This window comes from Carcharodon carcharias, chromosome 33 (assembly GCF_017639515.1).
Source record: "Carcharodon carcharias isolate sCarCar2 chromosome 33, sCarCar2.pri, whole genome shotgun sequence".
Taxonomy (NCBI): Eukaryota; Metazoa; Chordata; class Chondrichthyes; order Lamniformes; family Lamnidae; genus Carcharodon; species Carcharodon carcharias.
In genome coordinates, this window is record NC_054499.1 from 298,889 (window position 1) to 370,977 (window position 72,089).

The 72,089-nt window shown below is 50.6% G+C and overlaps 1 protein-coding gene across 1 annotated transcript; it reads right to left on the minus strand.

Moving 5' to 3' along the window:
• Positions 1 to 4,701: 4,701 nt before the first annotated feature.
• On the minus strand, positions 4,702 to 43,893 carry spag7 (sperm associated antigen 7). Its single transcript, XM_041178837.1, has 7 exons — positions 43,777 to 43,893; positions 37,855 to 37,922; positions 17,474 to 17,562; positions 16,892 to 16,976; positions 14,168 to 14,257; positions 11,024 to 11,183; positions 4,702 to 5,432 (listed from the first exon to the last, which is right to left on the minus strand). The coding sequence occupies exons 1-7, from the start codon at positions 43,859 to 43,861 to the stop codon at positions 5,317 to 5,319; spliced, it is 693 nt and encodes a 230-aa protein (XP_041034771.1). The 5' UTR covers positions 43,862 to 43,893; the 3' UTR covers positions 4,702 to 5,316.
• Positions 43,894 to 72,089: the final 28,196 nt, after the last annotated feature.

The window sequence follows — 72,089 nt, forward strand, 5'->3', positions numbered from 1 at the left end:
GGCTTCTATTTGGCTGATGCAGACTCCATGGGCATGAGGGAAAAGTTTTACACAGCAAGTGGTGAAGGCAGCGACAATGAATGATTTCAAAAGGAAATTGACGGGCACTCAAATAAACTTGTGGGGTTGTGGGGATCGAGCAGGGGAATGGGGCAAACTGGGTTGTTCCAGAGAGGGCTGGCATAGACTTAAGGGGTTGAAGGGCCTCCTCTGTCTGCCGTTATGATTCCAGGTCTCCATGTTTTAACTGCATTCCCTCATCCCTGGTACCATTCTAGTAAATCACCGCAGCCTCTTCCCAAGCTCTTGACATCTGATAGGGGGGGGTTCCCCAAAATAAACACAGTACTGCAGCTGGGGCTCAACGCAGTTGTTTTGGTTTTAAAATTCCTTTTGCACTTAATCACTGTTAAAAATGCCCAGGATACTGAGCTGCCTGGTTAAACTGCAGCTTGTCCTGTCACCTTCAAAGATTAATATAGACATTCCCCCTAATTACTGCTCTTCATTCTCCCTACCAAAAACCATCACTTAACACTTAGCTGATGAAATGTTATGTCCCTTGTGTCTGTTACAAAACTCAAAAGTACCGAAGAGGATACTATCACCTGCAAACTTTGAAATTATTCCCAAGTCCAGCTCACTAACATCAAAAAAGAGTAGTGGTCCTAGTACCACTTTCAGGGGAACACATACCTCTTATCTGATAAACAACCAGTCACCACCATTCAGTCAGCTTTCGGCTCCTTAGATAATGTTACATCCTCTCAGCACTCCCCTTCTGCTAACAAGTCTATGATACGGTATTTTATCATCTCATATTTTCAAAGTCCATATGGACAACATCAGCTGCTTCACCATCCCCCTTATCACCTTCAGGATGCAAGTCTCTCCACTTGCCTGGACGAGTGCAGCTCCAACAACACTCAAGAAATGTGCCACTGTCCAGGACAAAGCAGCCCATTGATTGGCACCCCATCCACAAACATTCGCTCCCTCCAGTGTGTACAATCTACAGCATGTACTGCAGGAATTCACCAAGGATCCTTAGCACCTTCTAAACCCACGACCACTACCATCTAGAAGGACAAGGGCAGCAGACACATGGGGGACACCACCACCTGCAAGTTCCCCTCCAAGTCACTCACCACCCTGACTTGGAAATATATCGGCCGTTCCTTCACTGTCGCTGGGTCAAAATCCTGGAACTCCCTCCCTAACAGCACAGTAGGTGTACCTACACCACATGGACTGCAGCGGTTCAAGAAGGCAGCTCGCCCCCACCTTCTCAAGGGGCAATAAGCCTTGGATGCTGTATTAGCCAGTGACACCCACATCCCCAGGATTAATTTTTTAAAATATCCTACACGCATAAAAACCAAAATATAGTTTCTGAGCCTGGTAGGATGTTAGAAATTAAGGTTTATTTGAGAAAGGATAAAATGATTTCAGCAACGAACTGACACCAAGCATCTCACCAGAATATAATTTACATTCAAACATTGCAAATATAAGATAAAACTCAATGTAAAATGGGTGGAAGTTACACTCCCAAAGACAATGAAAAGGGACTGTGTCTGACCAGAGCAGTGTGCAACCCTCCCATCAGTAATAGGAACTCACTAACAATTCCACAGCAGAGGATGGGGGGAGGGGAGAGGAGGAGAGGGGAGGAGGGAGGAGGAAGAGAAGGAGCTCTGGCAGAGTGCAGTCCTTATGTAGAATGACTGAACAACTGCCACCCACCTCCCTCCCCCCGCCCCCAAAACCATCCCTCCCACTGCCACCAGCTCACCCCAACTGCTCGGAGCTCTCCCAGGGTCACCGCCCTGGTCTTGCCTCGCTTCCAGCCAGACTTTCCAGAGAAATCGGGATACAGAGCAGGTGGACTTGGAATAAAGTCACATGTAATTTAAAAGAAGGGTTTAGTCAAGTTAGTCCCCAGAGTCAGACTGGGAGGAGGAGGAGTAGGGAGCAGACAGCAGCGATGGGTAGTGGAGTAGGGAGTGGGTAGTGGAGTAGGGAGCAGACAGCAGCGATGGGTAGTGGAGTAGGGAGCAGACAGCAGCGATGGGTAGTGGAGTAGGGAGTGGGTAGTGGAGTAGGGAGCAGACAGCAGCGATGGGTAGTGGAGTAGGGAGTGGGTAGTGGAGTAGGGAGCAGACAGCAGCGATGGGTAGTGGAGTAGGGAGCAGACAGCAGCGATGGGTAGTGGAGTAGGGAGCAGACAGCAGCGATGGGTAGTGGAGTAGGGAGTGGGTAGTGGAGTAGGGAGCAGACAGCAGCGATGGGTAGTGGAGTAGGGAGCAGACAGCAGCGATGGGTAGTGGAGTAGGGAGCAGACAGCAGCGATGGGTAGTGGAGTAGGGAGCAGACAGCAGCGATGGGTAGTGGAGTAGGGAGCAGACAGCAGCGATGGGTAGTGGAGTAGGGAGTGGGTAGTGGAGTAGGGAGCAGACAGCAGCGATGGGTAGTGGAGTAGGGAGCAGACAGCAGCGATGGGTAGTGGAGTAGGGAGTGGGTAGTGGAGTAGGGAGCAGACAGCAGCGATGGGTAGTGGAGTAGGGAGTGGGTAGTGGAGTAGGGAGCAGACAGCAGCGATGGGTAGTGGAGTAGGGAGTGGGTAGTGGAGTAGGGAGCAGACAGCAGCGATGGGTAGTGGAGTAGGGAGCAGACAGCAGCGATGGGTAGTGGAGTAGGGAGTGGGTAGTGGAGTAGGGAGCAGACAGCAGCGATGGGTAGTGGAGTAGGGAGTGGGTAGTGGAGTAGGGAGCAGACAGCAGCGATGGGTAGTGGAGTAGGGAGTGGGTAGTGGAGTAGGGAGCAGACAGCAGCGATGGGTAGTGGAGTAGGGAGCAGACAGCAGCGATGGGTAGTGGAGTAGGGAGCAGACAGCAGCGATGGGTAGTGGAGTAGGGAGTGGGTAGTGGAGTAGGGAGCAGACAGCAGCGATGGGTAGTGGAGTAGGGAGCAGACAGCAGCGATGGGTAGTGGAGTAGGGAGTGGGTAGTGGAGTAGGGAGCAGACAGCAGCGATGGGTAGTGGAGTAGGGAGCAGACAGCAGCGATGGGTAGTGGAGTAGGGAGCAGACAGCAGCGATGGGTAGTGGAGTAGGGAGCAGACAGCAGCGATGGGTAGTGGAGTAGGGAGTGGGTAGTGGAGTATGGAGCAGACAGCAGCGATGGGTAGTGGAGTAGGGAGCAGACAGCAGCGATGGGTAGTGGAGTAGGGAGCAGACAGCAGCGATGGGTAGTGGAGTAGGGAGTGGGTAGTGGAGTAGGGAGCAGACAGCAGCGATGGGTAGTGGAGTAGGGAGCAGACAGCAGCGATGGGTAGTGGAGTAGGGAGCAGACAGCAGCGATGGGTAGTGGAGTAGGGAGCAGACAGCAGCGATGGGTAGTGGAGTAGGGAGTGGGTAGTGGAGTAGGGAGCAGACAGCAGCGATGGGTAGTGGAGTAGGGAGCAGACAGCAGCGATGGGTAGTGGAGTAGGGAGCAGACAGCAGCGATGGGTAGTGGAGTAGGGAGCAGACAGCAGCGATGGGTAGTGGAGTAGGGAGCAGACAGCAGCGATGGGTAGTGGAGTAGGGAGTGGGTAGTGGAGTAGGGAGCAGACAGCAGCGATGGGTAGTGGAGTAGGGGAGTGGGTAGTGGAGTAGGGAGCAGACAGCAGCGATGGGTAGTGGAGTAGGGAGCAGACAGCAGCGATGGGTAGTGGAGTAGGGAGTGGGTAGTGGAGTAGGGAGCAGACAGCAGCGATGGGTAGTGGAGTAGGGAGCAGACAGCAGCGATGGGTAGTGGAGTAGGGAGCAGACAGCAGCAATGGGTAGTGGAGTAGGGAGCAGACAGCAGCGATGGGTAGTGGAGTAGGGAGCAGACAGCAGCGATGGGTAGTGGAGTAGGGAGTGGGTAGTGGAGTAGGGAGCAGACAGCAGCGATGGGTAGTGGAGTAGGGAGTGGGTAGTGGAGTAGGGAGCAGACAGCAGCGATGGGTAGTGGAGTAGGGAGCAGACAGCAGCGATGGGTAGTGGAGTAGGGAGCAGACAGCAGCGATGGGTAGTGGAGTAGGGAGCAGACAGCAGCGATGGGTAGTGGAGTAGGGAGCAGACAGCAGCGATGGGTAGTGCAGCACTGGGCAGGAGTTGGGGGGGGCGCCAGGAGTGGGGGTTCCAGGGGCAGGGGCCGGGTTCGGTTCCAGGGGCAGGTGTCGGGGGTTCCAGGGGCAGGGGCAGGGGTCGGGGGTTCCAGGGGCAGAGGTCGGGTGGGGGGGGAGGTTCCAGGGGCAGGGGTCGGGGGTTCCAAGGGCAGGGGCAGGGGTCAGTTCCAGGGGCAGGGGTCGGGGGGTTCCAGGGGCAGGGGTCGGGGGGTTCCAGGGGCAGGGGTCGGGGGGTTCCAGGGGTCGGGGGTTCCAGGGGCAGGGGTCGGGGGGTTCCAGGGGCAGGGGTCGGGGGGTTCCAGGGGCAGGGGTCGGGGGGTTCCAGGGGTCGGGGGTTCCAGGGGCAGGAGTCGGGGGGTTCCAGGGGCAGGGGTCGGGGGGTTCCAGGGGCAGGGGTCGGGGGTTCCAGGGGCAGGGGTCGGGGGGTTCCAGGGGCAGGGGTCGGGGGGTTCCAGGGGCAGGGGTCGGGGGGTTCCAGGGGCAGGGGTCGGGGGGTTCCAGGGGCAGGGGTCGGGGGGTTCCAGGGGAAGGGGTCGGGGGGTTCCAGGGGCAGGGGTCGGGGGGTTCCAGGGGCAGGGGTCGGGGGTGGCCACAGTTTGGAACCTGGTATCTTGCGGGAATGAGCAAAGCAAAAAAGCTCAGAATTCAGGACACGCAATGGCTGCCAGAGGCAGAGATTCCTGTGGGTGATCTGTTTCAGTTTAGGAACTTGACATCAAATCTTGCTTCACTTAAAAAAAAACTTCAACCAATTTCACCTCATTAACAACCGATCATTTATATCTTTTCTTGTACTTCACACCGTGACAGTGCTGAACGATCATTGAGAATTGACCGCGGGGGGTTGGGGGGGGGGGTGGGTAGAGGAGTGGGGATGGGGTGGACTGAGGGTCAGCAAGGGAGCAGGAAGAAGATGGCGGAGATAAAACATTCCTTCATACACTTCACAGGAAACTGTTCCAGGCCCCGGGGCCAGGAAAACTGTCGGCATCCAGAGACACTCCTCCCCCACCCCCTCACCCCTCTCCCGCTGCCCCAAACTGCACACCCCCACCCCCAGCCAGGTACAACAAAGCACGGTTCTAACAGCCGCGAGCAGGGGGGGTGGGGGGGGAGTTTCTCCTCCTGAGGGGGGGTCTTGGCGCTCGGGGTTCAAGCCTCTTACAGTCCACTCGATCCGCTTGTTCCTTCATCCGACAGTTTCAGCTTCTTTTTGGCCCTGATTTCATTCATGGCTTCTTCGATTGACCGGGTGTCCCTTTTGTTGGTTGTGGGCACTGAGGAGGGAGGAGAGCAGGGGGTGAGTGGGGTGAAAACGCTGAATAGAAACCCCCTACCACCTCCCCCCACATACATGTGCGTACACAGTCAACCACGCACACATACAGAACCCCGTGCACACATGAGCCAAACCCCTGTGGCATTGCTTATAGCTACTGGGATGTGATAGCATGCAGCAAGTCATCATAACACTGCCAACAGCTTCCTGCTGCAGAGAAAGCAGGGCCTGTAGGTATTACTCGAGCTTTCAGTACACACGCACAGGCACTGCAATAACAACTTGCAGTTATACAGTGCGACTGACAGGAACCATATGAGACAAAATAGATTCTGTGGTCGGACAGGCCAAGGAAGTATGTTTTAAGGAATGCCTTAAAGCAGATGACAGAGGTTGAGGTATAGAGACGTTTAGGGAGGGAATTCCAGATCTGAGGGAACCAGGCAGCTGAAGGCCCGGCCGCCAATGGTGGAGCGATGGGAATCGGGGGATGTGCGAGAGGCCGGAATTGGAGGAGCTCAGAAATCTCGGAGGGGGGTAGGGGCTGGAGGAGGTTACAGAATAACTGATGAGAGTTACAGGCTGGAGTCTAATCGAGGGGTTTGGGTGGTTTATATGTAGACTAACAGATACCCGGGAGTGAGTCACAGACGGGAATCTAATCGAGGGGTTTGGGTGATTTATATGTAGAATAACAGATACCCGGGAGTGAGTTACAGACTGAAATCTAAGCGAGGGGTTTGGGGGTGGTTTATTTATAGAATAACAGATACCCGGGAGTGAGTTACAGACTGGAATCTAATCGAGGGGTTCGGGATGGTTTATATATACAATAACAGATACCCGGGAGTGAGTTACACACTGGAATCTAATCAAGGCGTTGAAGGGATTTATATATAGAATAACAGATACCCGGGAGTGAGTTAAAGACTGGAATCTAATCATGGGGATCGGGGTGGTTTATATATAGAATAACAGATACCCGGGAGTGAGTTACACACTGGAATCTAATCAAGGGGTTGAAGGGATTTATATATAGAATAACAGATACCCAGGAGTGAGTTACACACTGGAATCTAATCAAGGGGTTCATATATAGAATAACAGATACCCGGGAGTGAGTTACAGACTGGAATCTAATCGAGGGGTTCGGGGTGGTTTATATATAGAATAACAGATACCCGGGAGTGAGTTACACACTGGAATCTAATCAAGGGGTTGAAGGGATTTATATATGGAATAACAGATACCCGGGAGTGAGTTAAAGACTGGAATCTAATCATGGGGATCGGGGTGGTTTATATATAGAATAACAGATACCCGGGAGTGAGTTACACACTGGAATCTAATCAAGGGGTTGAAGGGATTTATATATAGAATAACAGATACCCAGGAGTGAGTTACACACTGGAATCTAATCAAGGGGTTCAAATATAGAATAACAGATACCCGGGAGTGAGTTACAGACTGGAATCTAATCGAGGGATTCATGGGTGTTTATATATAGAATAACAGATACCTGGGAATGAGTTACAGACTGGAATCTAATCGAGGGATTCATGGGTGTTTATATAAAGAATAATAGATACCCGGGATTGAGTTACAGACGGGAATCTAATCGAGGGGTTTGGGTGGTTTATATGTAGACTAACAGATACCCGGGAGTGAGTCACAGACGGGAATCTAATCGAGGGGTTTGGGTGGTTTATATGTAGAATAACAGATACCCGGGAGTGAGTTACAGACTGAAATCTAAGCGAGGGGTTTGGGGGTGGTTTATGTATAGAATAATAGATACCCGGGAGTGAGTTACACACTGGAATCTAATCAAGGGGTTGAAGGGATTTATATACAGAATAACAGATACCCGGGAGTGAGTTAAAGACTGGAATCTAATCATGGGGATCGGGGTGGTTTATATATAGAATAACAGATACCCGGGAGTGAGTTACACACTGGAATCTAATCGAGGGGTTTGGGGTGGTTCATATATAGAATAACAGATACCCGGGAGTGAGTTCCAGACTGGAATCTAATCAAGGGGTTGAAGGGGTTTATATATAGAATAACAGATACCCGGGAGTGAGTTACAGACTGGAACCTAATCGAGGGGTTCGAGGTGGTGTATATATAGGATAACAGATACCCGGGAGTGAGTTACAGACTGGAATCTAATCAAGGGGTTGAAGGGATTTATATATAGAATAACAGATACCTGGGAGTGAGTCACAGACTGGAATCTAATCGAGGGCTTGGGAGGGGTGGTTTATATATAGAATAACAGATACCCGGGAGTGAGTTACAGACTGGAATCTAATCGAGGGCTTGGGAGGGGTGGTTTATATATAGAATAACAGATACCCGGGAGTGAGTTACACACTGGAATCTAATCAAGGGGTTGAAGGGATTTATATACAGAATAACAGATACCCGGGAGTGAGTTAAAGACTGGAATCTAATCATGGGGATCGGGGTGGTTTATATATAGAATAACAGATACCCGGGAGTGAGTTACACACTGGAATCTAATCAAGGGGTTGAAGGGATTTATATACAGAATAACAGATACCCGGGAGTGAGTTAAAGACTGGAATCTAATCATGGGGATCGGGGTGGTTTATATATAGAATAACAGATACCCGGGAGTGAGTCACAGACTGGAATCTAATCGAGGGCTTGGGAGGGGTGGTTTATATATAGAATAACAGATACCCGGGAGTGAGTTACACACTGGAATCTAATCAAGGGGTTGAAGGGATTTATATACAGAATAACAGATACCCGGGAGTGAGTTAAAGACTGGAATCTAATCATGGGGATCGGGGTGGTTTATATATAGAATAACAGATACCCGGGAGTGAGTTACACACTGGAATCTAATCGAGGGGTTTGGGGTGGTTCATATATAGAATAACAGATACCCGGGAGTGAGTTCCAGACTGGAATCTAATCAAGGGGTTGAAGGGGTTTATATATAGAATAACAGATACCCGGGAGTGAGTTACAGACTGGAACCTAATCGAGGGGTTCGAGGTGGTGTATATATAGGATAACAGATACCCGGGAGTGAGTTACAGACTGGAATCTAATCAAGGGGTTGAAGGGATTTATATATAGAATAACAGATACCTGGGAGTGAGTCACAGACTGGAATCTAATCGAGGGCTTGGGAGGGGTGGTTTATATATAGAATAACAGATACCCGGGAGTGAGTTACAGACTGGAATCTAATCAAGGGGTTGAAGGGATTTATATATAGAATAACAGATACCTGGGAATGAGTTACAGACTGGAATCTAATCGAGGGATTCATGGGTGTTTATATAAAGAATAATAGATACCCGGGAGTGAGTTAAAGACTGGAATCTAATCATGGGGATCGGGGTGGTTTATATATAGAATAACAGATACCCGGGAGTGAGTCACAGACGGGAATCTAATCGAGGGGTTTGGGTGGTTTATATGTAGAATAACAGATACCCGGGAGTGAGTTACAGACTGAAATCTAAGCGAAGGGTTTGGGGGTGGTTTATGCATAGAATAACAGATACCCGGGAGTGAGTTACAGACTGGAATCTAATCGAGGGGTTCGGGGTGGTTTATATATAGAATAACAGATACCCGGGAGTGAGTTACACACTGGAATCTAATCAAGGGGTTGAAGGGATTTATATATAGAATAACAGATACCCGGGAGTGAGTTAAAGACTGGAATCTAATCATGGGGATCGGGGTGGTTTATATATAGAATAACAGATACCCGGGAGTGAGTTACACACTGGAATCTAATCGAGGGGTTTGGGGTGGTTCATATATAGAATAACAGATACCCGGGAGTGAGTTACAGACTGGAATCTAATCAAGGGGTTGAAGGGGTTTATATATAGAATAACAGATACCCGGGAGTGATTTACAGACTGGAATCTAATCGAGGGGTTCGAGGTGGTGTATATATAGGATAACAGATACCCGGGAGTGAGTTACAGACTGGAATCTAATCAAGGGGTTGAAGGGATTTATATATAGAATAACAGATACCTGGGAGTGAGTCACAGACTGGAATCTAATCGAGGGCTTGGGAGGGGTGGTTTATATATAGAATAACAGATACCCAGGAGTGAGTTACAGACTGGAATCTAATCGAGGGGTTCAGGGGGTTTACTTAAAGAATAACAGATACCCGGGAGTGAGTTACAGACTGGAATCTAATCAAGGGGTTGAAGGGATTTATATATAGAATAACAGATACCCGGGAGTGAGTTAAAAACTGGAATCTAATCATGGGGATCGGGGTGGTTTATATATAGAATAACAGATACCCGGGAGTGAGTTACACACTGGAATCTAATCGAGGGGTTTGGGGTGGTTCATATATAGAATAACAGATACCCGGGAGTGAGTTACAGACTGGAATCTAATCAAGGGGTTGAAGGGGTTTATATATAGAATAACAGATACCCGGGAGTGATTTACAGACTGGAATCTAATCGAGGGGTTCGAGGTGGTGTATATATAGGATAACAGATACCCGGGAGTGAGTTACAGACTGGAATCTAATCAAGGGGTTGAAGGGATTTATATATAGAATAACAGATACCTGGGAGTGAGTCACAGACTGGAATCTAATCGAGGGCTTGGGAGGGGTAGTTTATATATAGAATAACAGATACCCAGGAGTGAGTTACAGACTGGAATCTAATCGAGGGGTTCAGGGGGTTTACTTAAAGAATAACAGATACCCGGGAGTGAGTTACAGACTGGAATCTAATCGACTGCTTGGGAGGGGTAGTTTATATATAGAAAAACAGATACCTGTGAGTGAGTTACAGACTGGAATCTAATCGAGGGATTAGGGGTGTTTATATATAGAATAACAGATACCCGGGAGTGAGTTACAGACTGAAATCTAATCGAGGGGTTCGGGGGTGTTTATATATAGAGTAACAGATACCCGGGAGTGAGTTACTGATTGAAATCTAATTGAGGGGTTTGGGGTGGTTTTTATATAGAATAACAGATACCCGGGAGTGAGTTACAGACTGGAATGTAATCGAGTGGTTTGTGTGGTTTATATATAGAATAACAGATACCCAGGAGTGAGTTACAGACTGGAATCTAATCGAGGGTTTCGGGGTGGTTTATATATAGAATAACAGATACCTGAGAGTGAGTTACAGACTGGAATCTAATCGAGGGGTTCGGGGTGGTTTATTTATAGAATAACAGATACCCGGGAGTGAGCTACAGACTGGAATGTAATCGAGGGGTTCAGGGTGTTTTATATATAGAATAACAGATACCCAGGAGTGAGTTACAGTCTGGAATCTAATCGAGGGGTTCGGGGTGGTTTATATACAGAATAACAGATACCCGGGAGTGAGTTACAGTCTGGAATCTAATCGAGGTGTTAGGGATGGTTTATATATAGAATAACAGATACCCGGGGGTGGGTTACTGACTGAAATCGCTCTCTCAGTTTTGTGTCTTTATGATGAGATTCCTGTGTATAATCACGTTTCCAGGTTGTGTGCCAGTGATTAGATTCCCTGCGATGGTACAAGAATCTTTGCCAGTGTAGTCTGCACGTACCACAGCCATATGCCTTGTTTGCTTGCAGAGTCTGTGCCCCCTCCTTTGCTGCCACAGTCCCAATTAAATGGCTGTACTTCTCCTTATAGTTGGTGCTGGGGCAAGTCTCCTTCGGGGGGCCTCGAGTTTCAGCTTCCTCCTCTTCCTTCTGAGCCAACTCCTGCAGGGGGGAAAGAGAGGAGAGATTCATCATTCACCAGAGCACAGGCCCCCTCACTGGACAACCAGCCCCTCATCAATAATTCCTCCCCAGTGAGAGAAAGGGGGATCATATTTAACAAGGTTGTAGGGGGATTATCTGATTTACAGCAACTTACAGCTCATCCCCCACCTACATTGTTACCAATTGGCGATGGAGCTAATGTCAACCCCTATTGTTCCCCCCAACTGGGATACAGAGAGGGGGAAGAGGGATAATTCCAGCCCCTCTCTATCCACCCCCACCCGCCTAAATGTGGTATCAAGAGGGGGAGGGGTAATTACAGATAAGGCTGAAGCATTCGCAACAATCTTCAGCCAGAAGTGCCAAGTGGATGATCCATCTCAGCCTCCCCCAGAGGTCCCCAGCATCAGAGATGCCAGTCTTCAATAAATTCAATTCACTCCACGTAATATCAAGAAATGGCTGAAGGTACTGGATACTGCAAAGGCCATGGGCCCTAACAATATTCCACCAATAGTACTGAAGACTTGTGCTCCAGAACTTGCCGCGCCCCTAGTCAAGCTGTTCCAGTACAGCTACAGCACTGACATCTACCCAGCTATGTAGAAAATTGCCCAGGTATGTCCTGTTCCCCAAAAGCAGGACAAATCCAACCCGGACGATTACTGCCCCATCAGTCTACTCTCGATCATCAGTAAAGTAACGGAAGGGGTCATCAAGAGTGCTATCAAGTTGTCTCTTACTCTTCTAAACTCCAGCGGATACAAGCCTAACCTGTCCAGCCTTTCCTCATTAGACAACCCACCCATTCCAGGTATTAGTCTGGTAAACCTTCTCTTAACTGATTCCAAAATTCCCCTTGCGATTAATAATCACATTCTATTAGCTTTCCAATTACTTGCTGTACCTGCACACTAACCTTTTGTGATTCATGCACTAGGACACCCAGATCCCTCTGAATCTCAGAACTCCTCAATCTCTCACCATTTAAATAATAAGCTTCTTTTTCATTCTTCCTGCCAAAACGGACATTTGCCCACATTATACTCCATTTGCCAGATCTTTGCCCACTCGCTTAACCTGTCTATATCCCTTGTAGCCTCCAAACCTCTTCAAAACTTCCTTTCCTATCTTTGTATCATCAGTAAATTTAGCAACCACGCCTTTGGTCCCTTTATCTGAGTCATTTGCATAAATTATAAAAAGGAGGACCCAACACTGATCCATGTGGCACACCACTTGTTACATCCTGCCAACCAGAAAATGGCCCATTTGTGCCTACTCTGCTTCCTGTTAGCTAGTCAATCTTCTGTCCATGCCAATATGTTACCCCCTACACCATGAGTTTTATTTTCTGCAATAACGTTTGATGTGGCACCTTATCAAATGCTTTCTGGAAACCTAAGTACAGAACATCCACCGGTTCCCCTTCATCCACAGCACATGTTACTTCCTCAAAGAACTCCAGTAAATTGGTTAAACATGATTTCCCTTTCACAAAATCATGTTAACTTTGCCTGATTAGCTCGAATTTATCTAAGTGCCCTGCTATAATGGCTTTAACAAGAGATTCTAACATTTTCCTCATGACAGATGTTAGGATAACTGCCCGGAGTTTCCTGCTTTCTGTCCCCCTCCCTTTTTGAAGAAAGGAACCTTCCCCGACTTTAGGGAATTTCAGAAAATTAAAACCAATGCATGAACCATCTCACTAACCACTTCTTTTAAGAGCCTAGGATGAAGTCCATCAGGACCCAGGATTTGTCAGCCGCAGCTCCAACAATTTACTCAGTAACACTTCTCTGCTGTTTGTAATTTTCTTGAGTTCCTCCCTCCCTTCCATCGCCTGAGTTACAGCCATTTCAGGGATGTTACTTGTATCCTCTATAGTCAAGGCCGATGTAAAATACCTGCTCAATTCATGTCATCTCCTTATTTTCCATTATTAATTCCCCAGATTCACTTTCGATAGGACCAAGGCTCACTTTGTTAGTTCTTTTCTTTTTTAAATATCTCTCGAAACGCTTACTATCTATTTTTATATTTCCAGCTAGATTTCTCTTGCACTCTAATTTTTCCCACATTATTAATCTTTTAGTCATTCTTTGGTGTTCTTTATATTCTGCCCAATCTTCTGACCTGCCACCCATCTTTGCACAATTATATGCTTTTTCCTTAAGTTTGATACTATCTTTAACTTTTTTAGTTAACCATGGATGGTGGTGGGTCCTTAGAATTTTTCTTTCTCATCGGAACGTATCTACTCTGTGCATTCTGAAATATCCCTTTAACTGTCTGCCACTTCACCTGTTGCTTAAATCTTTGAGATTTGTTGCCCTTCCAGGGTAATCGGAGGTAGACTGGGCACTTTTCAGTGACAGCCTTAGGCCAGTTCATGAGTTTGCGTGATAGGCAGCGCAAAATAATCTGATCAGGGTGGCCATTATCCTGAGACTGCTTTTGACGTGCCTCTATTCCAGCATCAAGCTTGCAGTGAGCAAATGGCTCAGGCCCTATTTACAAGGTTGTTGATAAAGCCAATCTTATAGTGTGTGGAACAGTAAGAATCCCAACCAGTGAAGGTAGACTAGTGGCAGACCGTGGTAGAGAGCCCCCTGTGTGTACTAGTTGAGAAATCTGCATTTATTGCCCATCCCTAATTGCCCCTTGAGAAGGTGGGGTGAGCTGCCTTCTTCAGCCGCTGCAGTCCATGTGGTGTAGGTACACCCACAGTGCTGTTAGGGAGGGAGTTCCAGGATTTTGACCCAGCGACAGTGAAGGAACGGCCGATATATTTCCAAGTCAGGATGGTGAGTGACTTGGAGGGGAACTTCCAGGGGGTGGCGTCCCCATGGTGGGTGAAATCGAGTGCGGGTCAGGGCGGAATTGGAGAGCAGGAGGGAACGGGTTTGTGGTTATTCAGTGCACAGTCAGGACTCGTCTTGTGCCCACACCCTGTTCCCACAAGGGGCCAACTTTACCTTGATGCGTCTCTTCTCCTCAGCTTTCTGTGGGTCCCACTCCTCGCCTCTCCGATAGGCTTCAAGTTCCTCGTCGGAAGGAGCAAATTCCTAATGACAGAAACTCGACTCATTAAACTGCAATAGCCCAAAATTAAACCCCACTCAGGAGCAAGAACGGACCCTCCAACTGACAACCCAGTGAGCGACAGGATCCAGAGATATCGGACCCAGTGAGACCACACCCAATGACAGGGACATCTCACCCAACGAGACCTGCAGCATGGACACAGCCCCCCAGTGTGACCCACGCCCAGTGACACGTATACTGTCGCCCAGTGAGACCCACACCCAGTGACACGTACACTGTCCCCCAGTGAGACCCACACCCAGTGACACGTACACTGTTCCCCAGTGAGACCCACACCCAGTGACACGTACAATCACCCCCCAGTGAGACCCACACCCAGTGACAGGGACATCTCACCCAACGAGACCTGCAGCATGGACACTGCCCCCCAGTGTGACCCACACCCAGTGACACGTACACTGTCGCCCAGTGTGACCAACACCCAGTGACACGTATACTGTCCCCCAGTGAGACCCACACCCAGTGACACGTACACTGCCCCCCAGTGTGACCCACACCCAGTGACACGTACACTGTCCCCCAGTGTGACCCACACCCAGTGACACGTACACTGTCCCCCAGTGAGACCCACACCCAGTGACACGTACACTGACCCCCAGTGAGACCCACGCCTAGAGACGTGTACGCTGCCCCCCAGTGTGACCCACACCCAGTGACACGTACACTGTCCCCCAGTGTGACCCACACCCAGTGACACGTACACTACACTGCCCCCAAGTGAGACCCACGCCCAGTGACACGTACACTCCCCCCTCAGTGAGACCCACACCCAGTGACACGTACACTCCCCCCAGTGAGACCCACACCCAGTGACACATACACTCCCCCCAGTGAGACCCACACCCAGTGACACGTACACTGCCCCCAAGTGACACCCACACCCAGTGACACGTACACTGCCCCCCCCAAGTGAGACCCACACCCAGTGACACGTACACTGCCCCCCCCAAGTGAGACCCACGCCCAGTGACATGTACACTGCCACCCAGTGAGACCCACGCCCAGAGACGTGTACACTGCCCCCCCCCCCAAGTGAGACCCACACCCAGTGACACGTACACTGTCCCCCAGTGTGACCCACACCCAGTGACACGTACACTCGCCCCCAGTGAGACCCACACCCAGTGACACGTACACTGTCCCCCAGTGAGACCCACCCCAGTGACACGTACACTCCCCCCAGTGTGACCCACACCCGGTGACACGTACACTCCCCCCACCAAGTGAGACCCACACCCAGTTACACGTACACTCCCCCCAGTGAGACCCACACCCAGTGACACGTACACTCCCCCCGCCAAGTGAGACCCACACCCAGTTACACGTACACTCCCCCCAGTGAGACCCACACCCAGTGACACGTACACTCCCCCCAGTGTGACCCACACCCAGTGACACGTACACTCCCCCCAGTGTGACCCACACCCAGTGACACGTACACTCCCCCCGCCAAGTGAGACCCACACCCAGTTACACGTACACTCCCCCCAGTGTGACCCACACCCAGTGACACGTACACTCCCCCCGCCAAGTGAGACCCACACCCAGTTACACGTACACTCCCCCCAGTGAGACCCACACCCAGTGACACGTACACTCCCCCCAGTGTGACCCACACCCAGTGACACGTACACTCCCCCCGCCAAGTGAGACCCACACCCAGTTACACGTACACTCCCCCCAGTGTGACCCACACCCAGTGACAGGGACACTGCCCCCAGTGTGACCCACACCCAGTGACGCGTACACTGCCCTCCCAGTGAGACCCACGCCCAGTGACACGGACACTGCCACCCCCCCCCAAGTGAGACCCACACCCAGTGACACGTACACTGTCCCCCAGTGTGACCCACACCCAGTGACACGTACACTCGCCCCCAGTGAGACCCACACTCAGTGACACGTACACTCCCCCCCAGTGAGACCCACACCCAGTGACACGTACACTCCCCCCAGTGTGACCCACACCCAGTGACACGTACACTCCCCCCGCCAAGTGAGACCCACACCCAGTTACACGTACACTCCCCCCAGTGAGACCCACACCCAGTGACACGTACACTGCCCCCCAGTGTGACCCACACCCAGTGACACGTACACCGCCCCCCAGTGTGACCCACACCCAGTGACACGTACACTGCCCCCAAGTGAGACCCACACCCAGTGACACGTACACCGCCCCCCAGTGTGACCCACACCCAGTGACGAGTACACTGCCCTCCCAGTGAGACCCACACCCAGTGACACGTACACTGCCCTCCCAGTGCGACCCACACCCAGTGACGCGTACACTCCCCCCAGTGTGACCCACACCCAGTGACACGTACACTGTCCCCCAGTGAGACCCACACCCAGTGACACGTACACTGCCCTCCCAGTGCGACCCACACCCAGTGACGCGTACACTGACCCCCAGAGAGACCCACGCCCAGTGACACGGATAACTTGCCCAGTGATGCTGACCCCATGCCCCCTGACACAGACACCCTGCTCAGTGAGACCCACACTCAGACAGGAACCCCGCACCCAGCACCACCTGCACTCAGTTTCTCTCTCTCGCTGCTGCCCACTGGTTTTTGATGTTTAGTTCGTACTTTTTTGAAGATCATCACGTATCTGCTCTCATCGTCCTCTCCGAATGAGAATGAAGTCAGTCCAGCCACTTCAACCACATCGTGCCTGCCAACAGGGAGAAATCAAACAGCAGGTTAGTGAGGGGAGGGGGGGAAGGAGGGAGGGGGTGCAATGGGTGGGGGGGAGAGGGGAGTGGGGGAGGGGGGGAGGGGGGGAGGGAGGGAGGGGGGGGGTGCAGTGGGAGGGCAGGACAATTTCATTTCGATTACCTAATAAAGCACAATCCCAGGAACAAACAACACTAACTTGTATATGGAATGTAATAAAAATTCAAAATCACTTGACAAGAGGATAAACCACCTTAATCTAACTCCAAACCACAGAGAGATATTAGGGAGAGATAACCAAGAACTGCCTAAAAGAATTCGGTTTTAATTGGCATCTTCAAGGAGGACATGGAGAGGCAGAGAGAGAGAGAGAGAGAGGCACAGAGAGAGAGAGAGAGAGAGAGAGAGAGAGGCACAGAGAGAGAGAGAGAGAGACAGAGCGAACGAGCAAGAGGGAGACACACCCCGCACCCGGCTCAGTGATTCTACACTTACAAAATACTCCTCTCCAGTTTGTTCATTGGATCAAACTTCTTCTTCTTCTGTGTACTGCTCTGGATAAAATCTGAGATCAGCCTCTCCATCTGCAAAATCAAATACAATAAACCATTAAAACAGAGTTCAGAGAGCATTACCCTGTCTCCAACCCTCTGCTGTACCTGTCCTGGGAGTGTTTGATGAGGACAGTGTAGAGGGAGATTTACTCTGTATCTAACCCCGTGCTGTACCTGTCCTGGGAGTGTTTGATGAGGACAGTGTAGAGGGAGATTTACTCTGTATCTAACCCCGTACTGCACCTGTCCTGGGAGTGTTTGATGAGGACAGTGTAGAGGGAGATTTACACTGTATCTAACCCAGTGCTGTACCTGACCTGGGAGTGAAAAGAAAAGTACAGCACAGGAACAGGCCCTTCGGCACTCCAAGCCTGTGCCGATCATATTGCCCGTCAACAAAACCTTTGGCACTTCCGGAGTCCGTATCCCTCTATTCCCATCCTATTTATCTATTTGTCAAACAGCCTCTTAAACACCACTATCGTACCTGCTTCCACCACCTCCTCTGGCACTGAATTCCAGACACTCACTACCCACTGTTTAAAAAACTTACCCCGCGCATCTCCTCCATAGTTTTCCCCTCGCACCTTAAATCGATGTCACCAAGTAATTGACTCCGTTTTGTACCTGTCCTGGGAGTGTTTGATGGGGACGGTGAAGAGGGAGCTTTACTCTGTATCTAACAATGTGCTGTACCTGTCCTGGGAATGTTTAATGGGGAGGGTGTAGAGGGAGCTTTACTCTGTATCTAATCCCGTGCTGTACCTGTCCTGGGAGTGTTTGATGGGGACAGTGTGGAGGGACTTTTAATCTGTTTCTAACCCCGTGCTGTATCTGCCCTGGGAGTGTTTGATGGGAACAGTGTAGAGGGAGCTTTACTCTGTATCTAATCCCGTGCTGTACCTGACCTGGGAGTGTTTGATGGGGAAGGTGTAGAGGGAGATTTACTCTGTATCTAACCCCGTGCTGTACCTGTCCTGGGAGTGTTTGATGGGAACAGTGTGGAGGGAGCTTTAATCTGTATCTAACCCCGTGCTGTACCTGCCCTGGGAGTGTTTGATGGGGACAGTGTAGAGGGAGCTTTACTCTGTATCTAACCCCGTGCTGTACCTGTCCTGGGAATGTTTAATGGGGAGGGTGTAGAGGGAGCTTTACTCTGTATCTAACCCCATGCTGTACCTGTCCTGGGAGTGTTTGATGGGGACAGTGTAGAGGGAGATTTACTCTGTATCTCACCCCGTGCTGTACCTGTCCTGGGAGTGTTTGATGGGAACAGTGTAGAGGGAGCTTTACTCTGTATCTAACCCCGTGCTGTACCTGTCCTGGGAATGTTTGATGGCGACAGTGTAGAGGGAGCTTTACTCTGTATCTAATCCCGTGCTGTACCTGACCTGGGAGTGTTTGATGGGGACAGTGTAGAGGGAGTTTTAATCTGTATCTAACCCCGTGCTGTACCTGCCCTGGGAGTGTTTGATGGGGACAGTGTAGAGGGAGCTTTACTCTGTATCTAACCCCGTGCTGTACCAGCCCTGGGAGTGTTTGATGGGAACAGTGTGGAGGGAGCTTTAACCTGTACCTAACCCCATGGTGTACCTGACCAGGGAGTGTTTGATGGGAACAATGTAGAGGGAGATTTACTCTGTATCTAACCCCGTGCTGTACCTGTCCTGGGAGTGAAAAGAAAAGAAAAATACAGCACAGGAACAGGCCATTCGGCCCTCCAAGCCTGTGCCGATCATACTGCCCGACAACTAAACCTTTTGCACTTCTGGAGTCCGTATCCCTCTACGCCCATCTTATTCATGTATTTGTCAAGCTGCCTCTTAAACACCACTATCGTACCTGCTTCCACCACCTCCTCTGGCACCGAGTTCCAGACACGCACTACCCACTGTGTAAAAAACATACCCCGTACATCTCCTCTATAGTTTTCTCCTCGCACCTTAATTCGATGTCCCCTAGTAATTGACTCCGTGTTGTACCTGTCCTGGGAGTGTTTGATGGGGACGGTGCAGAGGGAGCTTTACTCTGTATCTAATCGTGTGCTGTACCGGTCCTGCGAATGTTTGATGGGGACGGGGTAGAGGGAGGTTTACTCTGTATCTAACCACGTCCTGTATCTGTTCTGGGAGTGTTTGATGGGGACAGTGTAGAGGGAGATTTACTCTGTATCTAACCACGTCCTGTATCTGTTCTGGGTGTGTTTGATGGGGACAGTGCAGAGGCAGCTTTACTCTGTATCTAACCCCGTGCTCTACCTGTCCTGGGAGTGTTTGATGCGAACAGTGTGGAGGGAGCTTTAATCTGTATCTAACCCCATGCTGTACCTGCCCTGGGAGTGTTTGATGGGAACAGTGTAGAGGGAGCTTTACTCTGTATCTAATCCCGTGCTGCACCTGTTCTGGGAGTGTTTGATGGAGACAGTGTGGAGGGAGCTTTACTCTGTATCTAACACCGTGTTGTACCTGTCCGGGGAGTGTTTGATGGGGACAGTGTAGAGGGAGGTTTACTCTGTATCTAACCCTATGCTGTACCTGTCCGGGGAGTGTTTGATGGGGACAGTATAGAGGGAGATTTACTCTGTATCTAACCCCGTGCTGTACCTGTCCTGGGAGTGTTTGATGGGGACAGTGTAGAGGGAGCTTTACTCTGTATCTAACCCCGTGCTGTACCTGTCCTGGGAGTGTTTGATGGGGACAGTGTAGAGGGAGCTTTACTCTGTATCTAACCCCGTGCTGTACCTGTCCTGGGAGTGTTTGATGGGGACGGTGTAGAGGGAGCTTTACTCTGTATCTAACCCCGTGCTGTACCTGTCCTGGGAGTGAAAAGAAAAGAAAAGTACAGCACAGGAATAGGCCCTTTGGCCCTCCAAGCCTGTGCCGATCATATTGCCCGTCAACTGAACCTTTGGCATTTCCGGTGTCCATATCCCTCTATTCCCATCCTATTCATGTATTTGTCAAGCTGCCTCTTAAACACCACTATCGTATCTGCTTCCACCACCTCCTCTGGCACCGAATTCCAGACACGCACTACCCACTGTGTAAAAAACTTACCCCGCACATCTCCTCTATAGTTTTCTCCTGGCACCTTAAATCGATGTCCCCTAGTAACTGACTCCATGTTGTACCTGCCCTGGGAGTGTTTGATGGGGACGGTGTAGAGGGAGATTTACTCTGTATCTAACCCCGTGCTGTACCTGTCCTGGGAGTGTATGATGGGGACAGTGTAGAGGGAGCTTTACTCTGTATCTAACCCCGTGCTGTACCTGTCCTGGGAGTGTTTGATGGGGACAGTGTAGAGAGAGCTTTACTCTGTATCTAACCCTGTGCTGTACCTGTCCTGGGAGTGTTTGATGGGGATGGTGTAGAGGGAGCTTTACTCTGTATCTAACCCTGTGCTGCACCTGTCCTGGGAGTGTTTGATGGGGACAGTGTAGAGGGAGCTTTACTCTGTATCGAACCACGACCTGCATCTGTTCTGGGAGTGTTTGATGGGAACAGTGTAGAGAGAGCTTTACTCTATATCTAACCCCGTGCTGTACCTGTCCTGGGAGTGTTTGATGGGGCCAGTGTAGAGAGAGCTTTACTCTGTATCTAACCCGTTGCTGTACCTGTCCTGGGAGTGTTTGATGGGGACAGTGTAGAGGGAGCTTTACTCTGTATCTAACCCCGTGCTGTACCTGTCCTGGGAGTCTTTGATGGGGACAGTGTGGAGGGAGCTTTACTCTGTATGTAACCCCGTGTTGTACCTGTCCGGGGAGTGTTTGATGGGGACAGTGTAGAGGGAGATTTACTCTGTATCTAACCCCGTGCTGTACCTGTCCTGGGAGTGAAAAGAAAAGTACAGCACAGGAACAGGCCCTTCGGCCCTCCAAGCCTGTGCCGATCATATTGCCCGTCAACTAAAACATTTTGCACTTCCGGAGTCCGTATCCCTCTATTCCCATCCTATTCATGTATTTGTCAAACTGCCTATTAAACACCACTATCGTATCTGCTTCCACCACCTCCTCTGGCACCGAATTCCAGACACTCACTACTCACTGTGTAAAAAACATACCCCGCACATCTCCTCTATAGTTTTGTCCTCGCACCTTAAATCGATGTCCCCTAGTAATTGACTCCATGTTGTACCTGTCCTGGGAGTGTTTGATGGGGACGGTGCAGAAGGAGCTTTACTCTGTATCTAAACCCGTGCTGTACCTGTCCTGGGAGTGTTTGATGGGGCTGGTGTAGAGGAAGGTTTACTCTGTATCTAACCACGTCCTCTATCTGTTCTGGGAGTGTTTGATGGGGACAGTGTAGAGGGAGCTTTACTTTGTATCTAACCCCGTGCTGTACCTGTCCTGGGAGTGTTTGATGGGAACAGTGTGCAGGGAGCTTTACTCTGTATCTAACCGTGTGCTGTACCTGACCTGGGAGTGTTTGATGGGGACGGTGTAGAGGGATCTTTACTCTGTACCGGTCCTGGGAGTGTTTAATGGGAACAGTGTGGAGGGAGCTTTAACCTGTACCTAACCCCATGTACCTGACCAGGGAGTGTTTGATGGGAACAATGTAGAGGGAGATTTACTCTGTATCTAACCACGTGCTGTATCTGTTCTGGGAGTGTTTGATGGGGACAGTGTAGAGGGAGCTTTACTCTGTATCTAACCACGTCCTGTATCTGTTCTGGGAATGTTTGATGGGGACAGTGCAGAGGCAGCTTTACTCTGTATCTAACCCCGTGCTCTACCTGTCCTGGGAGTGTTTGATGCGAACAGTGTGGAGGGAGCTTTAATCTGTATCTAACCCCATGCTGTACCTGCCCTGGGAGTGTTTGATGGGAACAGTGTAGAGGGAGCTTTACTCTGTATCTAATCCCGTGCTGCACCTGTTCTGGGAGTGTTTGATGGAGACAGTGTGGAGAGAGCTTTACTCTGTATCTAACACCGTGTTGTACCTGTCCGGGGAGTGTTTGATGGGGACAGTGTAGAGGGAGGTTTACTCTGTATCTAACCCTATGCTGTACCTGTCCGGGGAGTGTTTGATGGGGACAGTATAGAGGGAGATTTACTCTGTATCTAACCCCGTGCTGTACCTGTCCTGGGAGTGTTTGATGGGGACAGTGTAGAGGGAGCTTTACTCTGTATCTAACCCCGTGCTGTACCTGTCCTGGGAGTGAAAAGAAAAGAAAAGTACAGCACAGGAATAGGCCCTTCGGCCCTCCAAGCCTGTGCCGATCATATTGCCCGTCAACTGAACCTTTGGCATTTCCGGTGTCCATATCCCTCTATTCCCATCCTATTCATGTATTTGTCAAGCTGCCTCTTAAACACCACTATCGTACCTGCTTCCACCACCTCCTCTGGCACCGAATTCCAGACACGCACTACCCACTGTGTAAAAAACTTACCCCGCACATCTCCTCTATAGTTTTCTCCTGGCACCTTAAATCGATGTCCCCTAGTAACTGACTCCATGTTGTACCTGTCCTGGGAGTGTTTGATGGGGACGGGGTAGAGGGAGGTTTACTCTGTATCTAACCACGTCTTGTACCTGTCCTGGGAGTGTTTGATGGGGACAGTGTAGAGGGAGATTTACTCTGTATCTAACCCCGTGCTGTACCTGTCCTGGGAGTGAAAAGAAAAGAAAAATACAGCACAGGAACAGGCCATTCGGCCCTCCAAGCCTGTGCCGATCATACTGCCCGACAACTAAACCTTTTGCACTTCTGGAGTCCGTATCCCTCTACGCCCATCTTATTCATGTATTTGTCAAGCTGCCTCTTAAACACCACTATCGTACCTGCTTCCACCACCTCCTCTGGCACCGAGTTCCAGACACGCACTACCCACTGTGTAAAAAACATACCCCGTACATCTCCTCTATAGTTTTCTCCTCGCACCTTAATTCGATGTCCCCTAGTAATTGACTCCGTGTTGTACCTGTCCTGGGAGTGTTTGATGGGGACGGTGCAGAGGGAGCTTTACTCTGTATCTAATCGTGTGCTGTACCGGTCCTGCGAATGTTTGATGGGGACGGGGTAGAGGGAGGTTTACTCTGTATCTAACCACGTCCTGTATCTGTTCTGGGAGTGTTTGATGGGGACAGTGTAGAGGGAGATTTACTCTGTATCTAACCACGTCCTGTATCTGTTCTGGGAGTGTTTGATGGGGACAGTGCAGAGGCAGCTTTACTCTGTATCTAACCCCGTGCTCTACCTGTCCTGGGAGTGTTTGATGCGAACAGTGTGGAGGGAGCTTTAATCTGTATCTAACCCCATGCTGTACCTGCCCTGGGAGTGTTTGATGGGAACAGTGTAGAGGGAGCTTTACTCTGTATCTAATCCCGTGCTGCACCTGTTCTGGGAGTGTTTGATGGAGACAGTGTGGAGGGAGCTTTACTCTGTATCTAACACCGTGTTGTACCTGTCCGGGGAGTGTTTGATGGGGACAGTGTAGAGGGAGGTTTACTCTGTATCTAACCCTATGCTGTACCTGTCCGGGGAGTGTTTGATGGGGACAGTATAGAGGGAGATTTACTCTGTATCTAACCCCGTGCTGTACCTGTCCTGGGAGTGTTTGATGGGGACAGTGTAGAGGGAGCTTTACTCTGTATCTAACCCCGTGCTGTACCTGTCCTGGGAGTGAAAAGAAAAGAAAAGTACAGCACAGGAATAGGCCCTTCGGCCCTCCAAGCCTGTGCCGATCATATTGCCCGTCAACTGAACCTTTGGCATTTCCGGTGTCCATATCCCTCTATTCCCATCCTATTCATGTATTTGTCAAGCTGCCTCTTAAACACCACTATCGTATCTGCTTCCACCACCTCCTCTGGCACCGAATTCCAGACACGCACTACCCACTGTGTAAAAAACTTACCCCGCACATCTCCTCTATAGTTTTCTCCTGGCACCTTAAATCGATGTCCCCTAGTAACTGACTCCATGTTGTACCTGTCCTGGGAGTGTTTGATGGGGACGGGGTAGAGGGAGGTTTACTCTGTATCTAACCACGTCTTGTATCTGTTCTGGGAGTGTTTGATGGGGACAGTGTAGAGGGAGCTTTACTCTGTATCTAACCCCATGCTGTACCTGTCCTGGGAGTGTTTGATGGGGACAGTGTAGAGAGAGCTTTACTCTGTATCTAACCCTGTGCTGTACCTGTCCTGGGAGTGTTTGATGGGGACGGTGTAGAGGGAGGTTTACTCTGTATCTAACCCCATGCTGTACCTGTCCTGGGAGTGTTTGATGGGGACAGTGTAGAGGGAGCTTTACTCTGTATCGAACCACGACCTGCATCTGTTCTGGGAGTGTTTGATGGGAACAGTGTAGAGAGAGCTTTACTCTATATCTAACACCGTGTTGTACCTGTCCTGGGAGTGTTTGATGGGGCCAGTGTAGAGGGAGCTTTACTCTGTATCTAACCCCGTGCTGTACCTGTCCTGGGAGTCTTTGATGGGGACAGTGTGGAGGGAGCTTTACTCTGTATCTAACCCCGTGTTGTACCTGTCCTGGGAGTGTTTGATGGGGACAGTGTGGAGGGAGCTTTACTCTGTATGTAACCCCGTGTTGTACCTGTCCGGGGAGTGTTTGATGGGGACAGTGTAGAGGGAGATTTACTCTGTATCTAACCCCGTGCTGTACCTGTCCTGGGAGTGAAAAGAAAAGTACAGCACAGGAACAGGCCCTTTGGCCCTCCAAGCCTGTGCCGATCATATTGCCCGTCAACTAAAACATTTTGCACTTCCGGAGTCCGTATCCCTCTATTCCCATCCTATTCATGTATTTGTCAAACTGCCTATTAAACACCACTATCGTATCTGCTTCCACCACCTCCTCTGGCACCGAATTCCAGACACTCACTACTCACTGTGTAAAAAACATACCCCGCACATCTCCTCTATAGTTTTGTCCTCGCACCTTAAATCGATGTCCCCTAGTAATTGACTCCATGTTGTACCTGTCCTGGGAGTGTTTGATGGGGACGGTGCAGAAGGAGCTTTACTCTGTATCTAAACCCGTGCTGTACCTGTCCTGGGAGTGTTTGATGGGGCTGGTGTAGAGGAAGGTTTACTCTGTATCTAACCACGTCCTCTATCTGTTCTGGGAGTGTTTGATGGGGACAGTGTAGTGGGAGCTTTACTTTGTATCTAACCCCGTGCTGTACCTGTCCTGGGAGTGTTTGATGGGAACAGTGTGCAGGGAGCTTTACTCTGTATCTAACCGTGTGCTGTACCTGACCTGGGAGTGTTTGATGGGGACGGTGTAGAGGGATCTTTACTCTGTACCGGTCCTGGGAGTGTTTAATGGGAACAGTGTGGAGGGAGCTTTAACCTGTACCTAACCCCATGGTGTACCTGACCAGGGAGTGTTTGATGGGAACAATGTAGAGGGAGATTTACTCTGTATCTAACCACGTGCTGTACCTGTCCTGGGAGTATTTGATGGGGACAGTGTAGAGGGAGATTTACTCTGTATCTAACCCCGTGCTGTACCTGTCCTGGGAGTGAAAAGAAAAGAAAAATACAGCACAGGAACAGGCCATTCGGCCCTCCAAGCCTGTGCCGATCATATTGCCCGACAACTAAACCTTTTGCACTTCCGGAGTCCGTATCCCTCTACGCCCATCTTATTCATGTATTTGTCAAGCTGCCTCTTAAACACCACTATCGTACCTGCTTCCACCACCTCCTCTGGCACCGAGTTCCAGACACGCACTACCCACTGTGTAAAAAACATACCCCGTACATCTCCTCTATAGTTTTCTCCTCGCACCTTAATTCGATGTCCCCTAGTAATTGACTCCGTGTTGTACCTGTCCTGGGAGTGTTTGATGGGGACGGTGCAGAGGGAGCTTTACTCTGTATCTAATCGTGTGCTGTACCGGTCCTGCGAATGTTTGATGGGGACGGGGTAGAGGGAGGTTTACTCTGTATCTAACCACGTCCTGTATCTGTTCTGGGAGTGTTTGATGGGGACAGTGTAGAGGGAGCTTTACTCTGTATCTAACCACGTCCTGTATCTGTTCTGGGAGTGTTTGATGGGGACAGTGCAGAGGCAGCTTTACTCTGTATCTAACCCCGTGCTCTACCTGTCCTGGGAGTGTTTGATGCGAACAGTGTGGAGGGAGCTTTAATCTGTATCTAACCCCATGCTGTACCTGCCCTGGGAGTGTTTGATGGGAACAGTGTAGAGGGAGCTTTACTCTGTATCTAATCCCGTGCTGCACCTGTTCTGGGAGTGTTTGATGGAGACAGTGTGGAGAGAGCTTTACTCTGTATCTAACACCGTGTTGTACCTGTCCGGGGAGTGTTTGATGGGGACAGTGTAGAGGGAGGTTTACTCTGTATCTAACCCTATGCTGTACCTGTCCGGGGAGTGTTTGATGGGGACAGTATAGAGGGAGATTTACTCTGTATCTAACCCCGTGCTGTACCTGTCCTGGGAGTGTTTGATGGGGACAGTGTAGAGGGAGCTTTACTCTGTATCTAACCCCGTGCTGTACCTGTCCTGGGAGTGAAAAGAAAAGAAAAGTACAGCACAGGAATAGGCCCTTCGGCCCTCCAAGCCTGTGCCGATCATATTGCCCGTCAACTGAACCTTTGGCATTTCCGGTGTCCATATCCCTCTATTCCCATCCTATTCATGTATTTGTCAAGCTGCCTCTTAAACACCACTATCGTACCTGCTTCCACCACCTCCTCTGGCACCGAATTCCAGACACGCACTACCCACTGTGTAAAAAACTTACCCCGCACATCTCCTCTATAGTTTTCTCCTGGCACCTTAAATCGATGTCCCCTAGTAACTGACTCCATGTTGTACCTGTCCTGGGAGTGTTTGATGGGGACGGGGTAGAGGGAGGTTTACTCTGTATCTAACCACGTCTTGTACCTGTCCTGGGAGTGTTTGATGGGGAAAGTGTAGAGGGATCTTTATGCTGTATCTAACCACGTCCTGTATCTGTTCTGGGAGTGTGTGATGGGACAGTGTAGACGGAGCTTTACTCTGTATCTAACCCCGTGCTGTACCTGTCCTGGGAGTGTTTGATGGGGACGGTGTAGAGGGAGCTTTACTCTGTATCTAACCCCGTGCTGTACCTGTCCTGGAAGTGTTTGATGGGGACGGTGTAGAGGGAGCTTTACTCTGTATCTAACCCCGTGCTGTACCTGTCCTGGGAGTGTTTGATGGGAACAGTGTGGAGGGAGCTTTACTCTGTATCTAACCCTGTGCTGTACCTGCCCTGGGAGTGTTTGATGGGAACAGTGTGGAGGGAGCTTTAATCTGTATCTAACCCCGTGCTGTACCTGCCCTGGGAGTGTTTGAGGGGAATAGTGTAGAGGGAACTTTACTCTGTATCTAACCCCGTGCTGTACCTGACCTGGGAGTGAAAAGTAAAGAAAAATACAGCACAGGAACAGGCCCTTCGGCCCTCCAAGCCTGTGCCGATCATATTGCCCGTCAACTAAACCTTTTGCACTTCCGGAGTCCGTATCCCTCTATTCCCATCCTATTCATGTATTTGTCAAGCTGCCTCTTAAACACCACTATCGTACCTGCTTCCACCACCTCCTCTGGCACCGAGTTCCAGACACTCACTACCCACTGTGTAAAAAACTTACCCCGCACATCTCCTCTATAGTTTTCCCCTCGCACCTTAAATCGATGTCCCCTAGTAATTGACTCCGTGTTGTACCTGTCCTGGGAGTGTTTGATGGGGACGGTGCAGAGGGAGCTTTACTCTGTATCTAATCGTGTGCTGTACCGGTCCTGCGAATGTTTGATGGGGACGGTGTAGAGGGAGGTTTACTCTGTATCTAACCCCGTGCTGTACCTGTCCTGGGAGTGTTTGATGCGGACGGTGCAGAGGGAGCTTTACTCTGTATCTAACCACGTGCTGTATTTGTTCTGGGAGTGTTTGATGGGGACAGTGTAGAGGGAGCTTTACTCTGTATCTAACCCGTGCTGTACCTGTCCTGGGAGTGTTTGATGGGGACAGTGTAGAGGGAGCTTTACTCTATATCTAACACCGTGTTGTACCTGTCCTGGGAGTGTTTGATGGGGCCAGTGTAGAGAGAGCTTTACTCTGTATCTAACCCGTTGCTGTACCTGTCCTGGGAGTGTTTGATGGGGACAGTGTAGAGGGAGCTTTACTCTGTATGTAACCCCGTGTTGTACCTGTCCGGGGAGTGTTTGACGGGTACAATGTAGAGAGGGCTTTACTCTGTATCTAACCCCGTGCTGTACCTGTCCTGGGAGTGTTTGATGGGTACAGTGTGGAGGGAGCTTTACTCTGTATGTAACCCCGTGTTGTACCTGTCCGGGGAGTGTTTGATGGGGACAGTGTAGAGGGAGATTTACTCTGTATCTAACCCCGTGCTGTACCTGTCCTGGGAGTGTTTGATGGGGACGGTGTAGAGGGATCTTTACTCTGTACCGGTCCTGGGAGTGAAAAGAAAAGAAAAATACAGCACAGGAACAGGCCATTCGGCCCTCCAAGCCTGTGCCGATCATATTGCCCGACAACTAAACCTTTTGCACTTCCGGAGTCCGTATCCCTCTACGCCCATCTTATTCATGTATTTGTCAAGCTGCCTCTTAAACACCACTATCGTACCTGCTTCCACCACCTCCTCTGGCACCGAGTTCCAGACACGCACTACCCACTGTGTAAAAAACATACCCCGTACATCTCCTCTATAGTTTTCTCCTCGCACCTTAATTCGATGTCCCCTAGTAATTGACTCCGTGTTGTACCTGTCCTGGGAGTGTTTGATGGGGACGGTGCAGAGGGAGCTTTACTCTGTATCTAATCGTGTGCTGTACCGGTCCTGCGAATGTTTGATGGGGACGGGGTAGAGGGAGGTTTACTCTGTTTCTAACCACGTCCTGTATCTGTTCTGGGAGTGTTTGATGGGGACAGTGGAGAGGGAGCTTTACTCTGTATCTAACCACGTCCTGTATCTGTTCTGGGAGTGTTTGATGGGGACAGTGCAGAGGCAGCTTTACTCTGTATCTAACCCCGTGCTCTACCTGTCCTGGGAATGTTTGATGGGGACGGAGTCGAGGGAGCTTTACTCTGTATCTAACTCCGTGCTGTACCTGTCCTGGGAGTGTTTGATGCGAACAGTGTGGAGGGAGCTTTAATCTGTATCTAACCCCGTGCTGTACCTGCCCTGGGAGTGTTTGATGGGGACAGTGTAGAGGGAGCTTTACTCTGTATCTAACCCTGTGCTGTACCTGCCCTGGGAGTGTTTGATGGGGACACTGTAGAGAGAGCTTTACTCTCTATCTAACCCCATGCTGTACCTGCCCTGGGAGTGTTTGATGGGTTCAGTGTAGAGGGAGATTTACTCTGTATCTAACCCCGTGCTGCACCTGTTCTGGGAGTGTTTGATGGAGACAGTGTGGAGGGAGCTTTACTCTGTATCTAACACCGTGTTGTACCTGTCCGGGGAGTGTTTGATGGGGACAGTGTAGAGGGAGCTTTACTCTGTATCTAACGCCGTGCTGTACCTGTCCTGGGAGTGTTTGATGGGGACAGTGTAGAGGGATCTTTACTCTGTATCTAACCCCGTGCTGTACCTGTCCTGGGAGTGAAAAGAAAAGAAAAGTACAGCACAGGAATAGGCCCTTTGGCCCTCCAAGCCTGTGCCGATCATATTGCCCGTCAACTGAACCTTTGGCATTTCCGGTGTCCATATCCCTCTATTCCCATCCTATTCATGTATTTGTCAAGCTGCCTCTTAAACACCACTATCGTACCTGCTTCCACCACCTCCTCTGGCACCGAATTCCAGACACGCACTACCCACTGTGTAAAAAACTTACCCCGCACATCTCCTCTATAGTTTTCTCCTGGCACCTTAAATCGATGTCCCCTAGTAATTGACTCCATGTTGTACCTGTCCTGGGAGTGTTTGATGGGGACGGGGTAGAGGGAGGTTTACTCTGTATCTAACCACGTCTTGTATCTGTTCTGGGAGTGTTTGATGGGGAAAGTGTAGAGGGATCTTTATGCTGTATCTAACCACGTCCTGTATCTGTTCTGGGAGTGTGTGATGGGACAGTGTAGACGGAGCTTTACTCTGTATCTAACCCCGTGCTGTACCTGTCCTGGGAGTGTTTGATGGGGACGGTGTAGAGGGAGCTTTACTCTGTATCTAACCCTGTGCTGTACCTGTCCGGGGAGTGTTTGATGGGGACGGGGTACAGGGAGCTTTACACTGTATCTAACCACGTACTGTATCTGTTCTGGGAGTATTTGATGGGGACAGTGTAGAGGGAGCTTTACACTGTATCTAACCACATCCTGTACCTGTCCTGGGAGTGTTTGATGGGAACAGTGTGGAGGGAGCTTTAATCTGTATCTTACCCCGTGCTGTACCTGTCCTGGGAGTGTTTGACGGGAACAGTGTAGAGGGAGCTTTACTCTGTATCTAATCCCGTGCTGTACCTGTCCTCGGAGTGTTTGATGGGGACAGTGTAGAGGGAGATTTACTCTGTATCTAACCCAGTGCTGTACCTGACCTGGGAGTGAAAAGAAAAGTACAGCACAGGAACAGGCCCTTTGACCCTCCAAGCCTGTGCCGATCATATTGCCCATCAACTAAACCTTTTGCACTTCCGGTGTCCGTATCCCTCTATTCCCATCCTATTCATGTATTTGTCAAGCTGCCTCTTAAACACCACTATCGTACCTGCTTCCACCACCTCCTCTGGCACCGAATTCCAGACACGCACTACCCACTGTGTAAAAAACATACCCCGCACCTCTCCTCTATAGTTTTCTCCTGGCACCTTAAATCGATGTCCCCTAGTAATTGACTCCGTGTTGTACCTGTCCTGGGAGTGTTTGATGGGGACGGTGCAGAGGGAGTTTTACTCTGTATCTAATCGTGTGCTGTACCGGTCCTGGGAGTGTTTGATGGGGACGGGGTAGAGGGAGGTTTACTCTGTATCTAACCACGTCCTGTATCTGTTCTGGGAGTGTTTGATGGAGACAGTGTAGAGGGAGCTTTACTCTGTATCTAACCCCGTGTTCTACCTGTCCTGGGAGTATTTGATGGGGCCAGTGGAGAGGGATCTTTACTCTGTATCTAACCCTGTGCAGTACCTGTCCTGGGAGTGTTTGATTGGGACAGTGTAGAGGGAGCTTTACTCTGTATCTAACCCCGTGCTGTACCAGTCCTGGGAGTGTTTGATGGGGACAGTGGAGAGGGAGCTTTACTCTGTATCTAATCCCCATGCTGTACCTGTCCTGGGAGTGTTTGATGGGGACATTGTAGAGGGAGCTTTACTCTGTATCTAACCCCGTGCTGTACCTGTCCTGGGAGTGTTTGATGGGGACAGTGTAGAGGGAGCTTTACTCTGTATCTAACCCCGTGTTGTACCTGTCCTGGGCGTGTTTCATGGGGACAGTGTAGAGGGAGCTTTACTCTTTATCCAACCCCGTGCTGTACCTGACCTGGGAGTGAAAAGAGTGGAAAAGTACAGCACAGGAACAGGCCCTTCGGCCCTCCAAGCCTGCGCCGATCATATTGCCCGTCAACTAAAGCATTTTGCACTTTCGGTGTCCGTATCCCTCTATTCCCATCCTATTCATGTATTTGTCAAGCTGCCTCTTAAACACCACTATCGTACCTGCTTCCACCACCTCCTCTGGCAGCGAATTCCAGACACTCACTACCATCTGCGTTAAAAACTTGACCGGGACATCTCCTCTATAGTTTTCTCCTCTCACCTTAAATCTATGTCCCCTAGTAATTGACTCTTCCACCCTGGGAAAAAGCTTCTATCTACTCTGTCCATGCCACTCATAATTTTGTAAACTTCTATCAATTCGCCCCTTAATCTCCGTCTCTCTATTGAGAACAATCCGAGTTTCTCCAAACTCTCCTCATACCAATAACCTCCAGACCAAGCAGCATCCTGGTAAACCTCCTCTGCACCCTCTCCAACGCCTCCATATCCTTCTGGTAATGTGGTGACCAGAATTGCACACAATATTCCAAGTGTGGCCTAACCAAGGTTCTATACAGCTGCAGCATGACTTCCCAGCTTTTTTACTCAATACCCCTGCCGATGAAGGCAAGCATTCCATATGTCTTCCTGACTACATTATCCACCTGTGTTGCCACTTTCAATGACCTGTGGATCTGTACACCCAGATCCCTCTGCCCGTCGATGCACTTAAGAGTTCTGCCAGTTACTGTATAATTCCTTCCTGTATTAGACCTTCCAAAATGCATTACCTCGCATTTGTCCAGATTAAACTCCATCTGCCATTTCTCCGCCCAAGTCTCCAACTGATCTATATCCCGTTGTTTCCTTTGGCAATCCTCTTCACTATCTGCAACTCCTCCAACCTTAGTGTCGTCTGCAAACTTACTAATTAGCTCAGTTACATATTCCTCCAAGTCATTTATGTACACTATAAACAGCAAACGTCCCAGCACTGATCCCTGCGGAAAAACACTAGTCACAGCTCTCCAATCAGAAAAGCACCCTTCCACTGCTACCCTCTGTCTTCTATGACCAAGCCAATTCTGTATCCATCCTGTCAGCTCACCTCTGATCCCGTGTGACTTTACCTTCTGTACCACTCTGCCATGAGGGACCTTGTCAAAGGCCTTACTGAAATCCATATAGATAACATCCACTGCCCTTCCATCGTTGATCATCTTTGTCACTTCCTCGAAACTCGATCAAGTTAGTGAGACACAACCTCCCCTTCACAAAACCATGCTGCCTCTCACTAATACGCCCATTTGCTTCCAAATGGTAGGAAATCCTGTCACAAAGAATCTTCTCCAATAATTTCCCCACCATTGACGTAAGGCTCACCGGCCTGTAATTTCCTGGATTATCCCTGCTACCCTTCTTAAACAATGGAACAACATTGGCCATTCTCCAGTCCTCTGGGACCTCACCCATAGCCAGTGAGGATACAAAGATTTCTGTCAAGGCCCCAGCAATCTCCTCCCTTGCCTCCCTCAGTACTCTGGGGTAGATCCCATCTGGCCCTGGGGACTTATCCACCTTAAATTCTTCAAGATGCCTAACACCTCCTCTTTTTTGTTCTCAACATGACCCAGGCTGTCTACACACTCTTCCCCAGACAAATCGACCACTAAGTCCTTCTCTTTGGTGAATGAGAAGTATTTTTACTGATGAGAAGTATTCATTCAGTATCTCTCCCATTTCTTCTGGCTCCACACACAGATTCCCACCACCTCTGTCCCTGAGTGAGCCTACCCTTTCCCTGGCTACCCTCTTGCTTTTTACATATGTATAAAAAGCCTTGGGATTTTCCTTAATCCTGGTTGCCAGTGACTTTTCATGACCCCTTTTAGCCCTCCTGACTCCTTGCTTAAGTTTCTTCCTACTTTTTTATATTCTCCACGGGCTTCATCTATTCCCAGCATTCTAGCCCTTATGAATGCTTCCCTTTTCTTTTGGACTAATCTCACTATATCCGTCATTATCCAAGGTTCCTGAAACTTGCCATGCTTATCCTTCATCCTAGCAGGAACATGCTGGTCCTGAATTCTTATCAACTGACTTTTGAAAGCCCCCCACATGTCAGTTGCTGATTTGCCCTCAAACATCCGCCTCCAGTCTAGATTCCTCAGTGTTTGATGGGGATGGTGTAGAGGGAGCTTTACTCTGCATCTAACCCCGTGCTGTACCTGTCCTGGGAGTGTTTGATGGGGACAGTGTAGAGGGAGCTTTACTCTGTATCTAACCCTGTGCTGTACCTGTCCTGGGAGTGTTTGATGGGGACAGTGCAGAGGGAGCTTTACTCTGTATCTAACCCCGTGCTGTACCTGCCCTGAGCGTGTTTGATGGGAACAGTATGGAGGGAGCTTTACTCTGTATCTAAACCCGTGCTGTACCTGTCCTGGGAGTGTTTGATGGGGACGGTGCAGAGGGAGCTTTACTCTGTATCTAACCCCGTGCTGTACCTGTCCTGGGAGTGTTTGATGGGGACAGTGTAGAGGGAGCTTTAATCTGTATCGAACCACGTCCTGTATCTGTTCTGGGAGTGTTTGATGGGGACGGTGTAGAGGGAGTTTTTCTTGATATCTAACCCCGTGCTGTACCTGCCCTGGGAGTGTTTGATGGGGACAGTGTACAGTGAGCTTTACTCTGTATCTAAACCCGTGCTGTACCTGTCCTGGGAGTGTTTGATGGGGACGGTGCAGAGGGAGCTTTACTCTGTATCTAACCCCGTGCTGTACCTGTCCTGGGAGTGTTTGATGGGGACAGTGTAGAGGGAGCTTTAATCTGTATCGAACCACGTCCTGTATCTGTTCTGGGAGTGTTTGATGGGGACGGTGTAGAGGGAGTTTTTCTCGATATCTAACCCCGTGCTGTACCTGCCCTGGGAGTGTTTGATGGGGATAGTATAGAGGGAGCTTTACTCTGTATCTAACCCCGTGCTGTACCTGTCCTGGGAGTGTTTGATGGGGACAGTGTAGAGGGATCTTTACTCTGTATCTAACCCCGTGCTGTACCTGTCCTGGGAGTGACAAGAGTGGAAAAGTACAGCACAGGAACAGGCCCTTCAGCCCTCCAAGCCTGTGCCGATCATATTGCCCGTCAACTAAAACATTTTGCACTTCCGGTGTCCGTATCCCTCTATTCCCATCCTATTCATGTATTTGTCAAGCTGCCTATTAAACACCACTATCGTACCTGCTTCCACCACCTCCTCTGGCAGCGAATTCCAGACACTCACTACCCTCTGTGTAAAAAACTTGCCCCACACATCTCCTCTATAGTTTTCTCCTCTCACCTTCAATCTATGTCCCCTAGTAATTGACTCTTCCACCCTGGATAAAAGCTTCTGACTATCTGCTCTGTCCATGCCACTCATAATTTTGTAAACTTCTATCATGTCGCCCCTCAATCTCCGTCTCTCTATTGAGAACAATCCGAGTTTCTCCAAACTCTCCTCATACCAATAACCTCCAGACCAGTCAGCATCCTGGTAAACCTCCTCTGCACCCTCTCCAACGCCTCCATATCCTTCTGGTAATGTGGTGACCAGAATTGCACACAATATTCCAAGTGTGGCCTAACCAAGGTTCTATACAGCTGCAGCATGACTTCCCAGCTTTTATACTCAATACCCCTGCCAATGAAGGCAAGCATTCCATATGCCTTCCTGACTACCTTATCCACCTGCGTTGCCACTTTCAGTGACCTGTGAACCTGTACACCCAGATCCCTCTGCCCGTCGATGCACTTAAGCGTTCTGCCAGTTACTGTATAATTCCTGCCTGTATTAGACCTTCCAAAATGCATTACCTCAAATTTGTCCAGATTAAACTCCATCTGCCATTTCTCCGCCCAAGTCTCCAACTGATTTATATCCTGTTGTTTCCTTTGACAATCCTCTTCACTACCTGCAACTCCTCCAACCTTAGTGTCGTCTGCAAACTTACTAATTAGCCCAGTTCCATTTTCCTCCAAATCATTTATGTGTACTACAAACAGCAAAGCTCCCAGCACTGATCCCTGCGGAACAACACTGGTCACAGCTCTCCATTCAGAAAAGCACCCTTCCACTGCTACCCTCTGTCTTCTATGACCAGGCCAATTCTGTATCCATCCTGTCAGCTCACCTCTGATCCCGTGTGACTTTACCTTCTGTACCACTCTGCCATGAGGGACCTTGTCAAAGGCCTTAATGAAATCCATGTAGATAGCATCCACTGCCCTTCCATCGTCGATCATCTTTGTCACTTCCTCGAAACTCAATCAAGTTAGTGAGACACGACCTCCCCTTCACAAAACCATGCTGCCTCTCACTAATACGCCCATTTACTTCCAAATGGTAGGAAATCCTGTCACAAAGAATCTTCTCCAATAATTTCCCCACCATTGACGTAAGGCTCAACAGCCTGTAATTTCCTGGATTATCCCTGCTACCCTTCTTAAACAATGGAACAACATTGGCCATTCTCCAGTCCTCTGGGACCTCACTCGTAGCCAGTGAGGATACAAAGATTTCTGTCAAGGCCCCAGCAATCTCCTCCCTTGCCTCCCTCAGTACTCTGGGGTAGATCCCATCTGGCCCTGGGGACTAATCCACCTTAATATTCTTCAAGATGCCTAACACCTCCGCTTTTTTTGTTCTCAACATGACCCAGGCTGTCTACACACTCTTCCCCAGACAAATCGACCACTAAGTCCTTCTCTTTGGTGAATACTGATGAGAAGTATTCATTCACTATCTCTCCCATTTCTTCTGGCTCCACACACAGATTCCCACCTCTGTCCCTGAGTGAGCCTACCCTTTCCCTGGCTACCCTCTTGCTTTTTACAAATGTATAAAAAGCCTTGGGATTTTTCTTAATCCTGGTTGCCAGTGACTTTTCATGACCCCTTTTAGCCCTCCTGACTCCTTGCTTAAGTTTCTTCCTACTTTTTTATATTTTCCACGGGCTTCATCTATTCCCAGCATTCTAGCCCTTACGAATGCTTCCCTTTCTTTTGGACTAATCTCACTATATCCGTCATTATCCAAGGTTCCTGAAACTTGCCATGCTTATCCTTCATCCTAGCAGGAACATGCTGGTCCTGAATTCTTATCAACTGACGTTTGAAAGCCCCCCACATGTCAGTTGTTGATTTGCCCTCAAACATCTGCCTCCAGTCTAGATTCCTCAGTGTTTGATGGGGATGGTGTAGAGGGAGCTTTACTCTGCATCTAACCCCGTGCTGTAACTGCCCTGGGAGAGTTTGATGGGGACAGTGTAGAGGGAGCTTTACTCTGTATCTAACCCCGTGCTGTAACTGCCCTGGGAGAGTTTGATGTGGACAGTGTAGGGGGAGCTTTACTCTGTATCTAACCCCGTGCTGTACCTGTCCTGGGAGTGTTTGATGGGGACAGTGTAGAGGGAGCTTTACTCTGTATCTAATCCTGTGCTGTACCTGTCCTGGGAGAGTTTGATGGGGACAGTGTAGCGGGAGTTTTACTCTGTATCTACCCCGTGCTGTACCTGTCCTGGGAGTGTTTGATGGGGACAGTGTAGAGGGAGTTTTACTCTGTATCTACCCCGTGCTGTACCTGTCCTGGGAGTGTTTGATGGGGACAGTGTAGAGAGAGCTTTACTCTGTATCTAACCCCGTGCTGTACCTGTCCTGGGAGTGTTTGATGGGGACAGTGTAGAGGGAGCTTTACTCTGTATCTAATCCCGTGCTGTACCTGTCCTGGGAGTGTTTGATGGGGACAGTGTAGAGGGAGCTTTACTCTGTATCTAATCCCGTGCTGTACCTGTCCTGGGAGTGTGTGGAGGACATTCCACAGTCCTGTATGTTTCTTACCCGCTTCCTGAATTCTGCTTTCTGTTTCTTGTCTTCCTCCTGCATCTTTTTCAATCTAGCCGCTTGCTCTGGGGAAGGTACAAAATAAAGAAGCGGTTGTGTTTAACAACTGCAAACTCCAGGACAAGGTGTAACCTGAGCAGTGGGATGGGAGGCAGTAGTGGAGCGGCACAAGGGTTGGAGCCGGGAGTACAGTTCAACATTCCCAGAGGGTGCAGTCACAGTGCCTGATATACCCACAGCCTTCAGCACAGGAGAGGGTTATAAACCTTCCAAACACATTTCAGCGACAGCTCAACAACTATTTAATTTATATAGCTTCTTTAACCTTGGCAAACTTCCCAAAGATGCTTCATCAGAACTTTCTTTACGCAGAGGGTAGTGAGTGTCTGGAATTCACTGCCCAAGTTGGTGGTAGAGGCAGAAACTTTAAACTCTTTTAAGAAGTACCTGGATCTGCACCTTAAGTGCTGTAAACTGCAGGGATTAGAAAGGGCACCTGGGTGTCCTCGGGCAGGCATGGACAAGATGGGCTGAATGGCCTCCTTCTGTACTGTAACTTTGCTCTGGTTCTATGGTTGTCAGACAAAGTTTAATGTTGAACCACACAAGGAGGTATGGGACAGGTGCCCAAAAGCTGGGTCGAAGAGATAAGTTTCTACGGAGTATCTTAGAGGAGGAGAGGGAGAGACGGAGAGGTTTAGGCAGGGAATTCTAGAGCTTAGGACCCCCAGGCAGCTGAAGGCCCGGCCGCCAATGGTGGAGCGATGAGAATCGGGGGATGGTCAAGAGGCCGGAATTGGAGGAGCGCAGAGATCTCGGAGGGTTGTCGGGGCTGGAGGATCGTAGAGATAGGAAGGGTTGTAGGGGCTGGAGGATCGTAGATATAGGGAGGGGAGAGGCCGATGGAGGTATTTGAAAACGATAATGAGATTTAAAAATTGAAACGCAGGGTGAGGAGGGCGAGAGCGGGCGGAGGGAGGGCGGGTGGGGGGAGGAGAGGGTGGGGTGGTGGTTGGCAAGGTGAGGGCTGAATGGGACTTGGTGTGAGACAGAGGAGGGAGCAGAGTTTTGCCCAGAGGTTTACAAAGGATGAGAAGTGGGAGGCCGGCTGTAATATTAATCCCCCCACTCCAGTGGATTCCTTTAGACCACATTCCCCCACCAGATTCCCTAGCCGAATCCCCTACACCCTCATTCTGCCCCCAATTCCCCCTCCGACCCAACTCCCATGCCCCGAAATCTTGCTTCCCCCCTCCACGCCAAGCCCCACAATCCCACTCACACACCCATAACTCCCTTCCCACCCCTACCTCACAGACCCAAACCCTCACCCTACTCCCCTCCCCGATTTCCCCTCCACACAATTCACCCCCTCCCCCCGCCACACAATTCAGCCCCTCCCCCCGCCACACAATTCAGCCCCCTCCCCCCTCCACACAATTCAGCCCCCTCCACACAATTCACCCCCTCCCCCCTCCACACAATTCAGCCCCTCCCCCCGCCACACAATTCAGCCCCTCCACACAATTCAGCCCCCTCCCCCCTCCACACAATTCAGCCCCCTCCACACAATTCACCCCCTCCCCCCTCCACACAATTCAGCCCCTCCCCCCTCCACACAATTCACCCCCTCCCCCCAATTCACCCCCTCTCCCCTCCACACAATTCACCCCCTCCCCCCTCCACACAATTCAGCCCCCTCCACACAATTCAGCCCCCTCCCTCCCTCTCCCCATTGCCCCTCCCCCCCCACCCCCCCACCCCCTCCCCATTCCCCTTCCCCATTCCCCCTCCCTCTCTCTCCCCCCCATCCCCCTTGATCCCTCCCCCCTCCCCATTCCCCCCTCGATCCCTCCCCCCTCCCCATCCTCCTCCCCTCCCACCTCACCCTCCCCATCCCCCATCATCCTCCCTATCTCCATCCCCCATTCCCCCACCATATCCCCCAACCCCCCTATCTTCCCCCACCTCCCCCATCCAACGCCCCCATCCCTCCCCCATCCAACCCGCCCATCCCTCCCCCATCCAACCCCCCCATCCCTCCCCATCCAACCTCCCATATTCCCCCAAGACCTCCCATATCCCCCCACCCCATCCAACACCTCCCATACCCCCCATTCCTCCCCCCATCCAACCCCCCCCATTCCTCCCCCCCACCCCCCATCCCTCCCCATCCAACCTCCCATATTCCCCCAAGACCTCCCATATCCCCCCACCCCATCCAACACCTCCCATACCCCCCATTCCTCCCCCCATCCAACCCCCCCATTCCTCCCCCCCACCCCCCATCCCCCCATTCCTCCCCCCATCCAACCCCCCCATTCCTCCCCCCCCCACATCCAACCCCCCCATCCCCCAACTCCCCCCACCCCCCCCACCGCCCCATCCCCCCCCACATCCAACTCCCCCAACCCCCCCATCCCCCCCCATCCAACCCCCCCACCCCATCCAACACCTCCCATACCCCCCCATTCCTCCCCCAACCAACCCCCCACCCCCCCATTCCTCCCCCATCCAACCCCCCCATTCCTCCCCCATCCAACCCCCCCACCCCATCCAACACCTCCCATACCCCCCATTCCTCCCCCATCCAACCCCCCCACCCCCCCATTCCTCCCCCATCCAACCCCCCCATTCCTCCCCCATCCAACCCCCCCACCCCCCCATTCCTCCCCCATCCAACCCCCCCATTCCTCCCCCATCCAACCCCCCCATTCCTCCCCCATCCAACCCCCCCACCCCCATTCCTCCCCCATCCAACCCCCCCACCCCCCCATTCCTCCCCCATCCAACCCCCCCACCCCCATCATCCCCCCCACCCCCTCTTCAACCCCCCCACCCCCTCCTCAACCCCCCCCCACCCCCTCCTCAACCCCCCCCCCCTCCTCAACCCCCCCCCACCCCCTCCTCAACCCCCCCCCCACCCCCTCTTCAACCCCCCCCCCACCCCCTCTTCAACCCCCCCCCCACCCCCTCTTCAACCCCCCCCCCACCCCCTCTTCAACCCCCCCCCCACCCCCTCTTCAACCCCCCCCCCACCCCCTCTTCAACCCCCCCCTCCACCCCCTCTTCAACCCCCCCCCCTCCACCCCCTCTTCAACCCCCCCCCCCTCCACCCCCCTCTTCAACCACCCCCCCCTCCACCCCCTCTTCAACCCCCCCCACCCCCTCTTCAACCACCCCCCCCACCCCCTCTTCAACCCCCCCCCCCTCCACCCCCTCTTCAACCCCCCCCCCTCCACCCCCTCTTCAAACCCCCCCCCCCTCCACCCCCTCTTCAAACCACCCCCCACCTCCACCCCCTCTTCAAACCACCCCCCACCTCCACCCCCTCTTCAAACCACCCCCCACCTCCACCCCCTCTTCAAACCACCCCCCACCTCCACCCCCTCTTCAAACCACCCCCCCCCCTCCACCCCCTCTTCAAACCACCCCCCCCCTCCACCCCCTCTTCAAACCACCCCCCCCCCTCCACCCCCTCTTCAAACCACCCCCCCCCCTCCACCCCCTCTTCAAACCACCCCCCCCACCCCCTCTTCAAACCACCCCCCCCACTCCACCCCCTCTTCAAACCACCCCCCCCCCTCCACCCCCTCTTCAAACCACCCCCCCCCTCCACCCCCTCTTCAAACCACCCCCCCCCTCCACCCCCTCTTCAAACCACCCCCCCCCTCCACCCCCTCTTCAAACCACCCCCCCCCTCCACCCCCTCTTCAAACCACCCCCCCCCTCCACCCCCTCTTCAAACCACCCCCCCCCTCCACCCCCTCTTCAAACCACCCCCCCCCCCTCCACCCCCTCTTCAAACCACCCCCCCCCCCTCCACCCCCTCTTCAACCCCCCCCCCCCCCACCCCCTCCCCCCCCCCACCCCCTCCCCCCCCCCCACCCCCTCTTCAACCCCCTCCCCCCCCCCACCCCCTCTTCAACCCCCTCCCCCCCCCCACCCCCTCTTCAACCCCCCCCCCACCCCCTCTTCAACCCCCCCCCCACCCCCTCTTCAACCCCCCCCCCACCCCCTCTTCAACCCCCCCCCCACCCCCACCCCCTCTTCAACCCCCCCCCCACCCCCACCCCCTCTTCAACCCCCCCCCCCCCCACCCCCTCTTCAACCCCCCCCCCCCTCTTCAACCCCCCCCCCACCCCCTCTTCAACCCCCCCCCCACCCCCTCTTCAAACCCCCCCCCCCACCCCCTCTTCAACCCCCCCCACCCCCTCTTCAACCCCCCCCCCCCACCCCCTCTTCAACCCCCCCCCCACCCCCTCTTCAACCCCCCCCCCCACCCCCTCTTCAAACCACCCCCCCCCCCTCCACCCCCTCTTCAAACCACCCCCCCCCCTCCACCCCCTCTTCAACCCCCCCCCCCACCCCCTCCCCCCCCCCACCCCCTCTTCAACCCCCTCCCCCCCCCACCCCCTCTTCAACCCCCTCCCCCCCCCACCCCCTCTTCAACCCCGCCCCCCCCACCCCCTCTTCAACCCCCCCCCCCACCCCCTCTTCAACCCCCCCCCCCACCCCCTCTTCAACCCACCCCCACCACCCCCTCTTCAACCCCCCCCCCCACCCCCTCTTCAACCCCCCCCCCCCACCCCCACCCCCTCTTCAAACCCCCCCCCCCTCTTCAACCCCCCCCCACCCCCTCTTCAACCCCCCCCCCCACCCCCTCTTCAACCACCCCCCCCCCCACCCCCTCTTCAACCCCCCCCCCCACCCCCTCTTCAACCCCCCCCCCCCACCCCCTCTTCAACCCCCCCCCCCCACCCCCTCTTCAACACCCCCCCCCCACCCCCTCTTCAACCCCCCCCCCCCACCACCCCCTCTTCAACCCCCTCCCCCCACCCCCTCTTCAAACCCCCCCCCCCCCACCACCCCCTCTTCAAACCCTCCCCCCACCCCCTCTTCAACCCCCTCCCCCCCCACCACCCCCTCTTCAAACCCCTCCCCCCACCCCCTCTTCAACCCCCTCCCCCCCCCACCCCCTCTTCAACCCCCCCCCCCACCCCCTCTTCAACCCCCCCCCCCCACCCCCTCTTCACCCCCCCCCCCCACCCCCTCTTCCCCCCCCCCCCCCCACCCCCTCTTCAACCCCCCCCCCCCCCCCCCCCCCCCCCTCTTCAACCCCCCCCCCCACCCCCTCTTCAACCCCCCCCCCACCCCCCCCCCCCTCTTCAACCCCCCCCCCCCCCCCTCTTCAACCCCCCCCCCACCCCCTCTTCAACCCCCCCCCCCCACCCCCCCCCCCCCCCCCCCCCCCCCCCCCCCCCCCCCCCCCCCCCCCCCCTCTCACCCCCCCCCCCCCCACCCCCCCCCCCCCCCCCCCCCCCCCCCCCCCTCTCAACCCCCCCCCCCCCCCACCCCCCTCTTCAACCCCCCCCCCCCCCCACCCCCCCTCTTCACCCCCCCCCCCCCACCCCCCCTCAACCCCCCCCCCCACCCCCTCTTCAACACCCCCCCCACCCCCTCTCAACCCCCCCCCCCCCCCCCCCCACCCCCACCCCCTCTTCAACCCCCCAATATCCCCCTTCCCCGTTACTCCCACTGCAGCAATCCCACCGATGGCCTCAGGAGGCGCAAATCCGCGTCCGGCCGCGGCCCATTGGCTCTTCGCGTTGCTTGACATCGCGAGCAGCCAATCGGGAATCGGCGCACCGCCCTACGGGGAGGTTGACAGCCACCCTAGCCAATCAGCGCCTTGGGCTCGATAGACAGGCAGCGCTGGCATCCAATCACAGTGAGGTGCGTAGTCCCGCCCCTCCCGGCCGGGCCAATCAGGAGGCGGAGCGGGAGGCGGCCCGAGCAACTCCTCAGGTCGGTGGCGGCGGCCGGAGAATCGCGGGGAGGGGGGGGTGGGGGCGGGGGGAGGGTACTGGGACTGGGCCTGGACACAGGGCGGGGAAGCAGCGGGGCCAGGCCGGTTACCTCGGGCCTTGCGGCGGGTCTCCTGATCGCCGACAGTCGGCGGCTTCTCCATGGAGCTCAGGATTGAGCTGAGCAGATCCGCCATCTTGGCCGCGGATCCGCAGCGGAAGTGGCGCCTCTTAAAGGTAAAGTCCCCTTAAAGGGCCGGTCGGCCGACCTTAATTCGCAGCTCTTAAAGGCGTAGGCCAACCCCATTTAAAGGGACACCCCCCCCCACCACCGTCCATGAATTCAGGCAGGAGCCAGGGAGGAGGGAAAGGTCGTTGTGACTTCAATAAGATTCACCTTTTGGGGCACCTCCCTCTTTTGTCACTACAGCATCAATGCCAATTGTTGTTGTTGTTGTTGTGACCAGGGGACCTTCCAGATGTCGATGACCCCCTCCCTCCCCCCCCCCCCAGCTCCGTGCCCCCACCCACCAGCAAGGCCGTGTGATTTGTTCGGGCGCCTTTTAATGCTGCAACGAGACGGGATTCTTCGATGATCGTATTGTAGAGAATCCTGTAGGGAAGAGTGATCATAACATGGTGGATTTTTCCATTCAGTTTGCGGGCTCGAAACCCTTGGGCTGAAACTAGTCTCTCGGATAAAGGCAATTTCAAAGGGACGAAGGAGGAGTTAGCGAATGGGGACCGGGAAAATAAAGGAAAGGACAGGAGATACGCACCGGCAGACATTTCAGGAGATATTTCATTATTCTCAACTCCTCTATTGAGGAAAGAAAAAGACTACGAGAAAGCTGAACATTCTGTGACTAACTAAGGAGGTGAAGAATGATATGAAATTGAAAGCAAAGACGTACATTGTTGTGGAGATTAGTGATGGGCCAGAAAAGTTTAGAAATTGGAAATGGGTGACCAAAAAAAATAAAGAGGGGGAAATGAAAATATGAGAGAAAATAAGCAAGAAATATTTTTTTTTTAAATAGTAAAAGCTTCTATGAGTATATAAAATGTAAGTAAGTGTTGGTCCCTTAGAGAGTGAGACTGGAGAATGAGTAATGGGAAATAAGGAAAGAGTGGAGCCTCTGAACAAATATTTTGCGACTATTTTTACCGTGGGAGACACAAAAAAACATCCCAGGAAAGTGGAAAATCAAGGTGCAGAAGAGAGGGAGGAACTTTGAACAATCACTGTCATTAGAGAAAAATACTGGGAAACCCAAGGGCAAGGCTGACACAAGTCCCCTGGACCTGATGGCCTTCATTCTAGGGTCTGAAAAAAACTGGCTGCAGAGATAGTGGATGCACTGGTTGTCATCTTCCAAAACTTCCGAGATTCTGGACCAATCACAACAGACTGGAAAATGCACAGAACATGTCTCTACTCAAGAAAGAAGGGAGACAGAGTGCAGGAGGCAACAGGCAAGTTAAGCCTTACATCTGCCTTTGCTGGAAAATGCTGGAATCCATTATTAAGGAAGTGGTGTAGCAGCAGGACACTTACATCGGAAACCTGGCACAAAAACAGGTCATTCGGCCCAAGCAGTCCATGCCGATGTTTATGCTTCACTCGAGCCTTCTCCCATCTTTCCTCATCTAAATCTACCACCGTAACCCTCCATTCCCTTCTCCCTCATAAACTTGTATAGATACATTTAAGGGGAAACTAGACTATTCCCTGTGGTAGCGAGTTCCACATCCTCACCATTCCTCAGGTGAAGAGGTTTCTCCTGAATTCCCCATCGGATTTCTTGGTTACTCTCTTGCACGGACGGCCTCTAGTTCTGCTGCTCCCCGCAAGAGGGAGCATTCTATCTGTATCCACTCTATAGAAAATCAATATGCTATCAGGCAGAGTCGCCATGGTTTAGAGAAAAGGGAAAACTAGTCTGACAAACTTACTGGGTTCTTTGAAGATGTAACAGGCAGGTTAGATAAATGAGAAACAGTAGAGTTAGTGTGTTTGGGTTCCCAAAAGGCATTTGATAAAAGTGCTGCTTATAAGAGCTCATGGTGTTGTGAGGGGGGGGGAGAGAGGATTGGCTAACTGACAGGAAACAGAGCGTCAGGATAAATGGGTCATTTTCAAATTGGCAAACTGTAACTAGTGGAATGCCAGAGGGGTCAATGCTGGGGCATCAGCTATTTACAATCGATATGAATGACTTGGATGAATGGACAGAGTCTATTGTAGCCAAGTTTGCAGATAATACAAAGACAGGTAGGAAATCAAGTTGTGAGGAAGACAGAGAGTCTGCCAAGGGATAGGTTAAACGGGTGGTGCAATGTGAGGCTGTTTACTTTGGTAGGAAGAACAGAAAAGCAGAATATTATTGAAGCAGAGAGAACATTCAGAATTTGCAGTACAGAGGGATCTGGGTGTCCTTGTACATGACTCAAAAAAGTGAGCATTGCAGGTGCAGCGTGTGATTAGAAAGACAAGGAGAGCATTGGCCTTTATTGCAAGAGGGATGGAATATAAAAGTAGGGAAGTCTTGCTACAGCTGAACAAGGCTTTGGTGAGATTGCACCTGGTGTACAGCTTTGGTCTTACTTAAGGAGGGAAAATCTTGCGTTGGAAGCAGTTGAGAGAAAGTTCACAAGGCTGGCCCCTGAGCTGAAGGGGTTTGATTTATGAGGAAAGATTGAGCCCAGACCAGCACAGCCATTTGTCCAGTTTTCCACTGGACAGTTGGTTTTTAGCTGGTCTACTAACTGCCCAGTACCGACAGTGCGGGGTTCCCTTGACACTGGCTGGGATTGTCAGCCTGGATCCCATCCTCCAGTGAATCAGGTTGAGCTGTAAATCAGTCCTGCAACATTTTGAACGAGTGAACAGAATTCAGAGGCTGAATGTCTTTCTCCTGTTTTTATGGATCTGAAGTGGTTTTGAACCCATGACCTGACTTGGAGACAAGACTGTGATCTACTGTCATTGGGGGTAGAAACCTGCTGCTCCCCCCTCATTGTCCACTCAATCCAGCCTGTCATTGAGGTGTGGAGCAACGAGGAACTGTCCAAGTACCTGGAATGAGAGCAACCCAGGCTAAGGGTAGCCATTTGCTCTGTGAGTGTACACAGGGGTATGCGCTGAGTGAGTGTACACGGTGCCTCTGCTCAGTGATTGTACGCAGTGGGCTTCAGTTCAGTGTACACAGGGGCATGCGCTGAGCGAGTGTACACAGTGCTTCTGCTCTGTGAGTGTACACAGGGAGGTGCGCTGAGCGAGTGTACATGGTGCTTGTGCTCAGTGAGTGTACGCAGTGGGCTAGAGTTCAGTGTACACAGGTGCATGCGCTGAGCGAGTGTACACAGTGCCTCTGCTCAGTGAGTGTACGCAGTGGGCTAGAGTTCAGTGTACACAGGGGCATGCGCTGAGCGAGTGTACACAGTGCCTCTGCTCAGTGAGTGTACACAGTGGGCTAGAGTTCAGTGTACATGGGGGGGTGCGCTCAGCGAGTTACACAGGGGAATGTGCTCAGTGAGTGTACACATACTCAGCGAGCATACGCAGTGGGCGTGCGCTCAGCGAGTGTACACGGCGTGTGCTCAGTTAGTGTACACATACTCAGCGAGCGTACGCAGTGGGCTTCAGTTCAGTGTATGTGGGGGTGTGCGCTGAGCGAGTTACACAGGGGAATGCGCTCAGCGAGTGTACACGGCGTGTGCTCAGTGTACACATACTCAGCGAGCATACGCAGTGGGCGTGCGCTCAGCGAGTGTACACAGCGTGTGCTCAGTGAGTGTACACATACTCAGCGAGCGTACGCAGTGGCCGCGCGCTCAGTTGCATGGACGCGGTGAGTGTGTGCTCTGCAAGTGTATCCTGGAGCTGCAGGAATCCAGGACAATTTATTTTCCCTCTCTAACCCAGGGGTCAATTCCCTTCTTCCATTTCTCTCCCCTGCATCTTCCACAACCCATCCCTCCATCCCTTACCCATCCCTCTCTCCACTCTAATGGCACAGACAAGCTATGGGACCTTTCCCCCACAGTTGAGCTGATTCAATGGTTGACAGAGTGTACACACCTGCTGGGAGGAATCATTAACATAAGAAATCGGACCTGGATTTGACCATAGAGTGCATCGAGTCTACTCCATCATTCGGTACGATCAGAGCTGATCATTGGCTTCAACTCCACCTTCCTGCTCGTTCCCCTACCCCTAAATTTCCTCAGAGACCAAAAATCTGTCTATCGCAGCCTTAAATGTGTTCGACAACAGGGCACCCACAGCCCTGGGGGTAGAGAATTCCAAAGATTCAGAAAAAGGCTCCATAACAGCAGAAGACAAAGGAGCAGAAGGAGGCCATTCAGCCCATCGAGTCTGCTCCATCATTCAGTGAGATCATGGCTGATCTGAAAATCCTCAATCCCACTTTCCTGCCTTGTCCCCATAATTCCCTGAGATAAAAACAAAAAAACTGCGGATGCTGGAAATCCAAAAAAAAAACAGAATTACCTGGGAAAACTCAGCAGGTCTGGCAGCATCGGCGGAGAAGAAAAGAGTTGACGTTTTGAGTCCTCATGACCCTTCGACAGAACTTGAGTTCAAGTCCAAGAAAGAGTTGAAATATAAGCTGGTTTAAGGTGTGTGGGGGGGGGGGGGGTAGCGGAGAGAAAGAGAGAGAGAGAAGTGGAGGGGGGGTGTGGTTGTAGGGACAAACAAGCAGTGATAGAAGCAGATCATCAAAAGATGTCAACAGCAATAGAACAAAAGAACACATAGGTGTTAAAGTTGGTGATATTATCTAAACAAATGTGCTAATTAAGAATGGATGGTAGGGCACTCAAGGTACAGCTCTAGTGGGGGTGGGGGGAGCATAAAAGATTTTAAAATATTTAAAAATAATGGAAATAGGTGGGAAAAGAAAAATCTATATAATTTATGGGAACCAAACGTAAACTGGGCGACCGCTTTGCAGAACACTTGCGGTCTGTCCGCAAGAATGACCCAAACCTCCCTGTCGCTTGCCATTTTAACACTCCACCCTGCTCTCTTGTCCACATGTCTGTCCTTGGCCTGCTGCATTGTTCCAGTGAAGCCCAACACAAACTGGAGGAACAGCACCTCATCTTCCGACTAGGGACTTTACAGCCTTCCGGACTGAATATTGAATTCAACAACTTTAGGTCGTGAGCTCCCTCCCCCATCCCCACCCCCTTTCTGTTTCCCCCTTCCTTTTTTTCCCAATTAATTATATAGATTTTTCTTTTCCCACCTATTTCCATTATTTTTAAATATTTTAAAATCTTTTATGCTCCCCCCACCCCCACTAGAGCTGTACCTTGAATGCCCTACCATCCATTCTTAATTAGCACATTCGTTTAGATAATATCACCAACTTTAACACCTATGTGTTCTTTTGTTCTATTGCTGTTGACATCTTTTGATGATCTGCTTCTATCACTGCTTGTTTGTCCCTACAACCACACCCCCCCCTCCACTTCTCTCTCTCTCTCTCTCTCTCTCCGCCCCTCCCCCACACACACCTTAAACCAGCTTATATTTCAACTCTTTCTTGGACTCAAACTCAAGTTCTGTCGAAAGGTCATGAGGACTCGAAACGTCAACTCTTTTCTTCCCCGCCGATGCTGCCAGACCTGCTGAGTTTTTCCAGGTAATTCTGTTTTTGTTCTACCCTTGATTCCCTGACTGATTAAAAATCGGTCTATCACAGCCTTGAATATACTGAACGACCCAGCCTCTACAGCCCTCTGTGGTAAAGAATTCCACAGATTCACTACCCCCTGAGAGAAGAAATTCCCCCTCATCTCTGTTTTAAATGGGTGCCCCCTTACTCTGAGATTATGCCCTTTGGTCCTAGACTCTCCCACAAGGGGAAACAACCTCTCAGCATCTACTCTGTCAAGGCCCCCTAAGAATCTTATATGTTTCAATAAGGTCACCTCTCATTCTTCTAAACTCCAATGAGTACAGGCCCAACCTACTCAACCTCTCTTGTAAGAAAATCCCTCCATACCCAGGATCAACCTAGTGAACCTTCTCTGGACTGCCCCCAATGCCAGTAAATCTTTCCTTAGATAAGGGGACCAAAACTGCTCACAAGAAATAACTTTCCAAATTCTGGAAAACCCTGACGCCCGCAGCCCATTGCTATTGTCAAACCACAGGCAAAAACTGAAAATACATTTGACCTTTAACATTCAAATCGGGGAAATTGCCTTGGGTGTGACTAATGGGCCAACAGTGACACCAGCTGGTACCCAACAGTACTGCACCCTGAACAAAAACAGAAACAGAAATACCTGGAAAAACTCAGCAGGTCTGACAGCATCTGCGGACAGGAACACAGTTAACGTTTCGAGTCCATTTTATTCTTCAACAGAACTAAGGAAAAATAGAAGAGAGGTGAAATATAAGTTGGTTTAAGGGTGGGGGGGTTAGGGTTAGGGGGTGGGGGGTGAAGGTACAGATAGCCCTAGTGGGGGTGGGGTGGGGGGAAGGTACAGATAGACCTAGTGGGTGTGGGGGTGGGGGTGAAGGTACAGATAGCCCTACTGGGGGTGGGGTGGGGTGAAGGTACAGATACCCTAGTGGGGGTGGGGTGGGGTGAAGGTACAGATACCCTAGTGGGGGTGGGGTGGGGTGAAGGTACAGATAGCCCTAGTGGGGGTGGGGTGGGGTGAAGGTACAGATAGACCTAGTGGGGGTGGGGGTGCGGTGAAGGTACAGATAGCCCTAGTGGGGGTGGGGGGAAGGTACAGATAGCCCTGGTGGGGGTGGGGTGAAGGTACAGATAGCCCTAGTGGGGGTGGGGGTGCGGTGAAGGTACAGATAGCCCTAGTGGGGGTGGGGTGGGGGGAAGGGATTGAAATAGGCTAAAAGGTAGAGATAAAACAATGGATGGAAATACATTTAAAAATAATGGAAACAGGTGGGAAAAGAAAAATCTGTATAAATTATTTGAAAAAAGGGGAATCAGAAAGTGGGTGGGGATGGAGGAGAGAGTTCATGATCTAAAGTTGTTGAACTCAATATTCAGTCCGGAACGCTGTAAAGTGCCTAGTCGGAAGATGAGGTGCTGTTCCTCCAGTTTGCGTTGAGCTTCACTGGAACAATGCAGCAGGCCAAGGACAGACATGTGGGCATGAGAGCAGGGTGGAGAGTTGAAATGGCAGGCGACAGGGAGGTCTGGGTCATTCTTGCGGACAGACCGAAGGTGTTCTGCAAAGTGGTCACCCAGTCTGTGTTTGGTCTCTCCAATGTAGAGGAAACCACATTGGGAGCAATGAATGTAGTAGAATAAATTGAGGGATGTGCAAGTGAAATGCTGCTTCACTTGAAAGGAGTGTTTGGGCCTTGGACAGTGAGGAGGGGGGAAGTAAAGGGGCAGGTGTTGCACCTTCTGCGGTTGCATGGGAAGGTGCCGGGGGAGGGGGTTGAGGTGTAGGGGGTGCATCCAGCATCAGTCTGTCCAAAAACACCAGTCCATTTCATGCCTGACTATGCTCACAAAATTCTTTGAAAAATTCTCAGTCTCTGCATTTGAAAGATCAGATACACGGCAGGTGGACTCGAGAGGGTGGGCTGTTCAGGCTGAATGCAAGGTTGGAACAATTCACAGCAACACCTCTTCATAGGTCTATAAACACCTCCAGCCTTATAATCTCTAAAGAATTCAAAACATTACTGTCCCCATCAAACACTCCCAGGACAGGTAAAACACGGGGTTTGATACAGAATAAATCTCCCTCTACACCATCCCCATCAAACATTCGCAGGACATGTACAGCACCGGGTTAGATACAGAGTAAAGCTCCCTCTACACTGTACCCATCAAACACTCCCAGGACAGGTACAGCACGGGGTTAGATACAGAGTAAAGCTCCCTCTACACTGTCCCCATCAAACACTCCCAGGACAGGTACAGCACCGGGTTAGATACAGAGTAAAGCTCCCTCTACACTGTCCCCATCAAACACTCCCAGGGCAGGTACAGCACGAGGTTAGATACAGAGTAAAGCTCCCTCTACACTGTCACCATCAAACACTCCCAGGACAGGTACTGCACGGGGTTAGATACAGAGTAAATCTCCCTCTACACTGTCCCCATCAAACACTCCCAGGACAGGTACAGCACGGGTTAGATACAGAGTAAATCTCCCTCTACACTGTCCCCATCAAACACTCCCAGGACAGGTACAGCACGGGTTAGATACAGATTAAATCTCCCTCTACACTGTCGCCATCAAAAGCTCCCAGGACAGTGTCTGCACGGGGTAACATACAGAATAAAGCTCTCTCTACATTGACCCCATCAAACACTCTCAGGACAGGTTCAGCACAGGGTTAGATACAGAGTAAATCTCCCTCTACACTGTCCCCATCAAACACTCACAGGACAGATATAGCACGGGGATAGATACAGAGTAAAGCTTCCTCTACACCGTCTGCATCAAACACTCCCAGGACAGGAACAGCACGGGGTTAGATACAGAGTAAAGGTCCCTCTACACTGTCCCCATCAAACACTCCCAATACAGGTACAGCACGGGGTTAGATACAGAGTAAAGCTCCCTCTACACTGTCCCCATCAAACACTCCCAGGACAGGTACAGCACGGGGATAGATACAGAGTAAAGCTCTCTCTACTCTGACACCATCAAACACTCCCAGGACAGGTACAGCACGGGGTTAGATACAGAGTAAAGCTCTCTCTACACTGTCCCCAACAAACACTCCCAGGACAGGTACAGCACGGGGTTAGATACAGAGTAAAGCTCCCTCTACACTGTTCCCAACAAACACTCCCAGAACAGATACAGGACGTGGTTCGATACAGATTAATGCTCCGTCTACACTGTCCCCATCAAACACTCCCAGGACAGGTACAGCACGGGATTGACAAAGCGTACAGCTTCCTCTACACTGTTCGTATCAAACACTCCCAGGATAGGTACAGCATGGGATTCGATACACTGTAAACTCACTCTACCCTGTGCCCATCAAACTCTCCCAGGACAGGTACAGCACAGGGTTAGACACGGAGTAAAGCTCCCTCTACACTGTCCCCATGAAACACTCCCCGGACAGATACAGGATGGGGTTAGATATAGAGTAAAGCCCACCCTATACTGTCCCCATCAAACACTCCCAGGACAGGTACAGCATGGGGTTAGATACAGAATAAATCTCCCTCTACACCATCCCCATCAAACATTCCCAGGACAGGTACAGCACGGGGTTAGATACACAGTAAATCTCCCTCAACACTCTACCCATCAAACACTCCCAGGACAGATACAGGACGGGGTTAGATACAGAGTAAAGCTCTCTCTACAGTGTCCCCATCAAACACTCCCAGGAAAGGTACAGCACGGGGTTACATACAGAGTAAACTCCCTCTCTGCTGTCCTCATCAAATACTCCCAGGGCAGGTACAGCACGGGTTTAGATACAGAGTAAAGCTCGCTCTATACTGTCTCCATCAAACACTCCCAGGAAAGGCACAGCACGGGGTTCGATAGAGAGTAAAGCTCCCTCTACCCCGCCCACATCAAACACTCCCAGGACAAGTACAGCACAGGGTTAGACACCGAGTAAAGCTCCCTCTACACTGACACCATCAAACACTCCCAGGACAGGTACAGCACGGCGTTAGACACAGAGTAAAGTTCCCTCTACACTGTCCCAATCAAACACTCCCAGGACAGGTACAGCACGGGGTTAGATACAGAGTAAAGTTCCCTCTACACTGTCCCCATCAAACACTCCCAGGACAGGTACAGCACGGGATTAGATACAGAGTAAAGTCCCTCGACACTGTGCACATCAACACTCTCAGGACAGGTACAGCACAGGGTTAGATACAGAGTAAATATCCCTCTATACTGCCTCCATCAAACACTCCCAGGACCGGTGCAGCATGGGGTTAAATACAGATTATATCTCCCTCTACACTGTCCCCATCAAACACTAGAAGGTCAGGTATAGCAAAGGGTTAGATACAGAGTAAAGCTCTCTCTACAGTGTCCCCATCAAACACTCACAGGACAGGTACAGCACGGGGTTAGATACAGAATAAATCTCCCTCTGCACCATCCCCATCAAACACTCACGAGACAGGTACAGCACGGGGTTAGATACAGAGTAAAGCTCTCTCTACACTGTCCCCATCAAACACTCCCAGGACAGGTACAGCACGGGGTTAGATACAGAGTAAAGCTCCCTCTACACTGTCCCCATCACACACTCCCAGGACAGGTACAGCACGGGGTTAGATACAGAGTAAATCTCCCTCTACACTGTCCCCATCAAACACTCCCAGGAAAGGCACAGCACGGGGTTCGATAGAGAGTAAAGCTCCCTCTACACTGACACCATCAGACACTCCCAGGACAGGTACAGCACGGGGTTAGATACAGAGTAAAACTCCCTCTACACTGTCCCAGTCAAACACTCCCAGGACAGGTACAGCACGGGGTTAGATACAGAGTAAAGCTCCCCCTATACTGCTATACTGTCCCCATCAAACACTCCCAGGACAGGTACAGCATGGGGTTAGATACAGAATAAAGCTCCCTCTACACTGTCCCCATCAAACACTCCCAGGACAGGTACAGCACGGGGTTAGATACAGAGTTTAGCCCCCTCGACACTGTCCCCATCAAACACTCCCAGGACAGGTACAGCACGGGGTTACATACAGAGTAAAACTCCCTCTATACTGTCCCAGTCAAACACTCTCAGGACAGATACAGCACAGGGTTAGATACAGAGTAAATATTCCTCTATACTGCCTCTATCAAACACTCCCAGGACAGTTACAGTACGGGATTAGATACAGAGTAAAGCTCCCTCTACACTGTGCACATCAACACTCTCAGGACAGGTACAGCACAGGGTTAGATACAGAGTAAATATTCCTCTATACTGCCTCCATCAAACACTCCCAGGACCGGTGCAGCATGGGGTTAAATACAGACTAAATCACCCTCTACACTGTCCCCATCAAACACTAGAAGGTCAGGTATAGCAAAGGGTTAGATACAGTAGAAAGCTCTCTCTACAGTGTCCCCATCAAACACTCACAGGACAGGTACAGCACGGGGTTAGACACAGAGTAAATCTCCCTTTACACCGACCCCATTAAACACCCCCAGGACAGGTACAGAACGTGATTACACACAGAGTAAACTCCCTCTATACTATCCCAATTAAAAACTCCCAAGGCAGGCACAGCATGGGGTCAGATACAGAGTAAAGCTGCCTCTACACTGTCCCCATCAAACACTACCAGGACAGTTATAGCACAGGGTTAGATACAGAGTAAAGATGCCTCCACATGTCCCCATCAAACTCTCCCAGGACAGTTACAGCACGGGGTTAGATACAGAGTAAAGCTCCCTCTACATTGTCCCCATCAAACACTCCAAGGACAGGTACAGCACGGGGTTCGACACAGAGTAAATCTCTCTTTACACCATTCCCATCAAACACTCCCAGGACAGGTACAGCACGGGGTTAGATACAGAGTAAAGGTCCCTCTACACTGTCCCCATCAAACACTCCCAGGACAGGTACAGCACGGGGTTAGATACAGAGTAAACTCCCTCTCTACTGTCCCCATCAAACACTCCCAGGACCGAACAGCATGGGGTTCGATAAAGAGTATAGCTCTATCTACACTGTCCCCATCAAACAATTACAGGACAGGTACAGCACAGGGTTAGATACAGAGTAAATATCCCTCTATACTGCCTCCATCAAACACTCCCAGGACCGGTGCAGCATGGGGTTAAATACAGATTAAATCTCCCTCTCTACTGTCCCCATCAAACACTCCCAGGACCGAACAGCATGGGGTTCGATAAAAAGTGTAGCTCTATCTACACTGTCCCCATCAAACAATTACAGGACAGGTACAGCACAGGGTTAGATACAGTATAAAGCTTCCTCAACACAGTCCCCATCAAACACTCCCAGGACAGGTACAGCATGGGGTTAGATACAGAGTAAAGCTCTCCCTACACTGTCCCCATCAAACAGTGGCAGGACAGGTGCAACACGGGGTTAGATAGAGTGTAAATCTTCCTTTACACCGTCCCCATTAAACAGCCCCAGGACAGGCGCAGCACGGGGTTAACACAGACTAAAGCTCCTTCTATACTGTCCCCATCAAAGACTCCGAGGGAAGGTACAGCTTGCGGTTAGATACAGAGTAAAGCTCCGTCTACACTGTCCCCATCAAACACTCCCAGGGCAGGTACAGCACGGGGTTAGATACAATATAAGGCTCCCTCTACACAGTGATAAAAACAAAAAAACTGCAGATGCTGGAAATCCAAAACAAAAACAGAATTACCTGGAAAAACTCAGCAGGTCTGGCAGCATCGGCGGAGAAGAAAAGAGTTGACGTTTCGAGTCCTCATGACCCTTCGACAGAACTTGAGTTCGAGTGCAAGACTCCTCTTCCGACTAGGCACTTTACAGCCTTCCGGACTGAATATTGAATTCAACAACTTTAGGTCGTGAGCTCCCTCCCCCATCCCCACCCCCTTTCTGTTTCCCCCTTCTTTTTTTTTCCAATAAATTATAAAGATTTTCCTTTTCCCACCTATTTCCATTATTTAAAAAAAAATATATAAAAAAAAAATCCCCACTAGAGCTATACCTTGAGTGCCCTACCATCCATTCTTAATTAGCACATTCGTTTAGATAATATCACCAACTTTAACTTTAACACCTATGTGTTCTATTGTACTATTGTCATTGACATCTTTTGATGATCTGCTTCTATCACTGCTTGTTTGTCCCTACAACCACACCCCCCCCCCACCTCTCTCTCTCTCTCCACCCCCCACACACACACCTTAAACCAGCTTATATTTCAACTCTTTCTTGGACTCGAACTCAAGTTCTGTCGAAGGGTCATGAGGACTCGAAACGTCAACTCTTTTCTTCTCCGCCGATGCTGCCAGACCTGCTGAGATTTTCCAGGTAATTCTGTTTTTGTTTTCCCTCTACACAGTCCCCATCAAACACGCCCAGGGCAGGTACAGCACGGGGTTAGATACAGAGTAAAGCTCCCTCTACACCTCCCCCATCAAACACTCCCAGGACAGGTACAGCACGAGGTTAGATACAGAGTAATGGTCTCTCTACACTGTCCCCATCAAATACTCCCAGGGCAGGTACAGCACGGGGTTAGATACAGAGTGATGCTCCCTCTACACTGTCCCCATCAAACACTCCCAGGACAGGTACAGCACAGCGTTAGACACCGAGTAAAGCTCCCTCTACACTGACACCATCAGACACTCCCAGGACAGGTACAGCACGGGGTTAGATACAGAGTAAAGTTCCCTCTACACTGTCCCCATCAAACACTCCCAGTACTAGTACAGCACGGCGTTAGACACAGAGTAAAGTTCCCTCTACACTGTCCCAATCAAACACTCCCAGGACAGGTACAGCACGGCGTTAGACACAGAGTAAAGTTCCCTCTACACTGTCCCAATCAAACACTCCCAGGACAGGTACAGCACGGCGTTAGACACAGAGTAAAGTTCCCTCTACACTGTCCCAATCAAACACTCCCAGTACTAGTACAGCATGGGGTTAGAAACAGAGTAAAGCTCCCTCTACACTGTCCCAATCAAATACTCGCAGGACAGTTACAGTACGGGATTAGATACAGAGTAAAGTCCCTCTACACTGTGCACATCAACACTCTCAGGACAGGTACAGCACAGGGTTAGATACAGAGTAAATATCCCACTATACTGCCTCCATCAAACACTCCCAGGACCGGTGCAGCATGGGGTTAAATACAGATTAAATCTCCCTCTACACTGTCCCCATCAAACACTAGAAGGTCAGGTATAGCAAAGGGTTAGATACAGAGTAAAGCTCTCTCTACAGTGTCCCCATCAAACACTCCCAGGACAGGTACAGCATGGGGTTACATACAGAGTAAACTCCCTCTCTGCTGTCCTCATCAAATACTCCCAGGGCAGGTACAGCATGGGATTAGATACAGAGTAAAGCTCGCTCTACACTGTCTCCATCAAACACTCCCAGGAAAGGTACAGCACGGGGTTAGATACAGAGTAAAGCTCCCTCTACACTGTCCCCATCAAACACTCCCAAGGCAGGTACAGCACGGGGTTAGATACAGAGTAAAGCTCCCTCTACACTGTGCACATCAACACTCTCAGGACAGGTACAGCACGGGGTTAGATACAGAGTAAATATTCCTCTATACTGCCTCCATCAAACACACCCAGGACCGGTGCAGCATGGGGTTAAATACAGACTAAATCTCCCTCTACACTGTCCCCATCAAACACTAGAAGGTCAGGTATAGCAAAGGGTTAGATACAGTAGAAAGCTCTCTCTACAGTGTCCCCATCAAACACTCACAGGACAGGTACAGCACGGGGTTAGACACAGAGTAAATCTCCCTTTACACCGACCCCATTAAACACCCCCAGGACAGGTACAGAACGTGATTACACACAGAGTAAACTCCCTCTATACTATCCCAATTAAAAACTCCCAAGGCAGGCACAGCATGGGGTCAGATACAGAGTAATGCTCCCTCTACGCTGTCCCCATCAAACACTCCCAGGACAGGTACAGCACGGGGTTAGATACAGAGTAAACTCCCTCTACACTGTCCCATCAAACACACCCAGGACCGAACAGCATGGGGTTCGATAAAGAGTATAGCTCTATCTACACTGTCCCCATCAAACAATTACAGGACAGGTACAGCACAGGGTTAGATACAGAGTAAATATCCCTCTATACTGCCTCCATCAAACACTCCCAGGACCGGTGCAGCATGGGGTTAAATACAGATTAAATCTCCCTCTCTACTGTCCCCACCAAACACTCCCAGGACCGAACAGCATGGGGTTCGATAAAAAGTGTAGCTCTATCTACACTGTCCCCATCAAACAATTACAGGACAGGTACAGCACAGGGTTAGATACAGTATAAAGCTTCCTCAACACAGTCCCCATCAAACACTCCCAGGACAGGTACAGCATGGGGTTAGATACAGAGTAAACTCCGTCTCTACTGTCCCCATCAAACACTCCCAGGACAGGTACAGCACGGGGTTAGATACAGAGTAAAGCTCTCCCTACACTGTCCCCATCAAACAGTGGCAGGACAGGTGCAACACGGGGTTAGATAGAGAGTAAATCTTCCTTTACACTGTCCCCATCAAACACTCCCAGGCCAGGTACAGCACGGGGTTCGATAATGAGTAAAGCTCTCCCTACACTGTCCCCATCAAACACTCCCAGGGCAGTTACAGCACGGGGTTAGATAGAGAGTAAATCTTCCTTTACACCGTCCCCATTAAACAGCCCCAGGACAGGCGCAGCACGGGGTTAACACAGACTAAAGCTCCTTCTATACTGTCCCCATCAAAGACTCCGAGGGAAGGTACAGCTTGCGGTTAGATACAGAGTAAAGCTCCGTCTACACTGTCCCCATCAAACACTCCCAGGACAGGTACAGCACAGGGTTGGATACAGAGTAAAGCTCCCTCTACACTGTCCCCATCAAACACTCCCAGGGCAGGTACAGCACGGGGTTAGATACAATATAAGGCTCCCTCTACACAGTGATAAAAACAAAAAAACTGCAGATGCTGGAAATCCAAAACAAAAACAGAATTACCTGGAAAAACTCAGCAGGTCTGGCAGCATCGGCGGAGAAGAAAAGAGTTGACGTTTCGAGTCCTCATGACCCTTCGACAGAACTTGAGTTCGAGTGCAAGACTCCTCTTCCGACTAGGCACTTTACAGCCTTCCGGACTGAATATTGAATTCAACAACTTTAGGTCGTGAGCTCCCTCCCCCATCCCCACCCCCTTTCTGTTTCCCCCTTCTTTTTTTTTCCAATAAATTATAAAGATTTTCCTTTTCCCACCTATTTCCATTATTTAAAAAAAAATATATAAAAAAAAAATCCCCACTAGAGCTATACCTTGAGTGCCCTACCATCCATTCTTAATTAGCACATTCGTTTAGATAATATCACCAACTTTAACTTTAACACCTATGTGTTCTATTGTACTATTGTCGTTGACATCTTTTGATGATCTGCTTCTATCACTGCTTGTTTGTCCCTACAACCACACCCCCCCCACCTCTCTCTCTCTCTCCACCCCCCACACACACACCTTAAACCAGCTTATATTTCAACTCTTTCTTGGACTCGAACTCAAGTTCTGTCGAAGGGTCATGAGGACTCGAAACGTCAACTCTTTTCTTCTCCACCGATGCTGCCAGACCTGCTGAGATTTTCCAGGTAATTCTGTTTTTGTTTTCCCTCTACACAGTCCCCATCAAACACGCCCAGGACAGGTACAGCACGGGGTAAGATACAGAGTAAAGCTCCCTCTACACCTCCCCCATCAAACACTCCCAGGACAGGTACAGCACGAGGTTAGATACAGAGTAATGGTCTCTCTACACTGTCCCCATCAAATACTCCCAGGGCAGGTACAGCACGAGGTTAGATACAGAGTAAATCTCCCTCTACACTGTCCCCATCAAACACTCACATGACAAGTACAGCACGGGGTTAGATACAGAGTAAATCTCCCTCTACACTGTCCCCATCAAACACTCCCAGGACAGGTACAGAACGGGGTTAGACACCGAGTAAAGCTCCCTCTACACTGACACCATCAGACACTCCCAGGACAGGTACAGCACAGGATTAGATACAGAGTAAAGTTCCCTCTACACTGTCCCCATCAAACACTCCCAGGACAGGTACAGCACAGCGTTAGAGACAGAGTAAAGTTCCCTCTACACTGTCCCCATCACACACTCCCAGGACAGGTACAGCACAGGATTAGATACAGAGTAAAGTTCCCTCTACACTGTCCCCATCAAACACTCCCAGGACAGGTACAGCACAGGATTAGATACAGAGTAAAGTTCCCTCTACACTGTCCCCATCAAACACTCCCAGGACAGGTACAGCACAGCGTTAGAGACAGAGTAAAGTTCCCTCTACACTGTCCCCATCACACACTCCCAGGACAGGTACAGCACGGCGTTAGACACAGAGTAAAGTTCCCTCTACACTGTCCCAATCAAACACTCCCAGGACAGGTACAGCACGGGGTTAGACACAGAGTAAAGTTCCCTCTACACTGTCCCCATCAAACACTCCCAGTACTAGTACAGCATGGGGTTAGAAACAGAGTAAAGCTCCCTCTACACTGTCCCAATCAAATACTCCCAGTACTAGTACAGCATGGGGTTAGAAACAGAGTAAAGCTCCCTCTACACTGTCCCAATCAAATACTCGCAGGACAGTTACAGTACGGGATTAGATACAGAGTAAAGTCCCTCTACACTGTGCACATCAACACTCTCAGGACAGGTACAGCACAGGGTTAGATACAGAGTAAATATCCCACTCTACTGCCTCCATCAAACACTCCCAGGACCGGTGCAGCATGGGGTTAAATACAGATTAAATCTCCCTCTACACTGTCCCCATCAAACACTAGAAGGTCAGGTATAGCAAAGGGTTAGATACAGAGTAAAGCTCTCTCTACAGTGTCCCCATCAAACACTCCCAGGACAGGTACAGCATGGGGTTACATACAGAGTAAACTCCCTCTCTGCTGTCCTCATCAAATACTCCCAGGGCAGGTACAGCATGGGATTAGATACAGAGTAAAGCTCGCTCTACACTGTCTCCATCAAACACTCCCAGGACCGGTGCAGCATGGGGTTAAATACAGATTAAATCTCCCTCTACACTGTCCCCATCAAACACTCCCAGGACAGGTACAGCACGGCATTAGACACAGAGTAAAGTTCCCTCTACACTGTCCCCATCAAACACTCCCAGGACCGGTGCAGCATGGGGTTAAATACAGATTAAATCTCCCTCTACACTGTCCCCATCAAACACTAGAAGGTCAGGTATAGCAAAGGGTTAGATACAGAGTAAAGCTCTCTCTACAGTGTAACCATCAAACACTCACAGGACAGGTACAGCACGGGGTTAGATACAGAATAAATCTCCCTCTGCACCATCCCCATCAAACACTCACGAGACAGGTACAGCACGGGGTTAGATACAGAGTAAAGCTCCCTCTACACTGTCCCCATCACACACTCCCAGGACAGGTACAGCACGGGGTTAGATACAGAGTAAAGCTCTCTCTACACTGTCCCCATCAAACACTCCCAGGACAGGTACAGCACGAGGTTAGATACAGAGTAAAGGTCCCTCTACACTGTCCCCATCAAACACTCACAGGACAGGTACAGCACGGGGTTAGAAACAGAGTAAAGCTCCCTCTACACTGTCCCAATCAAATACTCGCAGGACAGTTACAGTACGGGATTAGATACAGAGTAAAGTCCCTCTACACTGTGCACATCAACACTCCCAGGACAGGTACAGCACAGGGTTAGATACAGAGTAAATATCCCACTATACTGCCTCCATCAAACACTCCCAGGACCGGTGCAGCATGGGGTTAAATACAGATTAAATCTCCCTCTACACTGTCCCCATCAAACACTAGAAGGTCAGGTATAGCAAAGGGTTAGATACAGAGTAAAGCTCTCTCTACAGTGTCCCCATCAAACACTCCCAGGACAGGTACAGCACGGGGTTACATACAGAGTAAACTCCCTCTCTGCTGTCCTCATCAAATACTCCCAGGGCAGGTACAGCACGGGATTAGATACAGAGTAAAGCTCGCTCTACACTGTCTCCATCAAACACTCCCAGGAAAGGCACAGCACGGGGTTCGATAGAGAGTAAAGCTCCCTCTACACTGACACCATCAGACACTCCCAGGACAGGTACAGCACGGGGTTAGATACAGAGTAAAGTTCCCTCTACACTGTCCCCATCAAACACTCCCAGGACAGGTACAGCACGGCATTAGACACAGAGTAAAGTTCCCTCTAAACTGTCCCAATCAATCACTCCCAGGACAGGTACAGCACGGGGTGAGATACAGAGTAAATCTCCCTCAACACTCTTCCCATCAATCACTCCCTGGACAGATACAGGACGTGGTTAGATACAGAGTAAAGCTCCCCCTATACTGCTATACTGTCCCCATCACACACTCCCAGGACAGGTACAGCATGGGGTTAGATACAGAATAAAGCTCCCTCTACACTGTCCCCATCAAACACTCCCAGGACAGGTACAGCACGGGGTTAGATACAGAGTTTAGCCCCCTCGACACTGTCCCCATCAAACACTCCCAGGACAGGTACAGCACGGGGTTACATACAGAGTAAAACTCCCTCTATACTGTCCCAGTCAAACACTCTCAGGACAGGTACAGCACAGGGTTAGATACAGAGTAAAGCTCCCTCTACACTGTCCCCATCAAACACTCCCAGGACAGGTACAGCACAGGGTTAGATACAGAGTAAATATTCCTCTATACTGCCTCCATCAAACACTCCCAGGACCGGTGCAGCATGGGGTTAAATACAGACTAAATCTCCCTCTACACTGTCCCCATCAAACACTAGAAGGTCAGGTATAGCAAAGGGTTAGATACAGTAGAAAGCTCTCTCTACAGTGTCCCCATCAAACACTCACAGGACAGGTACAGCACGGGGTTAGACACAGAGTAAATCTCCCTTTACACCGACCCCATTAAACACCCCCAGGACAGGTACAGAACGTGATTACACACAGAGTAAACTCCCTCTATACTATCCCAATTAAAAACTCCCAAGGCAGGCACAGCATGGGGTCAGATACAGAGTAAAGCTGCCTCTACACTGTCCCCATCAAAAACTCACAGGACAGGTACAGCATGGGGTTAGAAACAGAGTAAAGCTCCCTCTACACTGTCCCAATCAAACACTCCCAGGACAGGTACAGCATGGGGTTAGAAACAGAGTAAAGCTCCCTCTACACTGTCCCAATCAAATACTCGCAGGACAGTTACAGTACGGGATTAGATACAGAGTAAAGTCCCTCTACACTGTGCACATCAACACTCTCAGGACAGGTACAGCACAGGGTTAGATACAGAGTAAATATCCCACTATACTGCCTCCATCAAACACTCCCAGGACCGGTGCAGCATGGGGTTAAATACAGATTAAATCTCCCTCTACACTGTCCCCATCAAACACTAGAAGGTCAGGTATAGCAAAGGGTTAGATACAGAGTAAAGCTCTCTCTACAGTGTCCCCATCAAACACTCCCAGGACAGGTACAGCACGGGGTTACATACAGAGTAAACTCCCTCTCTGCTGTCCTCATCAAATACTCCCAGGGCAGGTACAGCATGGGATTAGATACAGAGTAAATCTCGCTCTACACTGTCTCCATCAAACACTCCCAGGAAAGGCACAGCACGGGGTTCGATAGAGAGTAAAGCTCCGTCTACACTGTCCCCATCAAACACTCCCAGGACAGATACAGGACCGGGTTAGATACAGAGTAAAGGTCCCTCTACACTGTCCCAATCAAACACTCCCAGGACAGGTACAGCACGGGGTTAGATACAGAGTAAACTCCCTCTACACTGTCCCATCAAACACACCCAGGACCGAACAGCATGGGGTTCGATAAAGAGTATAGCTCTATCTACACTGTCCCCATCAAACAATTACAGGACAGGTACAGCACAGGGTTAGATACAGAGTAAATATCCCTCTATACTGCCTCCATCAAACACTCCCAGGACCGGTGCAGCATGGGGTTAAATACAGATTAAATCTCCCTCTCTACTGTCCCCATCAAACACTCCCAGGACCGAACAGCATGGGGTTCGATAAAAAGTGTAGCTCTATCTACACTGTCCCCATCAAACAATTACAGGACAGGTACAGCACAGGGTTAGATACAGTATAAAGCTTCCTCAACACAGTCCCCATCAAACACTCCCAGGACAGGTACAGCATGGGGTTAGATACAGAGTAAACTCCGTCTCTACTGTCCCCATCAAACACTCCCAGGACAGGTACAGCACGGGGTTAGATACAGAGTAAAGCTCTCCCTACACTGTCCCCATCAAACAGTGGCAGGACAGGTGCAACACGGGGTTAGATAGAGAGTAAATCTTCCTTTACACCGTCCCCATTAAACAGCCCCAGGACAGGCGCAGCACGGGGTTAACACAGACTAAAGCTCCTTCTATACTGTCCCCATCAAAGACTCCGAGGGAAGGTACAGCTTGCGGTTAGATACAGAGTAAAGCTCCGTCTACACTGTCCCCATCAAACACTCCCAGGGCAGGTACAGCACGGGGTTAGATACAATATAAGGCTCCCTCTACACAGTGATAAAAACAAAAAAACTGCAGATGCTGGAAATCCAAAACAAAAACAGAATTACCTGGAAAAACTCAGCAGGTCTGGCAGCATCGGCGGAGAAGAAAAGAGTTGACGTTTCGAGTCCTCATGACCCTTCGACAGAACTTGAGTTCGAGTGCAAGACTCCTCTTCCGACTAGGCACTTTACAGCCTTCCGGACTGAATATTGAATTCAACAACTTTAGGTCGTGAGCTCCCTCCCCCATCCCCACCCCCTTTCTGTTTCCCCCTTCTTTTTTTTTCCAATAAATTATAAAGATTTTCCTTTTCCCACCTATTTCCATTATTTAAAAAAAAATATATAAAAAAAAAATCCCCACTAGAGCTATACCTTGAGTGCCCTACCATCCATTCTTAATTAGCACATTCGTTTAGATAATATCACCAACTTTAACTTTAACACCTATGTGTTCTATTGTACTATTGTCGTTGACATCTTTTGATGATCTGCTTCTATCACTGCTTGTTTGTCCCTACAACCACACCCCCCCCCACCTCTCTCTCTCTCTCCACCCCCCACACACACACCTTAAACCAGCTTATATTTCAACTCTTTCTTGGACTCGAACTCAAGTTCTGTCGAAGGGTCATGAGGACTCGAAACGTCAACTCTTTTCTTCTCCGCCGATGCTGCCAGACCTGCTGAGATTTTCCAGGTAATTCTGTTTTTGTTTTCCCTCTACACAGTCCCCATCAAACACGCCCAGGACAGGTACAGCACGGGGTTAGATACAGAGTAAAGCTCCCTCTACACTGTCCCCATCAAACACTCCCAGGACAGGTACAGCACGGGGTTAGATACAGAGTAAAGCTCCCTCTACACCTCCCCCATCAAACACTCCCAGGACAGGTACAGCACGGGGTTAGATACAGAGTAAATCTCCCTCTACACTGTCCCCATCAAACACTCCCAGGACAGGTACAGCACGGGGTTAGATACAGAGTAAATCTCCCTCTACACTGTCCCCATCAAACACTCCCAGGACAGGTACAACACGGGGTTAGATACAGAGTGATGCTCCCTCTACACTGTCCCCATCAAACACTCCCAGGACAGGTACAGCACAGTGTTAGATACAGACTAAACTTCCTCTCTACTGTCCCCATCAAACACTCCCAGGAAAGCTACAGCACGGGGTTAGATACATAATAAATCTCCCTCTACACTGTCCCCATCAAAGACTAGAAGGTCAGGTATAGCAAAGGGTTAGATACAGAGTAAAGCTCCCTCTGCACTGTACCCATCAAACACTCCCAGGACAGGTACAGCACGGGGTTAGATACGGAGTGAAACTCCCTCTACACTGTCCCCATCAAACACTCCCAGGACGGGGTTAGATACAGAGTAAATCTACCTTTACACCGTCCCCATTAAGCACCCCCAGGACAGGTACAGTACGGGGTTAGGTAAAAAGTAAAGCTCCCTCTGCACTGTCCCCATCAAACACTCCCAGAACAGATAGAGGACGTGGTTAGATACAGAGTAAAGCTCTCTCTACAGTGTCCCCATCAAACACTCCCAGGACAGGTACAGCACGGGGTTAGATACAGAGTAAAACTCCCTATATACTGTCCCCATCAAAGACTCCCAGGGCAGGTACAGCTTGGTGTTTGATACAGAGTAAATCTCCCTGTACACTGTCCCCATCAAACACTCCCAGGACAATACAGCATTGGGTTAGATACAGAATAAATCTCCCTCTACACCATCCCCATCAAACACTCCCAGGACAGGTACAGCACGGGGTTAGATACAGAGTAAAGGTCCCTCTACACTGTCCCCATCAAACACTCCCAGGACAGGTACAGCACGGGGTTAGATACAGAGTTATGCTCCCTCTACACTGACCCCATCAAACACTCCCAGGACAGGTGCAGCACGGGGTTAGATACAGAGTAAAGCTCCCTCTACACTGTCCCCATCAAACACTCTCAGGACAGGTACAGCATGGGGTTAGATACAGAGTAAACCTCCCTCTACACTGTACCCAGCAAACACTCCCAGGACGGGGTTAGATACAGAGTAAATCTACCTTTACACCGTCCCCATTAAGCACCCCCAGGACAGGTACAGCACGGGGTTAGATACAAAGTAAATCTCCCTCTGCACTGTCCCCATCAAACACTCCCAGGACAGGTACAGCACAGTGTTAGAATCAGATTAAAGCTCTCTCTGCACTGACCCCATCAAATACTCACAGGACAGGTACAGCACAGGGTTAGATACAGCGTAGTGCTCCCTCTACACTGTGCCCATCAAACACTCCCAGGACTGGTACGGCACGGGGTTACACACAGTGTAAAGCCCCCTCTATACTGTCCCCATCAAAAACTCGCTGGGCAAGTACAGCATGGGGTTAGATACAGAATAAATCTCCCTTTACACCGTCCCATTAAACACCCCTAGGACATGTACAGCACGGGGTTACACACAGTGTAAAGCCCCCTCTATACTGTCCCCATCAAAAACTCGCTGGGCAAGTACAGCATGGGGTTAGATACAGAGTAAAGTTCCCTCTACACTGTCCCCATCAAACACTCCCAGGACAGGTACAGCATGGGGTTAGATACAGAGTAAAGTTCCCTCTACACTGTCCCCATCAAACACTCCCAGGAAAGGTACAGCACGAGGTTACATACAGAGTAAACTCCCTCTCTGCTGTCCTCATCAAATACTCCCAGGGCAGGTACAGCACGGGATTAGATACAGAGTAAAGCTCGCTCTACACTGTCCCCATCAGCCACTCACAGGACAGGTACAGCACGGCGTTAGACATAGAGTAAAGGTCCCTCTACACTGTCCCAATCAAACACTCCCAGGGCAGGTACATCACTGGGTTAGACACCGAGTAAAGCTCCCTCTACACTGTCCTCATCAAACTCTCCCAGGACAGGTACAGCACGGGGTTAGATACAGAGTAAATCTCCCTCTACACTGTCTCCATCAAACACTCCCAGGACAGGTACAACACGGGGGTGGATACAGAGTAAAGTTCCCTCTACACTGTCCCAATCAAACACTCCCAGTACTAGTACAGCACGGGGTTAGATACAGAGTAAAGCTCCCTCTACACTGTCCCAATCAAACACTCCCAGGACAGGTACAGCACGGGGTTAGATACAGAGTAAAGCCCCCTCTACACTGTCCCCATCAAACACTCCCAGGACAGGTGCAGCACGGGGTTAGATACAGAGTAAATCTCCCTCTACACTGTCCCATCAAACACACCCAGGACCGAACAGCATGGGGTTCGATAAAGAGTATAGCTCTATCTACACTGTCCCCATCAAACAATTACAGGACAGGTACAGCACAGGGTTAGATACAGAGTAAATATCCCTCTATACTGCCTCCATCAAACACTCCCAGGACCGGTGCAGCATGGGGTTAAATACAGATTAAATCTCCCTCTCTACTGTCCCCATCAAACACTCCCAGGACCGAACAGCATGGGGTTCGATAAAAAGTGTAGCTCTATCTACACTGTCCCCATCAAACAATTACAGGACAGGTACAGCACAGGGTTAGATACAGTATAAAGCTTCCTCAACACAGTCCCCATCAAACACTCCCAGGACAGGTACAGCATGGGGTTAGATACAGAGTAAACTCCGTCTCTACTGTCCCCATCAAACACTCCCAGGACAGGTACAGCACGGGGTTAGATACAGAGTAAAGCTCTCCCTACACTGTCCCCATCAAACAGTGGCAGGACAGGTGCAACACGGGGTTAGATAGAGAGTAAATCTTCCTTTACACCGTCCCCATTAAACAGCCCCAGGACAGGCGCAGCACGGGGTTAACACAGACTAAAGCTCCTTCTATACTGTCCCCATCAAAGACTCCGAGGGAAGGTACAGCTTGCGGTTAGATACAGAGTAAAGCTCCGTCTACACTGTCCCCATCAAACACTCCCAGGGCAGGTACAGCACGGGGTTAGATACAATATAAGGCTCCCTCTACACAGTGATAAAAACAAAAAAACTGCAGATGCTGGAAATCCAAAACAAAAACAGAATTACCTGGAAAAACTCAGCAGGTCTGGCAGCATCGGCGGAGAAGAAAAGAGTTGACGTTTCGAGTCCTCATGACCCTTCGACAGAACTTGAGTTCGAGTGCAAGACTCCTCTTCCGACTAGGCACTTTACAGCCTTCCGGACTGAATATTGAATTCAACAACTTTAGGTCGTGAGCTCCCTCCCCCATCCCCACCCCCTTTCTGTTTCCCCCTTCTTTTTTTTTCCAATAAATTATAAAGATTTTCCTTTTCCCACCTATTTCCATTATTTAAAAAAAAATATATAAAAAAAAAATCCCCACTAGAGCTATACCTTGAGTGCCCTACCATCCATTCTTAATTAGCACATTCGTTTAGATAATATCACCAACTTTAACTTTAACACCTATGTGTTCTATTGTACTATTGTCATTGACATCTTTTGATGATCTGCTTCTATCACTGCTTGTTTGTCCCTACAACCACACCCCCCCCCACCTCTCTCTCTCTCTCCACCCCCCACACACACACCTTAAACCAGCTTATATTTCAACTCTTTCTTGGACTCGAACTCAAGTTCTGTCGAAGGGTCATTAGGACTCGAAACGTCAACTCTTTTCTTCTCCGCCGATGCTGCCAGACCTGCTGAGATTTTCCAGGTAATTCTGTTTTTGTTTTCCCTCTACACAGTCCCCATCAAACACGCCCAGGACAGGTACAGCACGGGGTTAGATACAGAGTAAAGCTCCCTCTACACCTCCCCCATCAAACACTCCCAGGACAGGTACAGCACGGGGTTAGATACAGAGTAATGGTCTCTCTACACTGTCCCCATCAAATACTCCCAGGGCAGGTACAGCACGAGGTTAGATACAGAGTAATGGTCTCTCTACACTGTCCCCATCAAATACTCCCAGGACAGGTACAGCACGGGGTTAGATACAGAGTGATGCTCCCTCTACACTGTCCCCATCAAACACTCCCAGGACAGGTACAGCACAGTGTTAGATACAGACTAAACTTCCTCTCTACTGTCCCCATCAAACACTCCCAGGAAAGCTACAGCACGGGGTTAGATACATAATAAATCTCCCTCTACACTGTCCCCATCAAAGACTAGAAGGTCAGGTATAGCAAAGGGTTAGATACAGAGTAAAGCTCTCTCTACAGTGTCCCCATCAAACACGCCCAGGACAGGTACAGCACGGGGTTAGATACGGAGTGAAACTCCCTCTACACTGTCCACATCAAACACTCCCAGGACGGGGTTAGATACAGAGTAAATCTACCTTTACACCGTCCCCATTAAGCACCCCCAGGACAGGTACAGTACGGGGTTAGGTAAAAAGTAAAGCTCCCTCTGCACTGTCCCCATCAAACACTCCCAGAACAGATAGAGGACGTGGTTAGATACAGAGTAAAGCTCTCTCTACAGTGTCCCCATCAAACACTCCCAGGACAGGTACAGCACGGGGTTAGATACAGAGTAAAACTCCCTATATACTGTCCCCATCAAAGACTCCCAGGGCAGGTACAGCTTGGTGTTTGATACAGAGTAAATCTCCCTGTACACTGTCCCCATCAAACACTCCCAGGACAATACAGCATTGGGTTAGATACAGAATAAATCTCCCTCTACACCATCCCCATCAAACACTCCCAGGACAGGTACAGCACGGGGTTAGATACAGAGTAAAGGTCCCTCTACACTGTCCCCATCAAACACTCCCAGGACAGGTACAGCACGGGGTTAGATACAGAGTAATGCTCCCTCTACACTGACCCCATCAAACACTCCCAGGACAGGTACAGCACGGGGTTAGATACAGAGTAAAGCTCCCTCTACACTGTCCCCATCAAACACTCTCAGGACAGGTACAGCATGGGGTTAGATACAGAGTAAACCTCCCTCTACACTGTACCCAGCAAACACTCCCAGGACGGGGTTAGATACAGAGTAAATCTACCTTTACACCGTCCCCATTAAGCACCCCCAGGACAGGTACAGCACGGGGTTAGATACAAAGTAAATCTCCCTCTGCACTGTCCCCATCAAACACTCCCAGGACAGGTACAGCACAGTGTTAGAATCAGATTAAAGCTCTCTCTGCACTGACCCCATCAAATACTCACAGGACAGGTACAGCACAGGGTTAGATACAGCGTAGTGCTCCCTCTACACTGTGCCCATCAAACACTCCCAGGACTGGTACGGCACGGGGTTACACACAGTGTAAAGCCCCCTCTATACTGTCCCCATCAAAAACTCGCTGGGCAAGTACAGCATGGGGTTAGATACAGAATAAATCTCCCTTTACACCGTCCCATTAAACACCCCTAGGACATGTACAGCACGGGGTTACACACAGTGTAAAGCCCCCTCTATACTGTCCCCATCAAAAACTCGCTGGGCAAGTACAGCATGGGGTTAGATACAGAGTAAAGTTCCCTCTACACTGTCCCCATCAAACACTCCCAGGACAGGTACAGCACGGGGTTAGATACAGAGTAAAGATCCCTCTACACTGTCCCCATCAAACACTCCCAGGAAAGGTACAGCACGAGGTTACATACAGAGTAAACTCCCTCTCTGCTGTCCTCATCAAATACTCCCAGGGCAGGTACAGCACGGGATTAGATACAGAGTAAAGCTCGCTCTACACTGTCCCCATCAGCCACTCACAGGACAGGTACAGCACGGCGTTAGACATAGAGTAAAGGTCCCTCTACACTGTCCCAATCAAACACTCCCAGGGCAGGTACATCACTGGGTTAGACACCGAGTAAAGCTCCCTCTACACTGTCCTCATCAAACTCTCCCAGGACAGGTACAGCACGGGGTTAGATACAGAGTAAAGCTCCCTCTACACTGTCTCCATCAAACACTCCCAGGGCAGGTACAACACGGGGGTGGATACAGAGTAAAGTTCCCTCTACACTGTCCCAATCAAACACTCCCAGTACTAGTACAGCACGGGGTTAGATACAGAGTAAAGCTCCCTCTACACTGTCCCAATCAAACACTCCCAGGACAGGTACAGCACGGGGTTAGATA

Excerpts from the sequence above, each read along its gene's own strand:
- spag7 (XM_041178837.1), bottom strand. The coding sequence starts at position 43,861 with ATGGCGGATCTGCTCAGCTCAATCCTGAGCTCCATGGAGAAGCCGCCG. Across the intron at positions 11,184-14,167 it reads AGGAGAAGAGACGCATCAAG|GAGTTGGCTCAGAAGGAAGA; the intron begins GTAAAGTTGGCC and ends TCCCCCCTGCAG. Across the intron at positions 5,433-11,023 it reads AAACAAGGCATATGGCTGTG|TGCCCACAACCAACAAAAGG; the intron begins GTACGTGCAGAC and ends CTCCCTCCTCAG.